This window comes from Amphibalanus amphitrite, unplaced genomic scaffold, assembly GCF_019059575.1.
Source record: "Amphibalanus amphitrite isolate SeventyFive unplaced genomic scaffold, NRLGWU_Aamphi_draft 000271F_arrow, whole genome shotgun sequence".
In the NCBI taxonomy this organism is placed as follows: Eukaryota; Metazoa; Arthropoda; class Thecostraca; order Balanomorpha; family Balanidae; genus Amphibalanus; species Amphibalanus amphitrite.
Window position 1 is genome coordinate 33,578 of NW_024881766.1, and position 72,089 is coordinate 105,666.

Sequence of the window (72,089 nt, forward strand, 5' to 3'; positions counted from 1 at the left end):
GCTAGAGATGGGCAACTAGGGTGCCGTGCACAAGTCAGTTGGGACCCCGCTTGCACGTGCGCACGTGCAGGGTGACGCTTTCAGATCTCAGGAACGGCTGGGCCGATTGCACTCAAATTCGGCACACCTTTAGAGACCGGTTAGTAGGGTGCTGTGCACAAGTCAGTTAGTATGTATATTCATGTGTCACGGTGTGGGTGCAACTGAACGTGCGCACGTGTAGGGGTCGCTTCCAGATCTTGAAAACGGCTGGGCCGATTGAACTTAAATTCGGTACACCGCTAGAGACCGGCAACTAGGGTGCCGTGCACAAGTCAGTTGGGACCCATCTTGCACGTGCGCACGTGGAGGGTGCCGCTTCAAGATCTCGAAAACGACCGGGCCGATTGCACTCTCATCATGCACACCGCTAGAGTGGTTAGTAGAGTGTCCTGTTCGTCAGTTCGTAGCACACCCACTCCGGTCTGTACGTGCCAGGCTCATCCTCTCGTTTGGCGGCGGATAACCGCAGGCTGTTTCTTCATTAGACAAACACTATTCGTTAGAACTGTGTTTTTCTATTGAAAAAAAAAACAACCAGAGCAGTCCTTCACCGGGCTATGTTTTGCATGGTTGGCCGCGAATCGAAATGTGTTTGTGATTGCAGTAGAAGACTAGGCCAGGAAACAATCGGTAGGTTTGCTACCAAAACACATTAACCTCCGCCCGAGTGGGGCGGGGGCGTTTTTAGCCACACCTATTAGTTTTCTTGCATTTGTTAAGAAAATTACTACGCGCATTGTTATAAAGCTTTGTATGATAGATCAATTTCAGCGGCATGGTTGGACCTCTATGCAGGCACACACCGGCGAGAACGGCTGCGCCAATTGCGCTTAAATCTTCATCCATGCGGCTACATACGGAAGAAGTGGCACTGCGGCGCAACATGCTTTCAGGCGTTTGACGCTTCTGCGTCATCTAGCGAGTAAAACGGAATGTTTGGCTAAAATGCCAGACGCATTTACCACACTCGGTAATCGTCCTCAAAAGCTTCAGTTTCGTGCGAGTCATCAGTTCTAAAGAGGTAGTGGTTTTCCCGGATCCCTCATTACTCCGTCATTCATTTAGGCGGTTATATACAATAGAACCGGCATTGCGGCACAGCATACATTCAGGCGTTTGTCGCTTCTGCCATCTAGCGAGTAAAAAGGAATGTAAGGTGTTTTCGGCTGATATACAGATCCGTTGAAGCATCAATATTAAACTTGATATTCGGCACAAGTCAATGACTCTGATTCGAATGGTGACGTCGACGGCGACCGTGACGTCACCGTTGCGTCAATATTGATTAACCCTCACCGGCAGAGGGGGCAGCACCCGCCTCTTCCCATAGGGTTTTTCGTGATAGCTCGGGACACGCCGGAGACAAGTGCTGAAACTTGGCATACCTGACCTATGATTCAAGCCGGATCTTATGACACCGACCACATTTGCTGGTTAGGTAAGGTCACTGACCTATGACGTCATAAGTGAACCTCTGCACTGTCCTCAGAGGTCGCAACTTCGCAACGCCCTCAGTACCAGAGGAACTTTCACAGAAAGATGAAACTTACAGGACGTAGTAGCCTCCCAGGATGTCCAACTTGTATAACTCGTATTTTTTAAAGGTCACATGAGGTCACGTTTGTTCTTTTTAAGCTCGTTTAAAAATGAAAAATTTTAACATGGAAAGTCAACGGGAGCGTCTTGAAATTGTGCATTAGATAGACACCTTTTTAGGCCTTAACAACCAATTTCAAAATTTGACCTCACTTGATCTGACCTTGACCTGACCTCGACCTGAAATTCATCCAGATGTGGTTCATATCACTTATTGAGTGTGTCTATTGATTTCTATGAACAAAATGACCCATAAAACTTGTGTCGCACATGCCCTTTTCTATATTTTGTTTTTGGTGACCTGACCTGACCTGACCTGACTTTGACCTTGACCTTGACCTTTGAATGATATTTTATGCAACGAATATTGTCTTGGTAGCCTAAGAACACGTTTTGGGCAATCCTTCTTCGTCCATTCTTCGGCAACTACGGTGCAAGGCCGATACTGTAGAAACTTGCATTTTGTATCCTTGACCTGACCTTGACCTGACCTCTGACCTACTTAAGCAAAAAAAGTTGGGCTCTTAAGATCCGCCTTGTTGAGAGTTTTCGATTGCCGTTTTCCCCGTCTTTCTACGACCATCGGTTCGGAGGTTGGACAGGGGGGCAGAATCTGCCCCCCGGCCCCCCAGCAGGGCGCGTATGGCTGAATAGCCCAGCGGGGCGCGGGTTAACCCGCGCCCCAGTGGCGGTCTCAGCCAACTTCGCCCTAGTGAGGGGGGGCATATGTTACCACCCACCTCTAACTCAAAAACTAAGAGGGCTAGAAAGACGCGGTAAAAGCAGTCGATAGCTCTTAATGCGTACGTTTGAAAGTATTTCGGTCATTTTTCACCTTAGAGCAATATTGGGTCACTGGAGGTCAGCAAAGGTCAAAATTTGCCAATTGTCATTATATTTTTCAGAAGACATGCCGCTATCTCAGGAACTAAGGTAGCTAGAAAAACGCATGGAAAAGCAATCGATAGCTTTTGAGCTCTTCCTTTGAAAAGGTCATTATCAATATTGACCTCAGGTCAACGGTTTAGCCTCCAGAGGGCAAAAACTCCAAAAATAGCTGTTTTTACGAAAAGTGTTTTTCGACAATAACTTTCGAGTGCAAAAAGCCACGACATTTCTATTGCCAGAATCGTGTTCCCCTCGCCGAGACGCGTCGAATGAACTATAATTTGACCTTGAAAGGTCAACTTGAAAATTTGACCTCAGGTCAAGGTCATGATCTTACCAGAAAAGGTCATGTTGCATATCAGTCGATGCGTCTCAACAGGACAAACACAATGAGACCATCCCCAGCGTTCTATCTCTTTCCAATCGCGAGTTATTGGCAAAAAACTGTTGCCTCAAGTGACCTCGGATGACCTGTCTAGAGGCTATCAGCAAAAATGACACCTTGGTCATCATGAGTGGACTAAATCATTGTGATTCTGAAATATTTGGACTGTTCCGATGCGTACACACGGATCTAGAGGCATTTTCATTTTTCTCCATTGACTTGTAATGGAAAGGTCACGCCACTGACCTGACCTTAGGTCACGGATATAAAAAATCCGAGATACACAAATTGTAGGCCCCTATAACAGCATGCAATCCACCAAGTTTGAAACCTTTCTGACAAACACTACAGGCTGGACATGATTGCAAACTTTTTTTTTGGCTTGGTCAGTTAACTTGACCTGGTGACCTGACCTGACATGACCTGGGGTCAAAAATTTCACACATTGTCCAAAATTGATGTACGGGGACCCGCAGTTGCTACTGTACAGCGACCCTAAGTAAACGGTCCCAGCACCCTCACAGGAAACAACGATAAACTGTCAGAGGGCACTCACAGGAAACCTCAGCTGCTCTTGTACAGGGACCGGCAGTCGATATCAATGTTATCGGTTGTTACCGGACAGGACAGACGGTTAGACTTGGGGTTCGTGCACAGTAGCAACTGCGGGTCCCCGTACCAAAAGCTACCCCAAGCGGCGCGGCGCTACGCGCCGCGGTTTTTTATTCACACGCAAAAAACGCGACAGGGTGGTAACATATGCCCCCCCCCCCCTCTGGGGCGAAGGTTAATAGGCAGGTGTATTCGCAGACAGTCATGACCAGCAGCGACGGCGGCACTCGTCACGACACTCCGGCGCCGGCGACTGCCCGGCACCGCGCTCCGGTCGCCACTGCCCGCCGGCCCGCCGGCCGGCCGGCGCCCTGACCCAGGTCGGGTCAGCCGGGACGGCACTGCCCGGGACGTCACCGGCTCCGCTCTGCGGCGCAGCCCCCGATGCGCGACGTACATCCCATCAAAAAGACCCCAGTGGGGCGCGGGTTGAGTTACAGGCGGGGTTGGGGCGGGACGCGGGTCGATCCCCTCGTTCCGCCCATACTGAGATTTTCCTGTTACATTGCAAAGACACGCATCGCGATCGCCCGTAACAAGCCTCACTGCTTTCAACCCCGAAGTGAAGGTGCCCAGTTTAACGAAGTCATGTGCTTTGGAAAAAAGTGAATATGAATCGCTTGCATCGCTCAGCATCGCTTCGGGACCCTTGACGGCACGGTATATAGAGAACTAGGTAAAACCGGTTTGCCGCTTCAACACTAAGGTATTTTGACCACTATTTTCAGCTGACCTCTTCGGTCCAAAAAAGAAAACTATGCCACAGATTTCAATATATTTTATTATTCAAATATATATTTTTGATTAATGTACAGAGAGCACAGCTTATCAAAATCTGTATAGTAACAACGAAAATAAATTTTTGTCCAACTCCGCCATTTCGAAAATAATGGTTCTAAGGTTTTAGGGGTTGGTCAGGGACAACATTATTTTTCTACTCTTAAAATTTAAAATCAAACATGAAAAAGTAATATCATGGGCAAAAATTGTTTCCTTTAATTACAAAATCAGCATAGTGCTGAACTTCTCAGCTTACCGGACCTGCCATTGTTCTACCACAAATTATCGGTTAATATCAGTAATGTGGGGTTCTAAATATGGTCAGAAAACATCAAATTTAAATTATCTTTCAGAATCTGTGCATTATGTTGCCTTTTAAATGTTAAAAACTGAATTTAGATGATGTTGAATACACAGCCGCCATTGGTGTCCTTGGTCACCCTGTTCCACTAAATGTAGTATTTTTCAAAAACTAGCCTATGGCGGTGTCTAAAACATTTACTAAAATTTACAAAATTGTCTACACTATTAGAAATCAGAAAGTTTAAAGCTCTATGACCTCTGGCATTTTGACAAATTACTTCCGAGTCTCGAACTTAGATTTTTGAGAACCCAACATTTCTGAACGAAATTATTGCTTCTTGGTCAAACTGTCAATCATATGCTTTTAAAAGTTTTTTATTATAACCAAAATTTAATTTTCTTTCCAGATATGTATCTTTAATTGCAATTTAGAAGGTGTTAATTATATTTTTTGGTCTAGACTCTAGAATGAATTACCATTCATGCTGCTGAAGTTTACACTATGGAAATTAACGAAATATTACTAAAAAACAAGCCTATGGCGGTGTCTATTTCAAGATGAATAATAAACAAAATTCAATTCTCTATTTGTTGATATAACTTGTAAAGCATGATGACCTCTGGCATTTACGAGGTTTGGTGTTGAAAACTGCAGACCATGATTATCACCCACAGTTGCGCACGGTTTTCTGTACTGCTTTCGCTAGCAAACGCCAGTGCTTGCATTTGATTGGTCTAACGGCGTTTCTTTTGCTAATTGAGAACACTCTTCAGTTTTATTTTTGTTTCTGTGTATTTTGTTGATTTTGTTGTCGGATTTGGTGGTATTAGGCAAGGTATTAGGCATTATTCAGTCACACAGTTCCCGTGGTATTATGGTAAGCAATTTTAATGTTTTATTGTGATAGGCTACGTGTGCCAGATTGGGTGATTTTGTTTTAAGTTTTTGTTCTATGGTTTAGTTGAGATGCAAATCACCAGTGCAGATCGTTTGTTGCAAGGTCAAGGCGTACCTACATTGTTTGTTTTTATTGATTTGTCATGCCTCAATTACCAATCCTTCGAAGTATGTAGTCTATCGCAAGTCTCTATAAACCTAATACCTAGATACATTTTGTGCATCCGCTCTCTCTTTGCGCGCTTCCATGGTGTTCTCCCTCTCGATTCCATCCTCTTCTTCTCCTCCACGTATCAACCCCCTGCTTCAGATGGCCATTGAGGTAGGTGCCTTTGGAGCTTGCAGCAATGAGCGTTAGAATTAAATTACCAGAAATAAATGATGCTGTGAAAATTAATCAACAAAAGGTGACAAGAATTAGCTATTAAAATATTATATCACTAAAAAAGTATATTTGTGTAGCTATCATGAGATACATGTCCTGCCCCTCTGGCCAATCCTGGTCAGTCCTGCTCCGGGTTGTACAGACAACTACGAGGTAAGAATACCCTATGTGGGAAGCCCGAAGCTCCCCCAGGAGTATGGCCATAATAGCTGGGTTTGGTGAGTGTCACAGGACTGATGCTGATGCTGATGATGTGGTCAGGCTGTCACCTTTGCATCGGTAGCCCTATAAACACAGGTCGGGGGGGGGGGAGGGTATTAGTAGGATAAGCTTAGGATGCTGGTTAAGCCCTTTCCTCGTCACCCGCCTTTGTCACCAGTTTTCTCCTCAGCCTCCAGAGCTGGTAGAGTCCATCCTTGTTCTGCTCCATCTCTTTTCTATCATCGTTAAAGAGGAATGCTTCCAGTACCTCGTTGGGTTCTTCCACGTATGGCCTCAGTAGAGCTAGTTTTCATTGTCTTTCTTGTGTTAGCTTGGTACACTCTAGCATAAAATGGACTTCATTTCCTTCTTCTTTTCCACAGAGCTTAATCACCGTTATCACCTCATCCACCGTCTGCTCAATGTATGAGGAATACAGAGACAAAGGCTGTTGATAATTAAACAATTTCTGTGCTTTCTCAGGAAGTCAGTACTTTGTTAGATATGTGATGAGTTTAACGTAGACAATTGCAGTCTTATGTGTCGATGAAACTAAAAGTCTTGGAAACATAATAAGCTTAGCATAACATTCTGCCATTGTGTTCATGTGGCTGGCTTTGTCGTTTCTATTGTAGGTACTAGGTATGCTTTGTGGATTCTGAGTTTTGACCATATTATCTTCCACCAGGCTCATTGCTGGCAGTGGTTCAGGAGACAGTCGTTCGATTCCAGCTGTAGAACGTCACCTGCAGGAAGTAGCATTATGATGGCCAGCCACGTGGCGCTTGTATCCAGCCACATTGTCCAGAAACCATCACATCATCTCCAGGTCAGTAACTGTGTGACTGTGGACCAGTCCAAGGCGTCCACAGACCACAAGGTCATGCTGTATCGTACCACGTCACTAGGTCAGTGACGTAATGGCATTGTGTGACCCGTCGCCGCGTCCTTATAAGGACCACTCACCTATAGGTGGGTGGCTCGGGAGAACTTTTTGTGTTGCCGGGATGGGATGTCTGCGAAATGCGGGTGCCGCTGCAAGTGTCGTGACGTATGATGGGTCTCAGGTTCGGATTTCGATTTGTCGAGTGAGATGTGTGTACAGGCTAATGTAATGTTATTATAGCTGAGTGTGCGACAGGAAACGTTAATCATGAGCTGTGAGTCGTTGTCGCCGTGGCTCGTAGTGGTATTTGACGACCGTTGTGACCTGTGACGGTCACCGTGACTGCTATGTGATGGTCGCCGCGGCTGGCATATGACGGCCGCCGTGACTTCTCTATAACGGCCTTCGTGACTGAAACGTGACGGTCGTCGTGATGTGCCGCGACTCGCTGCTTTACAGGTCACTGGTCGCGGGTGCTCGAGCTGACTGTGTCTTCAACGGCTCCACGGTGACCAGCGCCGCCACCGCCGAGACCATCCGATTCCTGAAATGATAATGGCCGTACACGAACAAGAGGCTCTATGCATCTAGTTGCGAGTCAAGCGCCATGCTCAGAGGCGTCATCCGGAGAAGGCCGCACAGTGCACTTTAGGCTGAGCTCTGGTGTAGTGCGCGCTGACGGATAGGATGAAATTACGGGCCGGCCATCAGATTTCAGTGCGGGGATCAAGATGGTCGGAGCCGACGTGGCTTGGTTGATGGTGTGTCAGGGACCAGGGTTGATTGAAAGTGGAGGCGAGACGACCAAATGTGAAGGATACACCGATACGGGTCTCGACGTCGTCTCGCAATTTGTGCTATGTAATATGACGGTTATGCCGTGGTATCATTCACTCTCGATGCGCTAATATGTAGTAAATAGGACAGAGACTGGAATTAATATTATTATATTTGGATGTAAGGGCCAGGTTTTGACCAGCGCTATATTAGAAATCGTGAGCGTGCTAGTTGCAATCAATCGCGCGCTTCTTGCTGAGCATCTGTGAGCGAAAAAATACTTTCTCTGGAACGTTCGTCGTAAAATATGTGTATCTTTGGAATAAGTTGTCAGAACATGAATGCATTTTTGGTGTCCACTGCAGCTGCTGTTCTGGAACAGAAACATACCGAGATCGGCTGTGTATGTACTATGTACGCTGTGGCAAAATCAAGCAGCCGGGCCATGAGTCAAAAGCGATATGTGAATTAAAGTTGATATATTTCACTATTTTAAACAACTAAACGCCTGCGATCACTGGAAAGTAAATAATTATAAGAAAAGTATAATTAGAAAGTATAGAAAGTAAATAATATTCACTATTTTAAACAACTAAACGCCTGCGATCACTGGAAAGTAAATAAACAATAGATACCCATGTGGCTGTCTTGTCTGGCGTGATCCGAGTCTCTCTCTCTCTCTCTCTCTCTCTCTCTCTCTCTCTCTCTCTCTCTCTCTCTCTCTCTCTCTCTCTCTCTCTCTCTCTCTCTCTCTCTCTCTCTCTCTCTCTCTCTCTCTCTCTCTCTCTCTCTCTCTCTCTCTCTCTCTCTCTCAATCTCTCTCTCTCTCTCTCTCTCTCTCTCTCTCTCTCTCTCTCTCTCTCTCTCTCTCTCTCTCTCTCTCTCTCTCTCTCTCTCTCCCCCTCTCTCTCTCTCACTGTTGTTGCTGACGCACAAAAGGACAACACGGCCGAATCGCGACGATGGAGAGCACGGAACGATGCTGGTGACTGGCGGACCAGCGAAAACAGGAAAGGAGATGAATAGCTCTAGCTCCCGTCTGCGCGCGGAAGGGCGATGATTGGCGCGGCTCGCAGACTCCATTGGCTCATCAGACTGTTGTTGGTTTTCTCCCTCCCCTCCCACAGGCGTAGCCAGGTAGCTAAGTTGTGCGCGGAAGCGGGCGGCCAGAGCGGCGCTAGGTGTCGCCCTCCCAGCCACCGGGCAGTGCAGCTGGACGTGCCCCGGATGGTCCGCCTCTGATCTCGGCACACTCGGCGGAGTGCGGCCGGACACTCCATGGAGTTGCATAGCGTCGATAGGCCGTATGGTGTCGCTGTCGTAATTATAAACCCGTAAGTAGAAGGTTGAAGCAAGATATAGAATGCTTCTCTTTACATTTAATATCGCAAAGCACAGCTTTATGCGCTGGCTACGATATGTGCGTGTCGGTTGCGGCTGTGATCATCGAAGAAATATATGATTTATAAACGTTTCTTGATCATAGAATGATAAAACATTGCAATATTTGCCTGTTGCGAAGAAAACTCCTATACTGCCGCTCTATCGTCCGGAATTATTCGTGTTTGATTACGGCAATTCCGCCACTCTATCAGCTGATTTTTGTTTCCGAGTCACGTGACCAACCGGTGTCTCCCTGCTTGACGGCTGCGGTTGTCAATTGTGATAGAAGTGATTAGATATTATTAAAAAAAGTCGTTAGACATTGTTGCTGACAAACTTCATAGAAACTTGTGAGTTTTGTGATCTTGTTTTGCAAGAAGAATTGAAGACTCGTACAGACACGGTGAGTTTAACGCTGCCACGCTTGACCGTCGGCTCGGCTAACTTGTTAAGCGACTGTTTACTTTTTTTTAGAAAGGTAGTTAGGCAATTACACATGAATTTCGAAAAATCGTCCTTGTTGATAGTCAAATGGTCATTCTGTTTTGCAACATTCATTATGAGGCCCAGTGTAACAGATTCTGGTTAAATGCTCCGAAAACTGCGCTTCTGAGACAAACGAGAGTTGTTTACAGTTTTGTTTCACGTTGCTAGGTGGTTGCTATGGAGCTATGGATACTTCCTTACATAGTGATTTGCATTTATTACGGAGCGAGCGAAGCGAGCGGAGTCTTACGTAGAATAACGGAAATTTCTGAGTATGAGCGGCCGGCCGGCCGGCCGGCCGGCCGTGCGGACGCTTTTGCGAGGCTTATATCTCAGCAACCACTTGACCGATTTACACGCGGTAATTTGTATAGGGTAGCTTCATTCCTTCTACCAAGTATTGGACTATTCCCGATGCATGTGAGTGACCCCTTATGCACGTGCCACGTGCAAAACGAAGAGGTTTCAGTTTTGCAATTGTTGCAATATTTCGGTAACTACTTGGCCGATTGCGCTGAAAGTTGGCATGTAGGTAGGCACCCACTAGGCACTGCATATCCATGTGCCAGAGTTGGGGTGCTGCTGCACGTGCGCACGTGCAGGGGTCGTTTCCAGATCTCGAGAACGGCTGGACCGATTGCGCTCAAATTTGGTACACAGTTAGGGACCGGTTAGTAGGGTGCCGTGCAAAAGCCAGTCGGGACCCATTTTGCACGTGCGCACGTGCAGGGTGCCGCTCCCAGATCTCGAGAACGGCTGGGCCGATTGTGCTCAAATTTGGCAAATCGCTAGAGACCGGTTAGTAGGGTGCCGTACACAAGTCAGTTGGAGGTACCCCCTCGCAATTTCGCACGTGCAAGGCCCACCCTCTCGCTCGCTCCGTTAGTCGCCCCATAAGGCGTTATACTGGTATTATGTGATATCGACATATGCCAGCCCCAATAGGTACCTCAATTCATGCTGATAATATTGTTGATTTGTATGAAATGTATGAATAGAGCTCTGCAATCTTGTTTAACCCGCGCCCGGCTGGGGGTCCTGGATTTCCACGCCCTGCTGAGGGGGGGGGGGGGGGGTTTGAACACCCCCCCCCCTTCTAACTCGGCTCCTGGGCCACGTAGCGATACGCGGAAGGCGGCGTTCGAAAGAGCGTCAAAAATAATGAGGAAATCACTTCAGTCAATTTTTTGGTCAGGTCAAAGGTCAGGTCACCAGAGGTCATTGAAGGCAAAATTTCGCCGATTTCCAGGTCGAATGTCGACAATTTCCAAGAAGCCAACGCATAACTTGGGAACCAATAGAGCTACAGCGCCGCGGAAAAGCGCATTCGATAGCCCTATTAACGCCCTTTCTGAGTAATTCTCTCAGATTTGACCTAACGTCAACGGTTTTGCCTGCAGGGGGCAAAAATTGCAAAAATAGCCGATTGCGAAAAACCACAAGGGGGGTGTTCAAACACCCACCCACCCACCCCCCCCCCCCCAGCAGGGCGCGGTTTAACCCCTCGCCGGATCTATTGGTTTTCTACATACGCGCCGGCCGAGAGGGGAGGGGGTGTACCAGGGGTAGCCAGTAACAGTTGGTAGCTGGTAGTTGGTAGAAAGGTAATTTTTCTTAACCCGCGCGGGGCTGGGGTCTCCAGCCGAACGCGCGGGGCTGGGGGGGGGGGTAAATTTTACCCCCCTATCCTTTTTTGTTACGTCTTGATTCCTTTAAAAATGAAGATGTTAGCGGCGTTTGAACTTTTGCCGTTTTTGAGGCGAAAATGGCGAACATGACGTCACTAAAACGTCCATTTCTCAAAAATTTTCCGACGGATTTCGCTCAAATTTTCAGGGAACGTGTCAAATTGATGTAAGAAAAGGTACTGAAAGTTTGGTACAGAATTTTGTAACGTGTCGTTTTTTAGATATTGCAAAAATTCGCGAGGGGGGGGGGGGAAATTTACCCCCCAGCCCCGCGCGGGTTAAAATAGGCGAAGATTGCTTAGAACCGTTGTTTGCTTACCGTTCTCATGGCGACTGACCATGCTATTTAAAGTTCCCGTTTTGCGTGATAGACATTCACAACAGACATCTCTTTCAGCATGGCCCAATCTTATAAACGCCGTGAAATGAATATGGCGATCAATGTGTTGTTTCTCTTCCTGCATATCGATCTGACTTCTGTGCCGAGTATTTTTCTTGATATGCTTTGATATGTAGACTGGGTTCTTCAATCTTTTGAGGAATTGCTTTTTAGCGTCCCTATGCTTGAATAAGAAGGAAAATAAGCTGTAACTTGACCTAATTCAGTTCATGTACGTAGTCTTCGAATTTTAGTAGTTTATCTTCAAGAAGGAAAATGTCATGAGCTTATGACAAGAAGGAAAATAAGCTATATCTTGAATTGATCCAGTTAATGTACGTATCCTGATGCTCAAATTGTAGGAGCTTCATTGTCAACGGCATTACTTAACCCGCGCGGGGCTGGGGTCTCCAGCCGAACGCGCGGGGCTGGGGGGGGGGGGTAAATTTTACCCCCCCCCCCTGTTATCTCCCGAACTAACAGTCCGATTTGGAAAATTCAAACGCCAATCGAAAGCTCTCATCACGAACTACTAAAAACATGTACTTAATTTAAAGTTTGAGGTCAAGGTCAAGGTCAGGTCAAGGGTACAAATTGCAAGTTTCTACAGTATCGGCCTTGCACCGTAGTTGCCGAAGAATGGAGTCATGGACTGAGACTGATCGCCCAAAACGTGTTCTTAGGCTACCAAGACAATATTCGTTGCATACAATATCATTCAAAGGTCAAGGTCAAGGTCAGGTCAGGTCAGGTCACCAAAAAACAAAATATAGAAAAGGGCATGTGCGACACATGTTTTATGGGTCATTTTACTCATAGAATTCAATAGGCACACTCAATAAGTGATATGGACCACCTCTGGATGAATTTCAGGTCGAGGTCAGGTCAAGGTCAGGTTAAGTGAGGTCAAATTTTGAAGTTGGTTGTTAAGGCCTAAAAAGGTGTCTATCTGATGCAGTTTTTCACGGCGAATCGAATGGTGCTACTTTTGTTTCCGTACGAGGTCTAGAACTTCCAAAAAAGTCATTTTTCAAAAAAAATTGTATGTCGCGACGTCATAAAATTTTGAATAACTCCCACATTTTTGAACCGATTCTTCTAAAATTTGGTATGTAGGTGCACATAGACCACTTCTCTAACGTATATTCCGGTTTTTTTTCGATAGACTCAAAATTTTGGATTTTATAATGATTTTCCCAAAAAAGTCAGTTTTTTGAAAACATTTAAGTCAAAATCCAAAATTTTCAAAAAACCGAGATAGCCATTTGATAGACAAAGTAAAATTACGTATAACCTTTTTTGTTACGTCTTGATTCCTTTAAAAATGAAGATGTTAGCGGCGTTTGAATTTTTGCTGTTTTTGAGGCGAAAATGACGAACATGACGTCACTAAAACGTCAATTTCTCAAAAATTTTCCGACGGATTTCGCTCAAATTTTCAGGAAACGTGTCAAATTGATGTAAGAAAAGGTACTGAAAGTTTGGCGGCGCTGCGCGCCGCCGTTTTTGAGATATCGCAAAAATTCGCGAGGGGGGGTAAAATTTACCTCCCCATCCCCGCGCGGGTTAACCCTCGCCGGCCGAGGGGGGGGGGGGGCGGGCGCCGCCCCCCCCCATAGGGTTTTTTCGCGATAGCTCCAAACACGCTGGCGATAGAGAGCTGAAACTTGGCATACCTGACCTTTGATCCAAGCCGCATCTTTTGACACCAACTGCATTTTTGGGTCAGGTCAGGTCACTGACCTATGACGTCATAAGTGAACCTCTGCACGGTCTTCAGATGTCGCAACTTCGCAACGCCCTCACTGCCAGAGGAGATGTCACAGGGAAATGAAACTTGCAGGATCTAGTATCCATTATGAGTCTCACAATTTGTATATCTCGGATTTTTCCTAAAGGTCATATGAGGTCAGGTCATTTTCGTGACCTCACCATTATAAGTCAATGGGGAAAAATGAAAACTGCTATTCTGGCGCCGGGAACGATCTCCAACTATCTTAAGCACACAGAATCGTGATTTGATGCACTCCTTGCAAGGTTAGATGCATCACATTTGCAATGTTGACCTTCCGTGACGTCATTTATGACGCGCCCCTGTGAAAGTCAATGTATGAAATATTTATCCGGAGTTTTGATATCCTAATCCCCCGCGCATGACTGGGGGGGGAGTGTTCTGCTAATCCCCCTCGCATGACTGGGGGGGGGGAGTGTTCTGCAGAGCCCCCTCCCGTTTTCTGCAATATCTTCTAAACCGCTGGACATATCAACACGAAACTTGCAGTACCTTAGGCTGCATCAATTTAATACCTGGTGTCAAAGTAAACAATTTGTAGCTACCACAGGTCAGGCGGGAATGACGTCAGAGTGACGTCATTTTGGCCGATTTTGATGCAATACCTCCCCCCTCATCGTTTCGCCCCTGGTGGAGCTAGCGCGTCGTAAATGTTAGTACTTCGTAAATGTTTATATGGTCGCTAAATTCGAATTCAGCTAAAAAACTGGCCTAGAAACATGTAAAACTTGAAAAAGTGAGCCGAGGTCATCAAAGGTTAATGACCTGGCCTAACCTTCAGGTGACCTTGACACCCACACTAATGCATGGAGGCAACATCATATCACATGTTTGAACGCTTAAAACCACGAAAAGACTGCAAACGCGAGGCTAATGCGAGCCGACATACGCCGAATCGTGATTCCGGCCAAACATGGTCTCGAAAAGTAGGTCACAGGTCAAAGGTCATTTTGGTCAGGGTCATGCAATTTTCAGGGTAGGTGTAAAATTGATCAACTCGGGGTACTGAAAGTTTCGTCGCGATCGGCCGCTTGTTATGCTAGTTATTCGCGAAAAACCGAGGAGGGGGGGGGGGGTCCGTTTGACCCCCCCCCCTATACGGGCGAGGGTTAACCCGCGCCCCGCTGGGGTCTGCCGAGCAACGCGCCCTGCTGGGGGGATAATTCCCCCCCCCCCAGATCTCGAGAACCACGCAACATAGCGACAAGCGGTAAACGGTGTTGGATCGCCCTACCAGGGAACTACCATGTGACCCAATTTTATTGACCTAGGTCAAACCGATGACGTCACAGGTCAGGTCAAATGTCGAATTTTCACCGTTTACAGGCATTTCAAGAAATGCGTTGTAGAATCGAGTAAAATGCATTTCATTGAAAATCATCGATGGGGAAATGTTCTTCAAACACATACTAGATGGCATATTTTGCGCTATAACTGTGCGTTTTGATAGATGCGTTTGAGGGGGCATTAGTTTGGGTGTGGGAACTTGTGATTTTTATTTGTCTTATTTTGTCGGAGTTGGATATTTGTTTGAACGGCATGGTATGCTGGTGCTGGTTGCGGGTCGTTAGAGCCTTTCTCATGGTTTGCCTTTATCGAACTCAAACCCACCCTATCCTACCCTAACCTACCCATACCCTACCTTACTCATAACCTACACATAGTTACCCTTCTCATACTCGATTTTTAAAACAATTTTTTGTTTTTTTTTTTGGGGGTCAAAATCCGAAAATTTTGAAAATCCGATGGCAGTTTTGAAGCACCGCTTTTTGTTTACATGACCATCTAAAGAACTTTGAGATTGCTTGATAACTGTAGCTTTTGTGAGCGTTTCAAGATTTCATATTTTTGCTCATTTTGCTCGAACATGACCTCAGTTTGACCTCAACAAATCCTAACCTAAGGTGACCTAAGGCTTGAAATTTTGTGTGAATGTGTCAAATTGATGCCCGGGAAGGTAATGAAAATTTGGCGGCGCTGCGCGCCGCCGTTTTCTTGCTATTCAAGAAAAACCACAGGGGGGGGGAGGCGCAAATTGGCCCCCCAGGGGGCGAGGGACTGTTGCCTTCGCCTTTGTTGAGATAAACTGGTGTGGACTGTTGCGAAATTACCCCTCCCCCGTACCGTGAGGACGAAGTTTGAAACTCAATAGCATCGATATTTACTGACCTTTCATATTTGATGTTTGTTTTCCAAGGAACCCCGTGAAAGACAGTCCTCTCAGTGACTGGACATATTATTATCCTTTGACCTGCTTCACAGCCACGTTATTTTCGGTGACTTTTCTTTGCTCGCTATTTGCAGATATACTGTCTTGGTACATTGTGGTTCAGCTCTGGTCACGGCTGTGTCTGTGCTGAGGTAAAGCCTTGGGTGCAATCAGCCAACATCTATTGAGACCTCCCAGGGATAGGATATTTTCGCCATGCAAAAAACAAGTTACGCCAAAATAGCGGAGGGCGTAAAGCCATCGTTCGTGGAGGTGCTGACGGGGATGTCCCGTGAGGCCAGGTCTGGAAGGATTTATTATCATGATTGGCAATCCACTCCAGTGGTCAGCAGGCAGGACCCCGTTTACACTGACTACGGTGCTAACATCATTGGCATACATGGCGACGGCAACTGTCTGTTCCGGGCGCTCGCCTATGCTGTCGGTGATCCCTCGCTAGATCACGTGGCCCTTCGGCAAAAGATATGTGAAGAGGAGCGCACAGATGAAATGCTTAGGGAAGTGTTCCCTGACCTGGACGGCTACATCAATTCCATGCGCAAGGGAGGTGAGTTCGGTGGTGAGCCAGAGATAAGAGTAGCAGCACGTGTGCTTCACCGTCTCATTTATGTGTGGGAAAACGGTCATCAGGTGGCTGCTCATGGAGCACCAAACCAGTCTCCTATTCACTTATGCTATTATAGTCGGAGGCAGCACTATGACCTGCACATGGTCGCTCCATCTCCCCCAACACCACCAACACCCCAGGAGGAACAAACTGCCCAGACTTCACCGGCCATCACTGAGCAGAGCACCGACAATGATGGTGCTTGGACTATTGTTAAGGGACGAGGCGGTCGCCAGGCAAAGTGCCTAGATACTGTGACAAAACCAGCGAGTAAGGAGGGCTCCGCAGCTGCCACGAACCTCAACACTTCAGTCTGTGGCAATGCAGCAAAACGGGCAGTTGGCCGTCCCAAAAAACAGAAACGTATTTTCACGCATCTCTTCGGACGTTCAATCAACGTCGAGGATGTCTGTGTAGAAGCGCAAACAGCCTCTGAGGGCGCAGACGTGCCAGTGATCGTGTCCAAAACCATTCCGGTCGTTCCACTGGGTACAGATCATGGGGAAAATGAGGACGCAGCAAAAAGCTGTGAGGAGTCTGACACCGTAGACAGCGCTACTGCCAAAAAGGCACGCGTTGGGCGTCCTAAGAAACGGCGCCCACAACCGCCATCATCAAAACGTACAGCCCCTATGGAACTTGATGTAGCAGAGACCAAAGAATTAGTTCCTCAAAACACCGTTCAGTCGGTTGGAGCACTTGAAGCTGACTCTTCAAAGATAGGACAGTCGGAGTCTAGTGCTACGGGAGGAAACGCTCAGCGTCGCGGCGGTCGTCCGAGGAAAGGTAAGGCTGTGGTACCACTTCGGAAAAAGGATACCGCCACGGACGCTACTATTCCTCAGGCTATTCAAGCAGATGGTAAGGAATCTGGTCAATTGCTCATTGACCCAGCAGAGAGTATTTGCAATGAATCAGAACTTCAGTCGCCATTGGCTGTTCCTGTGAACGGCCATAACCCCCAAGGACGCATGTCATCTACGACTGGCTACATTCAGTCAGATTTAGACATCGACGGGGTTTCCACGCTGACTCGTGCCATGCTGGATGACTTCGTGGATAAGTCTTCGCATAGTGTTGTCATAGAACGTGTGTCAACCGATCTCAGCTCACCAGAAGACAGCAATTTAACCGGCCCCTGGCCGTACCGAGACAGCACCAAAGTCGTTGTGACGTACCTGATTGGTGAATTTGGGGAAAAAACGTCAAATTAGCCTACGCCACCTAAAAAGACGTGGGTTTTGCGCTCCATCAAGTGGCGGTCAATTCAGGTACAACTCTTACTCGTGGCTCCGGTTTAAAGACTTGTTAAAGAAATCTGGGCAAACAGTGGCTGCGGTTCTAGAGGACGAGAGCCTGTTTCACGAGACACTCCGCCTTGTAGATCGCTTCTACTCCAAATATCCACGTCGGGCGGAGGAGGAAGGTCTGCAGCCTCACCGGGGTCCACAGACTTGGGAGGACCGGCATAATCTCCTCCAGCTGCACTACTACGGTAAGGGCTGGTATAAATTTTACCGTTTCTCTACCCTCCGTGAGATATTCATATCCAGACATGGAGCTGATCGCTGGGCCGAGTTTCAGGCTGACCCCTGGTCGGAGACACTCTCAGACGAGCATTTCGAACTTCTGCTTCGAGATGTTCATCATAAGCTACGGCAACACCATTTCAGATACATTCACCTGATTGACGCCTTTGCCGGACCACAGTGCCACGAAGATCGTGGCAACGCCACTCGCGTCCAGTACAGCGTAATGTTTGTCACTCGCTCCGCCACGTCAGGTAGGCGTCAACAGCGCAGGCCGGTGGCGCAGGCGCCGCCTCAGCGCACTGCAGCCCCTGCCATTGCAGATGTCGGTGCTCTAACATCGTTCTTCCTACGTTCGTGTGTCGATTGCGGCACTCTGCGTGTCATTGATGCTAGAGCTGCGTCCAAGTATCCGCTCGGTCATTACACCTATGCCGGCGATCAGCACAGAGTTCGTTTCACTTGTGACCGGCTTGTCGGTATCACGTGTGACACTCCGCCAGACTTTGTCACCTGCACGGCGGAAGAGAAGCCGTCCACCTGGGTGGCCATGGGCGCTCGGACGGCGGGAGACGCGTTACCGCCACCGGCAATGCAGCTTCGGTCATTACGTGTGCTGGACGCGTCTGATCATACAGAGGAGACTGAGGTTCTGGCTAGCTATCATTACCGTGGTGATGACAGAGCTGCTGAATGGACTGGTCGTCGTGCCGTACTGACCCGAACGTCAAACAGTGGCGTCGTCACACTGGGCACGCAGGCGAAGCGCAGACGCTTCCGTCCTATTTCCAGCAGTCAGTTCACAGCCGGCCGTTTCACCGTGGACAGTCCGCGCGAGGCAAAATGCTGCCAGGCGTGGCACGATCCGCTCGACACCGATTCTGAAGATCCGTCGTTCGAGCTTGAGTTCTCCAACTTACAGGTACTACGTGACATCCATGCCTTGTACAATTCGCTTCGCCGTGTGCGTTGCGTCAAGTGCAACCAGCAGACGCCCGGATTGCCGTATCCAGGCTATCAGATTCAGGTGCCTGAGCATGGCCGTTTGGTTAATTTGCCGCCGGACAGCGTTGTTTCTGGCGCCATATCGCGCTCGTCGCTGCTGCGTGCGGGCGGGCGTTGTACGGTGACGCTAGACCCCGAATTCAGGGGTGCCAACGGCACAGTTTTCACTGACCGAGACGTCACGGGCGTTTGTACAGCATGTTCATCAGCATATGAGGTTGACGCCAACAACAACATTGTACCTCGGCCGCTGGTGTCGGACATAAATCAATTACGTCCCGATCCGAATGACGTTGGCGACTTTGTCGGCGGCGCCGAGCGGCCCGTCGCCTCCCAGCCAGCGCTGAGCGCATCGGCTGCAAACAACGGTGCTCCAGAGGACGACAGTGACGAGCCAGAGCCGACGGACATCAGCCTGTTCTCGGCAGAAAATCTGGTAGCCACTGATGTCTACTCAGACGAGGCGTATCATCAGTTTGTGAAGTCATGGACACCCGCCGAGACAATGGTGCTGCGGCCAGTGCATCTGGTTGTCAGCGTGCTGCGTTTGCGTGCCAACCAGGTTCCGTTCTGCAAGCACGGCACCATTTCCTATCCGCTGAAGGATGCCTGCCGGGCGCGGAATTTACCGTGGTATGATTTTGAAAGGCTGCCATTCGTTGTGCTGGTGCAGAGCAGACGAGACGGCACGTCTGCCGAGGCCATGGTAAACATGCAGACCATACTGAGGGCCAAACACTTTATGGAACGCACCATGGAGTGTAAATACAACCCACGGCAGACGCGTCCATTCTATCGCTTTGTCGGCGAACAATGGATGCCATTTTCAAACGAAAACCTTGCAGCTCTGCAGCAGCGGCTGTCCGAGCCGGACCGGCCGAGCACGCCTGCCGGTCTTCGTGTCGTACTGGCCAGCGACATTCACGCCCGTGCAGACAAGGTGTTGCGGTTCAACGAGTTCTGCAATTGGCTAGAGTCTGGCTTCACCATGGCCGACGAGCTGTGGAAAAGCTTCCGGCTGTCGCGCAGCGGTGAGGGTGCCGACACCACAGAGGCTGGCCAGGATGACTTATGGGAGGTCATTGAGAACTTTGTGGTAGGTCAAGCTGTCGACGCGGCTGCCGACCGCCACAACGGAGGGCAGCACGAGCGACGCACAGATGACGACGACGAATCGGACGCCGATGAAATCGACGTCACCATGCGTCACGTTCTCAACTGTGCCGTTGCTAACGGCTGGCTGCTGCCCGCCCCCGTCGACGGAGACAATGTTGACTCGACCGGCGAGCCGAGTAGCGTGCTGTTACGCTGTTGTGAAGAGCTGGAGATGCTTGGCCGCGAGTTCGGCAACGATGAGGGCGTCCGCGCTGGCGGCATTTCTGCCGGTGCCGTCTGCGGGCAACAGAGTGAACGTCCCGAAGACATTCGCCGGCAGGGTATCGCGCGTTCTGCGCTCCTTCACATACCGATGCCGGGAGTCGACCGGGAAAATCCGCTGCCCGAGTCGACACCCGGCTACATGCAGATGGCTTTCCCAGAGGTGTTCCGCTCGGGTGACGCCGATCCGTACCAGGACCGTAAGGTCAGCATTCGTCAGCCAGTCACCACGTGGCGACAGAACTGGCTTCACTGGATGTCGCGTCAGCCCGAGGCGGAAGGCAACGTTGACCTTCAGTTCGTTGTCAGCAACCAGCTGAGTCGTGATAAGACCGGCCAGGAGGCCAATGTTGCCATCAGAATGACCGATTTTCCAGACGGGTTGCCAACCAAGGAGCAACTGGAAAACGACCCGGCGCTGTGCAAAAGGCTTGCTCAGTCGCTGCTTTGTCTACGCTCAAAATTGGAGGATTCTGACGCTTACTGGCGAGTGCAAAAGCAGGACGCCATCGGCATCGCTCGCTACCTTGAGAGCCCGCCGCCGTGGCGGTCTAATGCAATCCCCATGGAGGTGTACCTGTGGCAGACACGAGCCGTTCCCTACAATCATCATCCGGCTATTCATCGGCTGTGTGACAACGCTGCCGTGAATGAGGCGCTCAGTGACGAGCGCTATCTCCATGCACGGCTAGCCAACACGCTGCGGCATCCCGGCATCGTGGCGTGGGTGTCGGCGCTGATTGGTGAGCTGGACACCTTGGCACTATCTGTCGCACGACACTCTGCAACATACTTCCTGGTGCGCTCTGAGTGGGGTGCTAACGCCAACCCACACATTCACCGTCACGTGATCAGTGAATCGTTCTCACGATTCCTACACCAGCTTCAGACCTCGCTGAAGCACAAGGTGGCAGAGATCGAAAGAGATTTGCGGGTGGAAGACCCCACTTTGGAGAGCGATGATTCTCGCATCACTCTTGAGACGCGCGTCAGCGCGGCCTGGCGTGACTGTCAACAAAAGTATGTCAGGCACATCGGTCGCTGCTACACCAACTGGAATGCCGGCTTCACAAAAGACGGCGAGCGCACCTTTGACTTTGCCTACGATCGCAAAACAACCGTTTGCCGTGCTAGCATGGCCGTCCAGCTGGACGACGCGCTGTCAACTGGCGACTTTGCCGCCATTGACGAGCTCTATGTGCGCGTCATCAACGGCACGCTGCGACACACGGGCCACAGCGGACGCGGAGACGCGCCGTCTGCCAAAGACGGGTGTGCCGTGCGGCGACCGGTCGTGGACAAGGCGGCAACCGAGGCGGCCCGTTCGGCAGATAGACGTGCCAAGCAGGTCAAGAAGGAGGTAATTGTGTGCAAGAGACGCATGCCTCGGTGTCTCCGCACCGAGCCGGCTGTGGTGAAAGATGCACACGATCCTCGTATCTATCAGTTCGAGACGGCCTCAAACGACAAATGGCTAGGTAGTCATGATCCGTTCACCATCCTGCACGTCCTCAACAACGTCGACGACAAGGCAGTGGTGCCCGCTTGGCTCACCCGTACGCCGCGTGTCGAATGGAAAAGCTCGCCCACGGACAGCGGTGGCTACACATTTAACGTGCTGCTCGCTCAGTCCCGCGGCGACGGTAGCGTCGAGTACGCGCTCAAGTATGCCATGAAGCCGGTGGCTCCGATCAGGACCACCGGCGACATGCTGTTGTCGGCAATGGAACGCCGTGAGGCGAGCGACAACGTGGATATCGGCGTCGTGCAGAAAATGTACAACCAGGCGGCGGCATCCATGTGTCAGTCCATCTTTCAGGCAGTGCACAAAAACTGGCAGCTGCCGCTGCTGCAGAAGAATTTGGACGTGAAGCGATTCAGTATGAGCGGCTGCCGCGTGGTGAAACCGGCCAATGCCGCTGACAATCCGGTGTACGTGTATGCTGACTCGGTGGAGCGCTTCAACGCTCGGCTGGGCGACAACATTCGTCATGGCAATATTCCTCTGGCCGATATTCAGCGCAAAATGTCAATCTACGAGTTTTGCGACACGTTCACGTGCACTGAGAAAACTATAGATGGTCAGCGCGTATTCCAGATAAGTCGTCGCCAGTCTTCATGGTGTGGTGTGCTGAAAACAGTCATGTTGGCACCACATCATGGCATATCAAAGGCAAATCCGGCCAGAGTCAATTTCTGGAAGTATGCTCGCGACATCGTGCTGTGGTGTCAGCCGTGCCTGACATCGCAGGAGCTGATGCCGCCACTAGATTGTCTCACTGACTGCGCCATAGCCGCTCACTGGAGAGCCATGTACGAGCAGCTGATGGCATCTGACGTACACAAGCCTGTGTGGGTCACTCGGTATTACGAAGACCACAAACGCCGAGCGACGGCAGCGACAGGCGAGGACGTGTCTGACGAATCGGACAGCGACGATGACGACGACGGCGACAACGCTGACGATGCTGCTGATGTTGTCGAGCCGCCTGAGGTAGAGGAAGAGCGTGAGCTGATGGCTCAGCGTGTGCGTGATCGCTTCTACCAGACGGCTCTGGACGCCATGCTGGCGTGTCCTGCAGAGGACATTGACGACGCAGTGCAGCGAGCTGACAGAGCGGCGGCGAGCGTCGCAAACCCGGCCGGCTACGACTTCCAGGCGCAGTGGCTCGGCGATCGCATAGTCAATCCAGAACATGTGCGTCGCAACTATGGCCGACTGGCTAGTCTGAGCGCCGGAGACGCTGCGCATTCTGCTCCGGTGACGCCGAGTGGACGTCAGCTGGTGCTGCCGCGTCTGGTCACAGGCTATCTGAAAGAACAGCGCGAGTGGCGACGCTCCTGTCGTGAATGGAATGCCTACGATCAGGCGGTGGCCAAATGGCGCCGTAATCGGTCTTCACGCATCGCCGAGCCGGTCGCGCCCCTGGTCCCCGATATTAGGGACAAACGGCCCAAGGCACTGCGTGCATTCCTGCTGGGTGATCCTGGCGCGGGCAAATCGACTACGCTGCGCTCTGCCGTGCACGAGTTGAACGAGCTGCTCGTCTCTGATGAGGCCGACTGGACTGACGTAGTCAAACTTTCGGCGCCAACGGGCTGCGCATCGTTCCACATGGCACACGGTGCGACCACCATCCACCGTCTCTTTGCTATAAGAGTCGGTCAAGTAGGCGATGACCCGTTGCCGGCCGAGAGCCGACAGTTCGCATCATTGTGTGAAAGGCTCGGTCCTGAGCTGGGTCTTCTCATATTCGACGAGTTCTCAATGATCCAGCGCAGGATGATGCGCTGGATAGTAAAGCGACTCGAGGAGGCCGGCATCAATTTGGACGACATCGGCGTCGTGCTTGTCGGTGACCCGGCACAGATACTGCCGATCGGCGACAGTCCTGTGTGGAGTCTCCGCCAGCGAATGGACGACGGCAAAGACTGCTGCGAGGCATCGCGGCTGGGCATGCTCGCTTTCCGTGAGGTGTTTCGTATGCCGGCGCTGGAAACTGTGGACGGCTTCGCGGCGTGGAGTCACGCCGCTTCACGGGAGCCGAACACGCTCAATGATGATGAGCGCCGTGCGGTGGCTCGTTTCCGTGCGGCAGCACTGGACGGCGATTACGAGACCGTCTACTTAAATGAAGTGCGGCGCACTGTCCAGAACGACGAGCTAGCCGACCATTTCACAAAGGTGATCATTCCATCGTTCCGCTACGGCAGGGCGACACACGCCAGTCTGCAGTGGCTCCGCGACAACACGGCCACCGCCGAGCACATGGCTGCTGATCCACTTTGGGCCGGCGCTGTCACACTGCACGGTAACCATTGGTTCAGCGAGCTGGCCGTGAATCGTGCTACCGTCGAGTCGGACAACGCCAGGGCGCTCGTTCGCTTCGCCAACGAGCGTGACACGCCGGTAATGGCCGTGAACGCACAGCATTTACCGACGAAAAAAGCAGCCCGACTGCAAAAGGTGTCACCCAGAGAGTTCCGCAGCATACCGGCAGTGTTCTTTGCGTGCAGTGGTCTGCCGCTTATGCTGTTGGAAAACGTGGCACCCAGTGTCGGTCTGTTCAATGGCGCTCACGTCGAGTTCGTCGGACCGCTGTACTTGGAGGATGACTGGCAGGTAACACTGTCCAGCTGTGAGTACAGAGAAAGGGTGCGAACCAGTGGCGTCACGCTGACCACTCCGCTGGACACGCCGGCCTCGGACCGTGAGCGTATGTACCAGGTTCCCGTGGGCAGTGTCATTGTGAAGGTCAACGGTCACACGGTCGACGGCGATGAGCATCGTCTCGACGAGCTGGTCGCGGCGTCTAGCACCGTCCAGCTGGTATTTCACACGCCAAAGCACCCGCCTCATCTGCCCGAGTTCATTGTGGTGCGTGTTCCAAACTACACCGAGAATCGTGGCCCAAATATCCTCGGCATCGAAGATGCCGACGATCTGGTGCCAATACGGATGGTAAAGCGCGCCCGTGACAAGGGCAAAAACAATCGGGCGATAGGCGGCGGTGAAGAGAGTCGGACCGAGTTTCGTGTTGGACCGCCGCTGGAGGGCGGCAGCGCATTCACCGGCTTTAAAGGCCAGGGCGCCACGCTGGATCGAGTGGTGGCCAAAGTGAAAGCGTGGGTAGAGACGCCCGGCTTCTGGACGGTGGTGGTGTCGCGTGTCAGACACCCACATCACCTGCACATTCCCACTGACCAGTGGCCAACTGTCGAGGAGATTCAGGTTCAGCGTCTGAATCCAGACGTGCTGGAGGCCGAGATTTTCGAGCGCCAGATGAAAATAAATGCCGCAAAGACGTGGCGTCACTTTGTGGCTGCCGAGAATGACGGCGAGTGGAGTAGCGCCGATAATGTCATCGGAGACGCTGTCCACGTGGCTTGGAGGCGGCTGCACACACGCGACGTGGCCTCTATTGTGTGCGACGAGCTGCATGCCGAGGGAGTGGACGTGTCTGTAAGTGACGTACAGCACGTCGTCCAGAAAATGTCGCACACCGACGAGGCACTGATCCTTGCCGATCATATATATCTCACCTCACGGCAGCACTGCTGTCTTGTGCGGAGTAAAATACAGCGTGGACGACGACGACCCACAACCACCAAACCGTCTAAGCGGCCAGCCTCCACGTCTGCTGGTCGGGGCCGGCGTGGTAAGGGTCGCCGCATCTCGTAAAAGTGGACACTACGCATCGCTCATGGGTTTTCCGTGTGTTTAAGTGGCGCCAAAGCAAGCTGTTTCAAAAACATCAAGTTAGGTGAGGTTGAATACAGTTGTGTACTGTTGCTTCGTATTTTTGGTCCTTGCAGACACATAATATTCAAAGTAACTCAAAATGTTTGTTTAACAGCAGCGGGGAGTGGTGTGACCCAGTGGGCAGTAATTAAACCGGTATTAACGTAATCGGGTCACATGGGCTTGGAAGGGCACTCCTGCATGCCTGCTCGCCATGCACAGTTGACTGGTTTGGCTATTTTTGGCCATCGCTTATCAGTTTTAGTGGCGGGTTTTCGAAGGCATGGGACAAAATTATAAGCATGGATTTTTTTTTTATTCGCCGCATCGTTTCACCTTGAAACAAGTGCACTAATTGTGGCCCAATTTTCCCCAAGATTACATAGATTTGTACTTTGTAGTGTTTACTCAAATTGCGTTCATTTCATCAATTCAATAAGTGGGTTATTCTAAGCAAATATAAACTACTAAAAGTGCGCCTTTACACGCCACTCCGTCAGATTTTCAAAACATTTTGATAAACAGTATGCGCGACAGGCCAGATGTTGTATCATGTGGAATGACCCAAGTCTATATCGCATCACGGACATGCAAAATATACATAAATTTATCTAAAATGAAATAAACATATTTGTGACTTTCCACGGTCGATGCTCTCTAAAATACGATGGTGATTTCAATTTATAATTTATTCAGGGTACTTCTTGGAAGCATCCCGTACATTTCTGACTTAGATAACACGGAAAATCTAGAGTGATGTCACATTGTCCAACGCAACATGCTTCACTGGCCGTCAGCAAAGAGAGTCCAGCTCGCTGTGGTAACGGTAAGGCACCAGGCTGCCAACCGTACCGGCAATCTCTCCAATTGGTAGATTGTCCGCCATTAACATCAACGAGACTCTTCGAGACTGGGTCCCGGGACGACGTGGTACGGAATGGACACCATGCTGTCCGCCGTACCGGCAATCTCTCCAATCGGTAGATTGTCCGTCATTAACATCAACGAGACTCTTCGAGACTGGGCGCCGGGACGACGTGGTACGGAATGGGCACCATGCTGTCCGCCGTACCGGCAATCTCTCCAATCGGTAGATTGTCCGCCATCAACATCAACGAGACTCTTCGAGACCAGACCTGGGCCCCCGACGTGGTACGGAATGGGCACCATGCTGTCCGCCGTACCGGCAATCGGTAGATTGTCCGCCATCAACATCAACGAGAGTCTTCGAGACTGGGCCCGAAGACGACGTGGTACGGAATGGGCACCATGCTGTCCGCCGTACCGGCAATCTCTCCAATCGGTAGATTGTCCGCCATCAACATCAACGAGACTCTTCGAGACCGGACCTGGGCCCCAAGGCGACGTGGTACGGAATGGGCACCATGCTGTCCGCCGTACCGGCAATCGGTAGATTGTCCGCCATCGACATCAGCGAGATTATTCGAGACATGGGCCGTCGACGTGGTACGGAATGGGCACCATGCTGTCCGCCGTACCGGCAATCTCTCCAATTGGTAGATTGTCCGCCATCAACACCAACGAGATTCTTCGAGACTTCGAGACCTTCGAGACCAAGGGCTTGCTAAAAATCCCAGCATATCTACTTTGGTACGGTGTGGGCACCTGGCTGTCCGCCGTACCGGCAATCTCTCCGATTGCCCGCCCTTGCTGCATAGTAAATCCCTGTTGCTGGGGAGTGTGGTGGCGTGCACACACCACACATTGCAAAGAAGATCTGCCCGTGGTTGCTTAGTCTTGCGCCTGTGCTTGTACGGCTCCACAGCTGGGCATCATCGCCGTGGTTGTGGACCGAGCTCCCACGCTAACCACGAAGGCAGGCTGGCTGGGTCGTTCGTGCGGCGACATGCGTCACCTCTTGATTCAAATAACAAATTTAAAGGGACCCTCTCACCTCGAAAAAGTTAACGAATTGGCATGAAAGAGATGTATCTTGGTTCAGAAAGAACAAACATGAATATCCACCAAATTTCACTTAAAATATTGCTCGTTTTTTTTTTTTGGGGGGGGGGGCCATAAGCAGACTGGTTATTGATTCATCTTTTTTGGATCGATTCAATCATTGATTCATTTGTTTTTTGTTTGATTCAATCACTGTTCGATTCCTTCCAAAAATTTGGTGAATCGATTCCTTTTGATTCAGAGAATAAAAAAGGAATGATTCACGTTTGATTCAGCCAAAAAGTTATTGAACGATTCTTTTTTGATTCGATTTAAAAATAAAGATAAATATCAGGGATAGTATTGTATTTGTTGTGTTCTTTTTGTTGGTATGCAACTATCATCACATGGCAGTAGTGTTAACATTTGTTGATGAACTATGTTTGCTTCATTTTTTTAAGGTACATGAATCGTTAATTTGTTTGATTCAATCAACCCTGATTCCCAATGCGTTTGATTCAATCATGGCTTGTGAATCAAACCATCCGGACGGTGAATCAAACCTTTTTGATTCAACAAATTTTGTTTGATTCAATCCAATCGATTCAATCACGGTGAATCAAACACCAGTCTGGACATAAGACTTTAACTTTTTTCCCTTTCCGGGGCCTTACCTGTTCCTATCACGTCATTTGGAAGCAATAATGTGGTATCTTGAAAGCGCGGGAAATGTCACGCGCAATTTAGTATCTATAAAACCATGGCAAAAATTGTCTTACCAAAGTTTAAGTAAATCGGTGATGTCAACATTAAGAGGGGGCATCCAAATGCATTAGCCCCTCTGAATCCAAAGTGCTGCAACTTTGAATCTAAATATTTTCGATCTAAGGCATTTCTCGATGTTGCGAGTGTCGAAACCGGTGATTTCCAGCCAAGGACCCCAATTTGGGTATCTCAACTCAAAACTAATGTTAACGTGAGAGGGTCCCTTTAAAGGGACCCTCCCACCTTAACATTAGATTTGAGTTGAGATAGCCAAAATGGGGTCCCTGGCTCACAATTACCAGTTTCGGCACTCACAACATCGAGAAATGCCTTAAATCGGAAATATTGAATTTCAAAATTGCAGCAGTTTGATTCCTAGGGGCTAATGCATAGGAATACCCCTCTGAATGTGTGACGTCATCGCAGATATCTAACGAATTTTAAATGTTTGACTAAAACGTTTTGTAGCACGTGGTGGTATATGTTGCTTTGAGCTGCCGAACTATTGCTTCCAAATAAAGTCGCTAGGAACAGCGGAGATCCCAAAAAGTAAAAACAAAAGTAAAAGTCCAATATCTTGAAAACCGGTGAATATTTTTCGGTGAAATTTGGTAGATATTCTTTTTCGCTCTTTCTGAACCGAGCGACATCACTTTCGTGCCAATTCATAAACTTTTTTGAAGGTGGGAGGGTCCCTTTAATCGTATTTGTGTTAATTAACGTATTCTGTCAAATACCGGCGTCCTACTTTGGTGCCGTCCATTCTTAAAATCATCAGTTCACTTGCAGACGATGATTAGAAGCTTTGCTTCCAATGGAATGCACGAAGCAATGACTGCATAATGCATTCTTTGTTTTAAAAACAAAACTGTGCTATAAAAATTGCACAAAACTTGTTCGATATCTAATCTACCTTTGGTGGCTTCAGCTTACCTGACAGTTCATTTATGTATCCACATTGCTAGGAAGCATATCATCCGTCTAATCCAAACATAAACTATTCTCGTTGTTGAAACTGGTGACGCACAAGCTGACGTAACGTTAGTGGAGACTTCATCTCAAAAAACAGCCTGCATGGGCTAAAATCCCGGGGGGCGCGTATGGCTCGTATCATTTGCGAGGCACGCGACGGGAGCCTTGAGGAGCTTTCCATGCTAGAGCGCCTCTAAACCCAGGTCTCACTTGGAGATCGATCTCACTCGGAGATCATGAGTCTGTTGTAGAGTGGCGTCATTTTACGTCCAGTCCACCGAACCAGTGTGCACAATTGCTGGCGGTGGATACCAGACTCCCCCCACGGGTCGTCATGTGCGAGGCAAGGTCGGGGATAAGATATCACGGCAGCAATTGAAGATAAAATTGAGTTTATTCATGTAAATGCTATTAGGCTGCTACATTTGCACAATGAGTGAGTGCAAAGCTTCTCTTTAATTGATATTTATCATTATCCAAGCAGACTATTGCCTGATACGTCTGAGTCTATATTCACTTCATCCAGGAAAATGCTTCAAAATCGCGTTTTTCGTCGGTAAATAGCATTGCAACCTTGCGTCAGTTGACACAAGCTTTCACTGCCGCATCCGGAATCTCAGTGCATAGGTGTCTATGCATCATGAGCTTAGGTATTGTTTCCTTTTTCGTTAGATCATGCTTCAACTTATAGCGCTTAATCGTTCATGCCAAACAAAGTTTGCGGACTTGTGATATATTTCCTTCAACAAATGTCCGTCAAATGAGGCTACAAATGAGCTGCTTTCTTCTGCCAATTATGTTACTATAGCACGTTGCTAATGGAAGGTGGTTATGAATAAGACTATTTGCAGTTGTGCCTCATCATCACTTATTTGCCAAATGCAATTTCAATTGCTGCTGTTATCCCCGGCTATAGTGTCTACGGTGGCGAGCTTTCTCCGCGGACCTTCAACTTCAAGACCTTCTACTTCAAGACCTTCAATTTCTAGACAACTAAAGGGATATTCTCGTCATACTGTACTCTCGATGACCTGCATGTCGGGCGTGCCATGTCCTGAGGAGCGTTGTTTTCAATACCCTCAGTGCACATACTGCACCAGACTATATTTACGGACGTTGACTGTTTGCTTTAGGCACTGTTTCAAGCATTGTACGATGGCCGAAAACAATAGTATTTGGTAACGTTTTCAAGTGCCATTTGGAGTATCCGAAACTACGACGCAATGTTAGTCGGAAATAACGTATCTAGTTAATCATGTTATCGCATGATGTTCTTGTTCATTGGCAAACATTATTTCAGCAGTCGATACGTCCTCCAAACTTCAGTAACCGTTACTATATAGTCCCCGTTCGTCACAAACAACCGTTGACATTTCGTCAACCTCAAATTCGAATATATTAACCGTTTACACGCACGAGAATATCCCTTTATCCAAACTAGCAAGTGTGTCTACTGTTTTCTTACTAGGCAAACAAAAGTTTGTCACAGCATGTGCGCAGTTCACTTTACCTATGTGCATTCATACTAAAAGCCATTCGTCCACAAGCAAGTTATTTGCGCAATTGACGTAAGCTTTCATGAAGGCCAAACCAATGCTGATTCGTCAATGCTGATTGTCAGCTTGAAAGTAAAGATGAGCAAAGTGGTTCAACTGAATCTTATGGTTGCAGTAGGGCATATTAGAAGTAAGTAAGTGACAAGTATGTGTCAGCAATTGCTTATGCTTCTTAACCCTAGATACTTTTGATTCAATCCTTTTGGTGATGACGTAATGTGGCAGAAAACAGTAGACACGCTTCATCTTATCGGAAACCCTGAATGATTGGTATTTGTGAGCATGTGTGCCTGTGAGTGTGTAAGGGTGGATGTGGGTGTGTGGGTATGTATGTGCGTATGTGAGGATGTGCGTGTCATCTTACAAGTAATTTAGTGAATGAGTGCATAGGTACTAGTTTTCAAGTAAATACGTGCATGAGTGCATGTAGTCAGTGGTGTATGGAACTCGCATTGTGCCTGCCTGCTGCCAACGAAATATGCAAGCCCACACAGAGAAAACAGTTTTGTTGTGCGAAACTTCATGCTGCTGGCAGGGTTTACATGCAAGTCACATATTGCAGGTCTACCATAAGCAGAGCAATGTGACATCTGATAAGTAACTCACAGCAACACATACTCTGCATGTCCAGGGAAAGTGAGTTGTGCTCGGAACACATTGGCCAGACAGTTTTGTCCTATCAAATTCAGAATTGTTTTATCCTCCTCACAGTTGTCATTAACACTTCATGAGCACACATTATTGCTAGATCTGAATGCCAGCTGCCTATTGCACTGCTGGCACGTAGTTGGAGACAAAGGTGCCGCCAGTTTTCCACCTCGCTGCTGATACAATGCAATACTGCTACAAAATGTCCGTGTTCTGTGTTTTTAGTGTTGTATGTTTGTAGTATATGTGTCTTGCGTCGTATGCGCATTACCTACATAAGTTTTAAGTGTTCCCGCGAAAGTAGGTACTGAATTAGCTCAAGCCAGGATTGCGTTGCGGAGATATTTGTAGCCCATACAATGTTTTATGGCGTCATTTACGACACTTTCTGTTTTTTCTTGTCATTGTATGCACGTGAGTTGTGCCGCATGTTGCGCTTGCAAATCATGTTCTCAATGCCATTTTCTTTTGATACAATTGGTCACCACTACACATCACTCGCATACACTCGCCCAAGCAAGTCGGATATCAATCACTGTCCAGAAGTGCATGATGCATTCAACCACGCATAGAACACTGGCACACCAAGAACATGAACTCACGCAAAAACGAGAGGACTATTACACGACTTCGCATTGGACACACCGCTATCACACACAACTACATCATCACAAGAAGCCCGAGACCGAAATGCAACACCTGCAACACTTTCATCACTGTCAAACATCTGCTACTCACATGCCCACAATACCAACACCACAGGACAAACATACAAACATACTGCAGAGACGCCAACATCCCACTAACACTCACAACACTGCTCGGGGACTTACACCCCGAGCTAACAACACTACTCATCCACTAAAGACACAACACTGGGCTGATAAATGACCTGTAAATCTCCTCCCCTAGAGCCAAGGACAAAAAAGCCAAAAAAAAGCCAAAAAAGAAGCCAAAAAGAAAAAAACAACATTCAAAACAATAAGAATCAAAATAAAAGACCCCAGAATGGCAAAATGGCAAAAAAAAAAACAAAAAACGAAAAAAAAAACAATAGAAGGGGCAATCCGGCTACCCGGGAGGAGATAGCTAGGAACCCTGACCCACCTCTCAGCCCACCCTTACGAGCCAAGAAGACGACGGACACTTCAAGACAATGGACGGACCAACAACGAAGACGGACGACAGAACCGGGCCCAAATACAGAACGCTGTGGTGGCCCGTAAGCCACAAATACCATACCATACCATACCAGTGCATCATGCAGCAGAAGAAGCTTCATTGAACACACTCGTCATCATGAACGGCATCTTAGGAGCTTCATGAGTTTGGATCTGTGACCAGTAAGTGGAATGGGAGCATAATGGTACACGCTACCAACCAGATTTTTTTATAAACAAAAACATTACGTTTATTACCGTTTGGAGGTGATTTGTTTTATTTGGTCATTGTGTCAATGTCATGTTTGATCATATAGGTAACGAAAAGCGTACCTATTCAAAACGTTTATTCCTTGTCATGATGTGCCTGCAGGTTGTTTTCGCAGTATCCAATAGCAACCGTGTATGACCAGGCGCCGCTTGGACGCCTTGTCCAGCCACGTCTTCCGGGACTGTGTGATGACTGCCTCTGCAATCTCAAGTGCCAGTTTCTGCCTCCGGCCTATTTCTTTATCAAAGGATGTTGGTAACTGAACGACCAGCTCTGCTCCAAGATTCCAAATCGTTTTACGGTATTTTATCCCTACAAAACGTTAATATTTGCTGGACGCGTTGATGCCCGAATAGGATGACCTTTATTCCTAGATACAGGCATTCAACGTTGAATCAATTACGCTTCTAGCCTTCTGTTTATTGGCTTTACATACTTTTTATTAATATTTATCATGTGTCTAGCCTGCAATTCATTTTACTCACCACCATCGGACGTCACAACTATAAGCTTATAACTACTATATACAACTATAAGCTATAAGCAGCTATTCGCTGACTTGACATATGATATTTTCGCGACGACTCGTTTCGCCCTTCCGCCATGTTAACTAATCATCCGTTACATCTTTATGTCAACAGGTATAGTACAAGTCATCCTTACCGTCGATACCGTAGAAGAATTTGCCGTCGACCACGGAACACATATTGTGCTTCCCGTTGCTGGTAATTTTTTATTTGTCACTTAGGTGACAGTTACTATAGTTCGTTTTCTTTTTAAAGTTCGGCCCTGACTGTAAACATCTTTTTGAACACAGCACGAGAATTACTGAGAAAATTGGTTAGCGCCCATTGATACCGTTGTGTTAAACGCGGTGCGATTTATTAATTAGTTCAGTTATCACTCCTGACAAATCGTCTATCCCTGTGGGGTTGTAAATATGAGCAAATACGAGCTGAGGGGTCTGGGAAATAGGAGCCAGAAAGAAATAACTTTGATAAAGTTTTTCATCAGTGAAATTCAACGTGCGACAACCATTTTCCTCTTCTTAGTAATTCAGCTAGCAATTCTCGTGCTGTGTTCGAAGAGACGTTTACAGTGAGGGTCGAACTTAGGACGAACTATGGCACCTATCAGCAGATATACGTTCATAATGCAACAAGGGAACGAAAAGCGTGTTCAAAACTTTAACTCATTGTCCTTATGTGCCTGCAGGCTGATTTCGCAGTATCCAATGGCAACCGTGTATGACCAGGCGCCGCTTGGACGCCTTGTCCAGTCACGTCTTCTGGGACTGTGTGATGACTGCCTCTGCACTCTCAAGTGCCAGTTTCTGCCTCCGGCCTATTTCATTATCAAAGGATGCTGTTAGCTGAACGAACAGCTCTGCTCCAAGATTCCAAACGTTTTTACGGTATTGTATGCCTACAAAACGTTAGTATTTTTTGAAGGCGGTAATACTCGGATGAACTGACCTATATGGGTGGGTATTCAACGTTGAATCAAGTAGGCTTGTAGCCCTCTGCCTATTGACTTCTAAGGGTTTTAGTAAAATTTATATAATATCTCATCTGATCAGCATTTTCACTCTCAGTCGTCGAAATTGAAAAATCATAAGCTTAGAAATCCGCGGACTTGACATATTATATTTTCTCGACGATTCGTTTCGACTTGCCGTCATGTCAGCTAATCATCCGCTGCTTCTCCTATTTTCACAGGTGAATTACCAGTCGTCTTTACCGTCGATACCGTTGAAGATTTTACCGTCGATCAGGGAGCACCCATTGCGCTGGCCGTTGCTGGCACTTTTTTATTTGTCACTAGCTATTAGTTATCTGCAGATATACATTAGCCACCTGTGCACCCGCTTACACAAGCTCTCAGCATCTAGTTCTACGTATGTGTGTGTTTGTTTTAATTGAATTGCCAATGAATTCGGTAGACATGCTCCGCCCGCAAACATGTACCACATGATGCAGTCCACTGAATGTAGCAGTTAATCTCTCGTAAAAAGCAGTCATGTTTTCGTATAGTGTAGGTTTGCATCTATGTAAGCATGTGTTCACACTCATGAGCGATCCACACATGATATTGCATTTCCTGTTCAGTTACATTTTTTAACACGATGCTCATACACTGCGTTGTTATCTTTCTTTTTTTCGCCTGCTCCTTCCTCCAACTTGTGTCTTTGAGTATTTCAGTCACATGCTCAAACGTTCTTAAATGCTCTCGCCATCGGTTTACGCATGCGTTGAAAACGGACACGTGTTGACCAAATTTAACAATATGCGGACAATGGATCGACTTCTTGAAGCCTGTGGACGTGATAAACCTTCTCCATCACCATCAAGAGATCAACATTTTCGAAGACACTTGCGTACGGCTGGTATGTGTTCATATTTGAATGTCCATTGTCAACACGTTGCAGAATGCTTTACATTTTGTGTGATCATTTACTGTCCTCATTCCTACACAATGCCAACCTTGCCTATATTGCCTTGGCAAGTTCTTTGAGCACTTAATACTGGACTTGGGCTGCGAAAGCTAATGACAATTTGGGGAGCTTGATATTGCAATGGCTATGATGTGAATGTCCAATATGGCGAACAGCTCGACTATTCACCATTGTCAACGCTTATGATAGCTAAATATCATTTTGCTTGGTGTACATTCACGTCTCGTTTCCTTGCTCCATTTGTACCTCACCGGTCTTCCGTCCCCACAGGCTTCGGCTGCAGCACAAGCCACATTCATCGGCCCAATCATCAGTTATTCATCCTGCAAGTTTTAAGTCACTTCGTTGTGACCCGGACATCGTCATCTTTCAACGACTTCAAATGACTATTTCATTCATCATCGTCGATCAGACTCATCATGTAAAGACACTTCCATAATGCTATCTGCCATCTACGTTTGTGCAGGAAGCAAATATCAGGTTGTTATTAGCTGCAGGCTACTCAGTACCGACTGAACTACTGGCAGTAGTGTGCGAGCACCTAATACTTGTATTGTGATACCAAAGTAAAACGGATGATAGCTTAGCGCATAGCGCCCTACCGCTTTCCACACACACATAAAACAAAACTTGACTTTGGGCATTAGCACGATGGCAAGATTAACCGGCAGTTTCGCTGTTTTTCACTGCTTTCATTGGCAGGTGTTACTGCTCATTCCCGTTTCATGTGATGTTAGAACAGCCTTCACCATAGTCCTGTTTTCTCCTTTGCCGTTTTCCATAGACATCCGATGCGACATGCACTCCAACGATCGGTCAGGCGCATCACCGTCAATCCGGTCGCCTGTTAATCAGTTCGTAATCACCGTCAGTCTTCGACATCTGTCAACACACTTGTTCACATTATCGCCTTACTTTTGATCTTATCAATATGCAAGAATGAGTGCAAAATGCATTGCAATATTGCATCAGTTGATGTTGTATCGCAATGACACCGCGTCCTCACCTCACATCTGTTGTGCATACTTGATCACGAATGCCAGTTATACGCAGATTCACATGGTGAAGTTTTACTCCGTTGACGTTTTCTTTCCATTCTTGTAGTCTATCAAGAGTGGTTACAGTTGCATATGCGGCCTTACACATGCGTCCTTACATGCTAGCTGATTGATATGTTGGACACATTGGTTCCTGTAACTCCAAGTAGTTCTGCATTGGTATTGCTTCACTTTATATGTTCTACCCAAAGATCGTTTCTAGTTTTGTCTTAGCTTGCAGCTGTATGCCATGAACATACAGGGTACTGCGCATCTTTATCGTGACATTCCTGTAGTTTCGTCGCTTTCGCGGATGATTAGGACCATGAGCTCAGTTGCAGATGCGTCCAGCAGCCACCGACATTTCTACACTTTAAATTCCTAGTCTCGGTTCTTATCCACATACCAACATGATTTGAACATTTCACACGATTAGTGATGAAATGAACAGGTATCATCTACTACATTATATTTTCATGTAAAGCACACTCCAGTCTGTGAAAAAAGAAAACCATTAGGAGCAACAATCATGCCTTAGACAGTATAGTTGCCATAGATATTACGTTGTGTAGCGGGCAGGCCGGTGCACGAAATGGCGAGTGTGAATGCAGGAATGCGTGTGAAAAACTGCCTAGGTGTGGAGTGGCTGGTTTGTCTTCCGTTACATCGTAACGGGCTCTTGACGTAGTCTTTTTAGTAACACCAATCATCTTTCGAACTTGAATTAACGTAATTGAAAGTTGGCTATCACATTTGGAGCCAACTTATTTGCTAATTGCGTCAAGGGCGGGCAGCGCGGTGCGTGGATGCCTTTTGGTAAAGCTCACGTCCTAATATACTATCCTGCCCTTACCAAGCGTGCATCCATGTTTCCTCCATCCGGCTCCTCGTGCCGCTGCCTGGAATATTAGCCTACGGCTAATATACCAAGAGATGGAAAACTTTTCGTTGGTATGGAATATGGATGCCTCGTGGTTCAACTGGTGATGTTCAAAACAACTGTCCCGTGTGTCAGGTAGGTCTTACTTACTCACTTCCCGCTTCATTTTTTTTTCGGCCGCGTCCAGTGTCGTAGAAATCTATTTACCGTGATTCACAGTACACGTATTTATCGAGAACATTATGAACAGTGGCTTATTACTAGTGTCGGAGCGCCGGGAGACGCGAGCAATGACGTCATCGATGACTGACGTCAGCCAAAGGTGATTAAATACAAAATAATACAATCCATTTTCGACTGCTGTGCTCCGTGACGCCATTTTCAGGCTGGTGGAGTACATAAATCGGAAACCATAGATAGACGCACGAGACACATTACTTACATTACAGGCTTTCCAGGTGTGTAATGTGTATGCACATGGAGACATATGTGGTCACCTTGCATACCTGGGGGGAGTTTTTTTTTTAATGCTTCATGGCTGCTGCTGGACTTGTAATGATGAATACCCCAATATAATTATTCTTAGATTGTATGCCTCCAAATGTATGCATGTAGCTACTACTTACAACTGCATGTGAACGCTAAGGAGTTGTGCCACGTGTTGAAATCAGACACGAACTCAAAATGTCGGCAAAACAACCTCTACCTGGCACACCACTGCTGCGCTACTTTTTATCTGATGTAACCGCAGGTTGTTTGAAAAGACAAACACTAATCGTTAGAATTGTGTTTTTCTATTGAAAAACAACCGGAGCGGTTGTTTTTTTGTTTTTTTTTTATTTTGCTGTATCCCATGTTAAGTCAATGGACGGCGATGTCGAGACTTTGCAGAGACATTTTCAATCGATCTTTGTACAAAATTTTAGAGATAGATTTCGCCCAAACTCTTATATCTTGTAGAGGAAAGAGCATAGTACTTGCTGGTATGCTTCGTTAAGGTGGCAAAACTCATTTTTTCTTTTAAAGTTAATTTGAAATTTAAAATTTTTAACATGGAATGGCAATGGGAGCGTCTTTATTCCTCTATAACTTTTATCTTTAGTAAGATATATAGGTGAAAAGTTAATATAATATACAACTTTTGATGCTCTTTCCACTGATGCATAGGACGTCACTGCACGATGTGCCGTTTTTAAGAAAAGCTGTAAAAAATCAGGGCTCGACTGTGACTTGAACCCAACCACATTAGAGTATACGAACAGGTGACGGGGATACCTCCCGTGTGCGGATGCGACACTGATTATTGCTAAACATTAGCATTCGGCCGCCTTGGGGGCGCCTTACAAAGCTTCTATCTCCACAACTACTTGACCAATTCACTCGCGGTCTTTTGTGTGGGATAGCTTCTTCCTTTCTTACACGTAGTGTGCTATTCTCGATGCGTATGGGTGACCCCTAATGCACGTGCCACGTTCAAAACGATGAGAAGTCAGTTCAGTAACAAGTCTAATAACTCTGTAGTTAGTTTGCCGATTGCGCTGGTACTTTGCATGGATGTTGGCACGCACCCGGCAATGCATTTCCATGTGTCACGGTTGGGGTGCCGCTGCACGTGCGCACGGACAGGGTGACGCTTCCAGATCTCGAGAACGGCTGGGCCGATTGTGATCAAACTTGGCACACCGCTAGAGGCTGGTTAGTAGGGTGCCGTGCACAAGTCAGATGGGACCCGTTATGCACGTGCGCACGTGCAGGCTGACGCTTCCAGATCTCAAGAACGGCTGGGCCGACTGTGCTCAAAATTGGCATACCGCTAGAGACTGGTTAGTAGTGTGCCGTGCACAAGTCAGTTAGTATGTATTTTCATGTGCCACGGTTGGGGTGCAGCTGCACGTGCGCACGGGTAGGGGTCGTTTCCCGATCTTGGAAACGGCTGGGCCGATTCAGATTAAATTTGGTACATCGCTAGAAACCGGCGAATAGAGTGCCGTGCACAAGTCAATTGGGGCCCAGGCTGCACGTGCGCACGTGCAGGGTGTCACTTCGAGATCTCGAAAACGGCCGGGTCTAGAGTGCAGTGCACGTCAGTTCGTAGCACACCCACTCCGGTCTGCACGTGCAAGGCTCATCCTCTCGTTTGGCGGCGGGCGTTTTTGCGGCGTTACAGAGGTGCTTGCTCAAACAACCTGCGGTCCCGCGATGCGGAGCCCAGCATCGCAGATGCTGGTAACCGCAGGTTGTTTGAAAAGACAAACACTATTCGTTAGAATTGTGTTTTTCTATTGAAAAACAACCGGAGCAGTCGTTCATCGGGCTATGTTTTGCATGTCTGGCCGCGGATTGGGGCACCTTGCTACCTGCCCAAACTACTGCAACGATTTTCGTAAAAATTTCAGAGCATGGGCTCGCGGAGGCGATCTAGCTGCTGGTACCGGTCGCTACTCGCTCAGAATTCTTTTGCGCGTGGCACGTGCGTTTCCATTTTCCCCATGTTAAGTCAATGGGGGTTGGGGCTTTTTTTGCGCCATCGCTAATGGCGGAAAAACGAGCCAAGAAAGGGGTGGTTTTCTTCCAGGCATTTAATGGCAACACGTTCCGGTACACGCCAGTGTGCGCCGTTTACCCGTCAGAATCTCGGAACGTTTCTTTGCACGAGGTCAAAGTTGGAATTTTGTTGTGTCCCATGTTAAGTGAATGGACAATTTTGCAGAGCTATTTTCATTCGTGCATTGTAAAAAATTATGTGTCACGATTTCGTTTTAACTTTCAGGACCTGTTGAGAAACGACTATAGAACATGTTGTTATGCTTCGTTAAGCTGTCAGAATTCGTTTGCTATTTTTATGCTCGTTTAAAATTGAAAAAATTAACCTGGGAAGTCAACGGGGGCGTGTTTGGTGCTTAATAACTTTGTACGTTGAAGATATATTTAAGTGAAAGTTGATAGGATATACAACTTTTGATGCTCTTTCCAATGATATATAGAGCGTTATTGCACGTTGTGCCGTTTTTGAGAAATTTAGTAAAAAAGCACGACATTACCGAGATTTGAGCTCACACCTATATTGGTCTTGCTCAGACAGTATACGAACAGGTGACGGGGATACCTCCCATTGAAGGATGCGATTTAATGCTAAATATTAGCGGCCGGCCTCCGTGGGGACGTTTTGTACGACTTATATCTCAGCAAGCAGGGGCCGATACACTTGCGGTTTTTTGTGTGGGTAGCGTATACCCTTCTTAGAAGTATTTACCAGGATGATGCATGCCGGTGACCCCTACTGCACGTGACACGTGTAAAACGGAGAGGTGTCACTTTTGTTGTAATGACAATAACACGGTAATTACTTGGCTGATTGCACTGAAACTACACAAGGATGTAGGCACCCGCCGGACCATGCCTTTTCGTGTGCTACGGTTGGGGTGCAACTGCACGTGCGCACGTGCAGGGTGACGCTTCGAGATCTCGAGAACGGCCGGGCCGATTGAGTCAAATTTGGTACACCGCTAGAGACCAGTTAGTAGGGTGCCGTGCGCAAGTCAGTAGGACCAATTTTGCACGTGCGCACGTGCAGGGTGCCGCTTCGAGATCTCCAAAACGGCCGGGCCGATTGCACTCAAATTTGGCACACCGCTAGAGAGCAGTTAGTAGAGTGCCATGCACAAGTCAGTTAGTATGTATTTTCATGTGCCACGGTTGGGGTGCAGCTGCACGTGAGCACGTGTAGGGGTCGCTTCCAGATCTTGAAAACAGCTGGGCCGATTCACCTCAAATTTGGTACACCGCTAGAGACCGGCGAAAAGGGTGTCGTGCACAAGTCAATTGGGACCCAGCTTGCATGTGCGCACGTGCAGGGTGCCGCTTCGAGATTTCGAAAACGCCGGGGCCGATTGCACTCAAATTTGGCACACCGCTAGAGACCGGTTAGTAGAGTGCAGCGCACGTCAGTTCATAGCACACCCACTCCGGTCTGCACGTGCAAGGCTCATCCTCTCTTTTGGCGGCGGGCGTTTTTGCGGCGTTACAGAGGTGCTTGCTCAAACAACCTGCGGTCCCGCGATGCGGAGCCCAGCATCGCAGATGCTGGTAGCAGTCTGGTGTACCTACCTACCTACCTACCTACCTACAGAAGAAACATAAAAATATTGTCATTTAAAATTATAAATTGCCATGCAATTCAAAGTTTCTATGTAATAAGGATGGATACCTAGTGATGGACAGGTGGATCATGATATTGAGGTTCAATGGGTAGAATTGGAGCAGAAGTTTCATTTAATGGGTGCAAAATAGCCCAGTAGTTGACTCGCCCCTTAACCCAAATCACCACCTTTCACCTAAAAGTTGTCAATTTAATTTTGGCCATATTCCAACTCCATTTACACTAAATATCAGATATTGCAGTTGAAAGTTGGCTGCTCGGATTTTGGAAGTGTTCGTGATTTGGCCATTTACCCTACACCATGTCTATTTTAATGGATAATCACGGAGCGAGCGAAGCGAGCGTAGTCTTTCCTTAGATTAACGGAAATTTCTGAGTATGAGCGGCCGGCCGGCCGGCCGGCCGTGGTCACGCTTTTGCGAGGCTTATATCTCAGCAACCACTTGACCGATTTACACGCGGTAATTTTTTTAGGGTAGCTTCATTCCTTCTACCAAGTATTGGACTATTCCCGATGCATGTGGGTGACCCCTTATGCACGTGCCACGTGCAAAACGAAGAGGTGTCACTTTTGTAATTGTTGCAATATCTCGGTAACTACTTGGCCGATTGCGCTGAAAGTTGGCATGTAGGTAGGCACCCACTAGGCACTGCATATACATGTGCCAGAGTTGGGGTGTTTTAATTATTATTTCGTTTTAAATGACAATGTTTTAAGTTTCGTCGAAATCGGCCCATATTTGGCAAACATTCGCTGCACCAAACATGGATTCTGCCCGAAACGGCGCCGCCGGCTCATGGTAGATGCCGGGGCGGCCACCCAGCACATAGAAGCCCATCGCATTACAAGCACCCGTCTGCGAGAAATGCGATGCCAAAAATCCACCTAATGTTGAAGCCTATGGGCCTAAAACACGTGCACGTGCCACGTGCAAGAAAAATAATTATATTCTTAGCTGAGGGTGTTTCGTGGTAGATAATCTGTGGGGGCAGCTGCCCTGAAAATTTAATTTGCGAGGCAAAACGGTAAATTTCGTTTTAATTATTATTTCATTTGAAATAAAACCACTTAATAATATTCGGTAAAATATTTTGAGGAAAATGAAATATATTAGATATGTTATGCTTAGGCTCTCAGGAGAAAAGGATCAACAAACGTTCTGCTGCAAATTAAACAATGCAGCAAATTAGCTATTAATTAGTTACGTAAACGTAATTAGCGAGACGAAAACGGCGCTTTAGTTTCAGTTATTTTTGTAGGGGTTTCATATATTTATACAGTTCAGTGGGTTGTTTCTGAGGAGATGTGGTGGAGATGTGAATAGGGCCTTGCACTTTATCATCTGGATTAAAAAAAAAAAAACGTTTCCTGCTGAGTGCAGAAAGGTAGGTAGGTGCATCGCCAGGTTCTATCACCAGGATTGGAGCAGTTATTGCAGTTGAAAGTCAAAGTTGGCTATTCATGTTTAGGCCCTGTTCTTTATTTGGCCATCTACCCCATACTGCAGTTGTGATGACAAGCAGTTTTCAGTGTAGTTTTGTGATCTTTGATGTCATCAATTGGTGTCATTATTTTTCGTCAACTAAAACTTATTTGAACTTTCCATTCAATCGACTCAATCATACGAGTCACTCTAATTTTCGGGAATCAAATCAGTCAACCAGTCGCTAAAGTCAAACGAGTCAGTCAACCAGTCATCTCGAAAAGTCAATCGACTCAATCCAATCAACTCAAAACACGCGTTGAAACAAATCAATCAATTCAATCGACTTGATTGGTATACAACCCTGTTGGGGAGGGCAAAAGTTTCCGACCTATCCGACGACCCCTATCCGCCCCCGCACTGGGAGGAATGTAAAATAAATTTTGGATGGGGATGCAAAATTTTCTCAAGGGGCCCCACTGAAGGTTTTGGGCCCCTTTACTTTTTAAGCTGCCGATCATCGATTTATGAAAACCTAAAGTTAAGGAAACAATCCATACAGGAAGTTATCCAAAATGTTTGCATATTTCAGTGAACCTAACAAAATCACAGCATACCTAAATAAGTGAAATGCAACAAGTTTTTTTACTGGGTGATTTTTCTTATGCTAACCACCGCCCGCAAGCCTCAAACCACTTTTCTGGATCCGCAGTGGACCTTTGAGAGCCCTACGGGTCCGCTCTTACAAGACCGTTAAAAACCTCTGGAAACTGAATGACTCAATGGAGGCTCCTCCAGAAGCCTTCACGACTTCTCAGATTGAATGAGTCCCCGACCAGGTCGGTTCCTCAGAAGGTGCTGAAGGGTTTCAGAAAGCAGCGTAGGCTCGAGAGTCTGGAAAGTTCTCAAAGACCGGCATCGGACCCAAAAAGCCTGTATGGAGGCCCTCAAAAACCGAGATAGAGGCCAAAGGAGCTGATGTTTAGCCTAAAGAACCGGTGTGGAGGAAAGGGTAGGAGTCTGAGTGAGGCCTTCAGGGGCAAGCGTTAGGGCCCCAAAAGTATGTGTGAGGCTCTTGGAGGCAGGTAGGTCCCTGGAGCGTTCATGGGGTCCCAAGAGCTCCCGTGTGAGCCCAAAAATTCGGCTTCATGTCCGTGGAACATGCATGAGGATTCTTAGAAGCCGCTTGGACACATATTTGATGGGTCGTGGGTACCAAGATCGACGTAATGGTCCTAAAAGCCGGTGTAGGGCCAAGAAGTTCCGGTGTTGAGACTCTCAGAGGCCGGCGAAGGGGCACCAGGAGCGGATACAGTGTCTCAACAAGCCTACATGGGACCTGACAATCAGTGTGGAATCCCACGAGCCTGCGTAAGCTCTCAGAGACCTTTGTAAGGCCCTCAAAGGTCGTTGTGAAGGGCCTCTGAATCTGAAATCTTCGCGGGGCCCCGAGGCCAGCGTGTCCCCTGCCTGCGTTAAGGCCCTCCAGAGGCCGTCGTAGGGTTCTTCATAGGCCAGCGTGGGCCCTTGGAGCCTTCGTTACGGGACTCTCAGAGGTCAGCATGACCCCTGCAGTCTGCCTGCGTTGAGGCCAGATCAGAGGCCGTCGTGGGGCCCTCAGACGCCAGCGTGGGCATTTGAAGCTTGCATTGGGTCCTAGAGATCGTCGTGAGGGCACTCAGTGAACGTCTCGGGTGGAATCACTGTGGAAATCGTTGTGAGGGCCCTTAGAAGCCTTCAAGAGGACCATCAGAGGTCATCATGAAGATCCTTGGCCATCATGACGGTCTTCATAGGCCCTGGGCCCTCAGGTATCTTTGCAAGGCCCTCAGAGGCTGTGGTAAGGACATCAGAGTCCATCGTTAGGGGCATCAAGAGACCGTCACAGGTTCCTCAGATGCCAGCATAGCCCCTGCAGTCTGGTTGTTTTGGGGCCCTCAGAGGCCGTCGTGGGCCGTCTAAAGCCCGATGGGCACTCAGACCTGAGATGAGTCTAGGACCGTGTCACGAGGGCCCTCAGAGACCGCCGTGGGGGCCCTCAGAGGCAGCGTAACCCCTGGAGTCTACGTGGGGTCCTCAGATGCCGTCATGGGGCACCAAACGCGGTTCAGGACACTCCTAGCCGGTGAGGGCCCCAAAGACCAGCATAGGGCGCTCCTGACCAACAACTGGACGTCTGATGATCGGTGATCCCACATGATCGTTCGTTTCCCGATCACTGGTTTTTAGGATTAAATGTATTTGGTGGCGTGACAGGCCTCTTATACGGCTTTTGGAGGGTGCAAAAAGCTATGTTTGCACTCCAATGTTTTCCATGGGTCTGGAGCTGAACCCCTGCACCCTCTATCCGGATTTCCGCTGCCCTTGAGCACCGAGATGACCAAACGACTTTACAACGCCACACTATCTACATGCAATCAGTTCAGGGAGTTCGATCTATTAACAGCATTCTGGCATAAATCATCAGCAGCGAGCGTCCAGCTCCTTACTTCGGAATGGCCGTCACCGAAAGTCCTGCTTTTCGTCCAGATAGTCCTCGACACCGTATTCAATTTTATCATCTCTATATGCTTTGGGAGGGGCAAAAGGACAGTCTTGCCCACATGATTTAGCTTTGGGGAGGGCAAATGCCCATTTTGCCCTCCCCTGGATCCGCCACTGGTCTGAACTGGCACCGCGTGTATACTGCCAGCTCGGACGGCAGCTAGCCAGTAGTCGAGTAGAGCTGTCCGTGTGGGACGTGTCACAACACGCTCAGCACGGCGCTCAGCACCGCCGAGCCGAGGTGCAGCCAGACCCGGGGGGAGCGGTCACGTGACCGAGCCGTCCGACTCCACCGGGGGAGCGGTCACGTGACCGAGGCCGGCCGTGCCGCCGGGACCAGGCGCGGTGAACCGAGTCGGACGGTCCGAGACGTGTGTTCTACATACAGAATAGCGTAATGCCACGATCGGTAGTCACTCCAGCACATCACTTTTCACTGTCCAATTACCCACAATACCCGCCCGGTAATTACCCACCATATTACATCTCCCGTCCAGCCAATTACCCACAATACCCGCCGGGTAATTACCCACTACATCACATCCGTGGGCTTCTACTACATCTACACTACTACTACTACAACTACATGACTACACTAGAGCGGACACCGGGGCCGTGTGCCGGCTGACCGGCGCCGCTCTCAGTGCCGGCTGGTGCAGCCCACACGGCAGCAGTCAGCTGGCGGCCCCGGCCGACTGGCTCGGCCTCTCTGCAGTCAGCTCATCACTGCATGCACGGTCGGTACTGGTAGTGCAGCGCATCAATCATCACCAGTAGTACACTATGACCCAACCGCCTTGTCGGCTCTTCAGCTGGAGTCCTCAACTCTCCTCCGAATCCTCCTCCGAATCCTTCTCCGAATCCTTCTCCGAATCCTCCTCCGAATCCTCCTCCGAATCCTCCTCCAAATCCTCCCACTCAAACACTATGACCCCATCGCCTTCCTGGCTCTTCAGCTGACGGTACAGCTCCTCTGTGGACAGAGCAGAGACACGTCTGAGGTGGACACGTCACACACAGACAGACACACAGACAGCGGTACAGCCATGTCCACACACCGCCGGCCAGTGACGTCACACACAGGACAGACGGCTGACGTGACGTCACCGTCGGCCGTGGTGGCCGTGACGCGTCACGTCACCGTCCGTGACGTGGCCTGCGGCAGTGGTCGAGTGTGTGTGTCTGAGAGGCCGGTGGCGCCGTGCAGCGTCTGTTGTGAGGGACTGACTGGTCAGAGGCGCGGCGCGCGGCGCCCTCTCACCTACCGGGCACATGGAGATGGATGGTACCGAATGGGCCCCGGCGCAGGTTCGCCTCCTTCAGGGCGGTCAGCACGGCCCGGGTGGTGTCTGACGTGCAGTGAAGGTACAGATTGTACAGCCCCCGACACGACTTCACCAGTCTGTAACAGAGCAGAGCAGCAGAGCCGTCACACACAAACACAGCGGCACCAGCCGGCCGGACGTACGAGTCAGTGTCAGTGTCAGTATTTCAGTGTCGGTGTGTTGGTGTCAGTGTCAGTGTGTCAGTGCCAGTGTCAATGTGTCAGTGCCAGTGTGTCATTGTGTCATTGTGTCAGTATCAGTGCGTCAATGTCAGTGTCAGTGTATCAGTATCAGTGTGTTAATGTCAGAGTGTCAGTGTCAGTGTGTCTGTGTCAGTGTCAGTGCCAGTGTGTCAGTGCGTCAGTGTCAGTGTCAGTGTGTCAGTGTCAGTGTCAGTGTGTCAGTGTCAGTGTGTCAGTGTGTCAGTGTCAGTGTGTCAGTGTCAGTGTCAGTGTCTGACAGGACACCCCTCGCCAGTGTCTGCTGACTGACCTGGTGTACGCTGCTGCTGTGAAGGCCGTCTCTGCCGGCCGCTGGAGGTCCCCCAGTGTAAGGACCACCAGCCCGGGGCAGCCGCTGAGACTGTCCAGCACGGCGTCAGGGACGCCGCCGGACAGGGTGAGATTGGACAGCTCAGGGCACCTGGTGAGGGGCTCCAGGCTCACGGTGTCAGGGACGCCGCCGGACAGGGTGATAACCCACAGCTCAGGGCACCTGGTGAGGAGCTCCAGGCTGCCGGCCGTGAGATCAGGACAGTCTGGAAAACACACAGACACACATACAGACAGGATCAGTCGGTAGAAATACATGTAAATAAAAAAACGAAATAGTTATGAATTCGCATGGTTTTATGGGCACCGTAAGCCATGATATAACAGTGGTACTATATGATATGCCATATAAACATGAATGAATGTGATAACATGAATGAATGAACATGATAACATGAATGTTCATGTTATCTATGGATATGCAATCAGTTCAGCCAATGCATTGAAGTGCATTGAACATTGCATTACAATCGCAATATGTACAGGGTGGAAAGTAATTACGCGAACATACTTTTTCGTCTTCTAGTAATGAAAAAAAACGGCGGTGACATAAACAATATATGTTTTACTTTATCCTTATCTAGTTGCGATGCATTGACATAGGCGTTCCGGCATGATTTACATCAGCATGTGAAGATCTGTTGGCCAAAGCTCAGCCCACACCTTATGGAGCTGTCCAGTGAGGTAATCGGTATTGGTGGCTCCTTGCAGCTTTTAGACGGTCTCCTGAGGAGTCATCTGGAGATTTTTAATCGAATTGAGGCCCAGGCGTTTCCCAGATCAGCTTTTGTATGTCCTGAAGAAAAACAGGCTCTCACAGCACCAGTATTGCGTTTTGTTGGCCGTGAAAGTAAGGATTTCACCAATCACGAAGAGCAGTTTCTTTGCGTCAGGCACAAAAGTGCGCTCAGTCATTTTGCCCCTTTCGTTGCACGGTGGATTAGACAGGGACACTCGTCTTGGAGGATGTTCCACCGGTTGTATACTTTATTTTTAGTGACCTTTTTTAGCGCTACACGCAATTCTGACACCACCCGGGGGCTCGTGACCCACTGATGTGTTCCTTTGCCGGATGTTTGAAGGTTGGGACGGACGGGACATAGGACGCAACAGCAGCCCTCAGAGCAGTTGTTCTGCAGGTTTGACGGATGAAACAGTTTCACAGATGTCTCACCCAACCACAAATCCAGCTGCCTGTCCTCCTCTGTCCATCTTTGATTGTCTTTGAAAAGCTTCAATTAACAATTATGCTGTTAATTCGTGAATTTTGGTCATCCCGAGGGTTTGTACTACTTAATTTTCGAATTTTTGCGTATTAATGTGCGAATCGTGATATCCTAGATCGGGTACCCGGCCAGAGTAAGCTATTTTGTCAGTTTTCGGGTCGACTGGCGTCGTTTTGTCGCCGACATGGTGACCACCCGCCCGGCGACAGAATTCGCCGAGGGGTTGCTGCCGCGGACGGCTTTGCTTTTTAAGTCCTCTCAAGTGTTATTATGTTAAAAAAAAACGTATAATTGTGCAATGCTGGTGCTGAGACCGCTACGAATCCCTTCTCCGCCAGTCCAGCGAAAATAATCACAAACGCTTTCCCTGGCAGCTCCAAATTGAGCTCTTTGCCCATTTCGGTCTTGTGCAGCGTATGGTGTCTGCACCATTTTAAGTCGAGAGGTGTTTGAGACCTCCCAGGTCATTGTTCAAAGTTAGGTCACTTTTGGTAGATGAGGCGACAACAAACACGACCAATTATGTTCCATGACAGCCCGTACTCATAAAAATGCTCCACTGACGGTCAAAATTGTAAGAAAATACATGTTCGCGTAATTACTTTCCACCCTGTAGTTCAACTAACCATGGAATATGTCACTGAGTGAACAGTCCTCCATTTTGGAGCTCAGTTAGCTTCATTATTTCACAAAGCACATTGGCTATGTATCACACCTGTCTCCATGAGGTCCGACAACGGCACACCGTTACTCGATGTCCGCCATTCGCTGAGCTCGTATATCAGCGGCCTGTCCGTGCTGCCGCTGCTCACCGTATATATACAGTCGTGTGACCGCCCGTCCCAGGTCAGCCAGGTGACTGATGGTGTCGGCAGCCACCCCCTGGAGCGACACCGACAGATCCCCGTACCGTTCCGGCCACCTCGGCTCCGTCACCTCCGGCCCTGTCGGACAGAGCTGTGTCAGCTGACTGCAGTCGGACAGAGCTGCCGCCAGCTCCCCGCTGCACCACTGACACCAGAGTGTCAGACACTGACACAGCCTACACTGACATAGCCGAGCGGCCGCACAGCTATTTGTTAGCAGCAGCAGTCATATGTAGAATGTGAATATGAACATAATATGTATATGCGATAAGTATATGCATAATACAGTAGTCTATGAAACTACTTATACTGCTCTTATTGGTTGCACTATGTCTATAATCATCCCTCACTGGAAATAACTGCTCAAGTGCTCACTAATTGTAACAATGCCCATGCATTCCCTGCTGGCCGCCTTCGATCGTGGCGCCACCTATACTCTGTATAACCGCCGCGGCAGGGCCACGGCCAGTCAGTCTCGTCAGTCTGCTCAGACTCGTCGTCAGCGAGCTATCTATATAGTCAGTCAGTGCCAGTCGTCGATTAAAGGTAGTGTGCCACCTTTGAAAGATTTCCCATTTTATTTTTCCTAGGATAAGAAGCTTCTGTTTTTACCTAATATCGCAAAAAAAAATCAAAAATGGGCCTGGAATAGTGCCTTTTTCGCCTAAAAGTTTATCGGTTTTTAGATATGTATAACAACTGTAGTGGGCTCACCTGCAAACTGGCGTCGGGCAACAATCGCGAATGCGGCGCACTTGTGACAATAAGCAAAGGTCATTATAGTGTTACGACCATACGACGTACGGGAATGAGTTATCAGCTGTCTAATCGTAGACAACACAATGTCGAGCCTTAAACTGTAAGCCCGTATTGGTATTGTTTCTTTTATTTGGCTGTCGAACATTATTTATCCCTCGCCGGACCTATTGGTTTTCTACATACGCGCCGGCCGAGGGGGGGGGGGGGGGCGGGTACGACCCCCCCCCCCGCCGTTTCGCCCCTGGTGGAGCTAGCGCGTCGCGGAAAAAACGAGCGTGTGCGCCGTTACGAGACGCAGAGATTGGTACCCGATTTTAAGGTCCTAGGTCAACCGGTGACCTCTGAGGTCAGGTCAAGTGCCCCAAGGTACGGTTCAGTTTTTGGTGAATAACTTCGCAAAAAACGGCCGCAGAGCGCCGATTTTGGCAGCATCGTGATCGTCTCGCTCAGGCGCGTCGAATGATATACTTTTTGTCCGGGTCAGGTCAACTTGGGGTGTTGACCTCAGGTCAAGGTCAGGTCAGCACCCCCAGGTCACGAAGTTGGTCGAAAGAGGTCATGTCGCATATCATTCGATTCGGCAGGTCTTCCTGAGTCCATTGGTGGCTTTCCCGACTCGCTAGCTCAATTTGATCAAGAGTTATTGACGAAAAACTAATATGACCTTGATGACGTCATAAATGACGTCACGCAAGGTCAACATTGCAAAAGTGACGCATCTAACCTTGCAAGGAGTGCATCAAATCACGATTCTGTGTGCTTGAGATAGTTGGAGATCGTTCCCGGCGCCAGAATAGCAGTTTTCATTTTTCCCCATTGACTTATAATGGTGAGGTCACGAAAATGACCTGACCTCATATGACCTTTAGGAAAAATCCGAGATATACAAGTTGTGGGACTCATAATGGATACTAGATCCTGCAAGTTTCATTTCCCTGTGACATCTCCTCTGGCAGTGAGGGCGTTGCGAAGTTGCGACATCTGAAGACCGTGCAGAGGTTCACTTATGACGTCATAGGTCAGTGACCTGACCTGACCCAAAAATGCGGTTGGTGTCAAAAGATCCGGCTTGGATCAAAGGTCAGGTATGCCAAGTTTCAGCTCTCTATCGCCAGCGTGTTCGGAGCTATCGCGAAAAAACCCTATGGGGGGGGGCGGCACCCGCCCCCCCCCCCTCGGCCGGCGAGGGTTATGGTTTGAAATATAATTTTATGTAAAATAATTGATATGAAAAAGCCGTCTTATAAGTTATTTATTCCATTTCATTCCATTTCATTCCAGTTATTCCATTTCACCACACGCAAGTGGCAGAAATGACAATGATCAGCTGACGCATTTTTCTTGGCCGAAGTCAGAGCGCGCAGCCCGACGCACCACCACCGCACCACAAAGTATGAGCAGAAGCCGCGCCCAAAGCCAGGGCCCCGGTAACGTGAGGTAGCCGAGTCGGGGCAGCGTGCGCTGATCCAAGCCGGGGCCGCAGCTTTGGGCGCGGTCTACCGCATCCCCGCGGGCAGCCCCGGGCTATCACATGACACCGGGAGGACGCGCGGCTCCGGCTTGGGTCAGCGCACGCTGCCCTGTCTCGGCTACCTCACGTTACCGGGGCCCTGGCTTTGGGCGTGGTCTACCGCACCACCTAACAGGCGTGTTCGAAACCGCAGGAGCTGATGATGAACGGGTTTATCGAAACTTGATTGGATGAGCATATCGGTAGTAGCGATTTCAGTGTGTGCATTTATTGTTCATAGTGGTGTGAAATGTGGTTGGGGTACGACCGACAACCCGTCGGGGCGAATTTCGCACTGGGGTACTCAAAATTTGAAGAATTTAAGACGTTTCCATGAGTTTTGAAGGTATGGATAAGTTCTAAAAATCCGGTTCTCCTTATCTGGGCCATTAACTCCATACGGTCCAGGAAAGCTGGCACACTACCTTTAACCCTCGCCGGACCTATTGGTTTTCAACATACGCGCCGGCCGAGGGGGAGGGGGGGGGGGGCGGGTACGACCCCCACTCGCCGTTTCGCCCCTGGTGGAGCTAGCGCGTCGCGGAAAAAACGAGCGTGTGCGCCGTTACGAGACGCAGAGATTGGTACCCGATTTTAAGGTTCTAGGTCAACCGGTGACCTCTGAGGTCAGGTCAAGTGCCCCAAGGTACGGTTCAGTTTTTGGTGAATAACTTCGCAAAAAAAAAACGGTCGCAGAGCCGCGATTTTGGCAGCATCGTGTTTGCCTCGCTCAGGCGCGTCGAATGATATACTTTTTGTTCGGGTCAGGTCAACTTGGGGTTTTGACCTCAGGTCAAGGTCAGGTCAGCACCCCCAGGTCACGAAGTTGGTCGAAAGAGGTCATGTCGCATATCATTCGATTCGGCAGGTCTTCCTGAGTCCATTGGTGGCTTTCCCGACTCGCTAGCTCAATTTGATCGGGAGTTATTGACGAAAAACTAATATGACCTTGATGACGTCATAAATGACGTCACGGAAGGTCAACATTGCAAAAGTGACGCATCTAACCTTGCAAGGAGTGCATCAAATCACGATTCTGTGTGCTTGAGATAGTTGGAGATCGTTCCCGGCGCCAGAATAGCAGTTTGAATTTTTCCCCATTGACTTATAATGGTGAGGTCACGAAAATGACCTGACCTCATATGACCTATAGGAAAAATCCGAGATATACAAGTTGTGAGACTCATAATGGATACTAGATCCTGCAAGTTTCATTTCCCTGTGACATCTCCTCTGGCAGTGAGGGCGTTGCGAAGTTGCGACATCTGAAGACCGTGCAGAGGTTCACTTATAACGTCATAGGTCAGTGACCTGACATGACCCAAAAATGCGGTTGGTGTCAAAAGATCCGGCTTGGATCAAAGGTCAGGTATGCCAAGTTTCAGCGTTCTATCGCCAGCGTGTTCGGAGTTATCGCGAAAAAACCCTATGGAGGGGGGCGGAACCCGCCCCCCCCCCCTCGGCCGGCGAGGGCTAACCCGCGACCTGGTGGGGGGGGGGGCTATTTTTTGCCCCCCCCCCTCCAGACTTTTCTATATATCTCCAGAACCGCTGCGCCGATCGTCACCAAACTTTCAGTACCCTCCCGGACATCAATTTTACACATTGTGACCAAAAAAAATTCCAAAGGCTATGATAGGTTGGCCGGAAATGACGTCAGAGTGACGTCATGTTCTGCCGTTTTCGACCCAAAAAAGGGTTTTGCGGGAAGAGCTGTCAGGCCTATAGCTTTGCAAATACAGAAAAATGATAAAGACATAAAAGCTGAAGAATGAACAGGGCTACAAAACTGGTATCTCGGATTTTTGAAATTTTTGGATTTTGACCCAAAAAAAATCAAAAAAATATTTTTTTTTGGATATAATAATCGAAAAATCCGAAAAGTTTTTTGAATTTCGCAAAAACCGGAATATATGTGATAGTCCTTACCGCCTTCCATCCACATACCAAATTTGAGATTGATACCTCTTTTTTGGCTAAGTTATAGCGAAAAAAACTGTTCAAAATTGATGACGTCAAATTTTCAAACTCAATTTTTAGCAATTCTAGACCCCGTAGCGCAAAACAAAGACCACCATTAGACTCCCCGTGACGAGCTGCATCGAATCAATACCAATTTTATGCAAAACTATCAACTTTAAAATTTGACCTTTTTTGGCCTGACCTTGACCTGACCTTGACCTGCACTTCACCAGAAAGTGACCTAAGCCGTACCTGATTGTCTTATAACCAACACCATTGAGTTGGAAATGAAAAATTGGGCATAAAACATGCATCACACAACCTTAGTAAAGTTGGGCTCATGTGACCTGACCCGTGACGGCCGTGACCCTTGGAGACCTGACCTGTGACCTGACCTGGTATTGTCAGTGACCTCTAACAGCAACATATCTACTAGGCAACTGACGCCCTATCGCTGATTCTCGACAAAATGCGTTTTCCTCGGTGTTATAGCGCATTCCCTAGAGGACCCGTGAACGGTGAAACATTTCATCTTTGACCTGACCTGTGACGTCATCGGTGACCCCGAGGTCAATGAAATTTGGTTTCCTTCGACAAATTTGACAGGCCTTTCGAACGCCGTTTGAATTTTGCGGATCCGTCCAGTAGTTTCGGAGATACGAGGGGGGCAAAAAATAGCCCCCCCCCCACCAGGTCGCGTTATAAACAGACCCCACCAGGGCGCGGGTTAATGCTCAATACGTTTGTTCGGAAATTTGCTGCTTGTGACAATACAACTATTCCTAGTTCCTCAACTTTTAAATCACCCCGTGACGTTACACTAATATTCCACGCATATGCCACAAGCATGAACACTATCGAAGGGCATGCATTGAACCCCTTCCCCCTCTCACCACAATACGAGTAATATACACGATTAACGATGAAACTTGCTAGTTGAGGCTGATTGGTTCGTCCATTTGCCGTCTTCGCTGACCATTTGCATATACCGGCATTACATGTGTAATCTGCGTTATATCACCTCTGACATTGAGGAGTATGAGGCCCTCCGGCAGCTGCCCCCTCAGTCGCGGGAGGTCGGCGGCGGTGACTGATAGGCATCGCAGCTCGGGGCACCTGGTGAGGGGCTCCAGGCTGCCGGCCGTGTGATCAGTACAATCTGGAAAACACACAGACACACATACAGACAGGATCATTTGGCTGTAATACATGTAGATATATGGCAAAACGAAAAAAAACACCTAATACCTAATTCACATGGTTTTATGGACACAGTAGACAATGGTAAAACAGTGCTATTATATGATATATGCAATCAGTTCAGCAAATGCATTGAACTTCATTGAACAGTGCAACACGATTGTTATGAGTATGATCAACTAACTCTGAACGAATATGTCACTGAGTGAACAGTCCTCCATTTTGGAGCTCAATTGGCTTCATTATTTCACAAAGCACATTGGCTATGTATCACTTCTGTCTCCATAAGGTCCGACAATGGCACACCGTTACTCGGTGGCCGCCATTCGCTGAGCCCGTATATCAGCGGCCTGTCCGTGCTGCCGCTGCTCACCGTATATCTCCAGTACTGTGACCGTCCGTCCCAGGTCAGCCAGGTGACTGATGGTGTCGGCAGTCACCCCCTGTAGCGACACTGACAGACCATCATACTCGTACCATTCCGGCCACCTCGGCTCCGTCACCTCCGGCCCTGTCGGACAGAGCTGTGTCAGCTGACTGCAGTCGGACAGAGCTGCCGCCAGCTCCCCGCTGCACCACTGACACCAGAGCGTCAGACACTGACACAGCCTACACTGACATAGCCGAGCGGCCGCACAGCAATTTTTAGCACCAGCAGTCATATGTAGAATGTGAATATGAACATAATATGTATATGCGATAAGTATATGCGTAATAACGTAGTCTATGCAACTACTTATACTTCTCTCATTGGTTGCACTATGTCTATAATCATCCCTCATTGTAAATACTTGCTCACTTATTGTAACAATGCCTGCATTCCCGTGCTGGCCGCCTTCGATCGTGGCGCCACCTATACTCTGTATAACCGCCGCTCCAGGGCCGCCGCCAGTCAGTCTCGCCAGTCTGCTCAGACTCGTCGTCAGTACGCTGTCTATGTAGTCTGTCAGTGTCAGTCGTCAACCCAGACTAATTACTTTTGTTCGGAAATTTGCTGCTTGTGACAATGCAACTATCGCTAGTACCTCAACTTTTAAATCACCCCGTGACGTTACACTAACCCGCGACCGCCTGGGGGGGGGGTCGGATCCGACCCCCCCCCTCCGTTTTTCTTGAATAACTCATGAACCGCTTGCGCTATCAACTTGAAACTTCGCATACCTTCTCCCCCATCAATTTGACGTCTCTTGTGCAATTTTTAAGAAAAAATTTTCAAAAATTTCTGAGATATATCGATTTTAGTGATGTAACTACATGGCGTTTTCAGTCAAAAAATGGTAAATGTTTAAAAAATCGCCAGAAATCGAGGTTTTAAGCAAATTGCAAATTAAGGACATGAAAAGACGCAGCTCTACGAGTTCTTTAAAATGGCTATCTCGGATTTTCCATAAAATGCGTTTTTTACCCCTAAAAATTCAAAAAACTATATTTTTTGGAAAACAGCTAATAAAATCCAAAATTTTGAGAATTTCCAAAAAACCGGAATATATGTTATAGAGCTCTATTAGAACATTAGATGTCCCAAATTTCAACTTTCTATCTTGATTTTTGACCCCCAAATTGTAAAAAAATAGCTCCAACATGCATAGGGCATGGTGACGTCATAAGCATTTTCGCGAATTAGAGGCACTTCTGAACATCGCATGTGAAAACAAATGGCTTCACTAGATTCCTGGGACAAAGCTCGTCTAGAAAAGTGCATTTTTATGTCAAAAATAAAAAGTTGAAAAATTGACCTTTTTTCTCAGCCCTCGTTTAGTATAAACGATTTTTTATGCTTTCAATGCACACTTATCACCAGCACAGTGACTTGGGGTCACATATAACCATTACCATCGGATTTGGCGTGAAAAAATAAGCCATAAAACATGTGTCGCACGCCCATGTAGCAGAAAGTGAAAACCGTGACCTTTCGTGACCTGACCTGACCTTGACCCGTACTTAGTATGACCCCTATACGCACATGGTACCTTCACTAGGTCTTTGAGGTCATTTGTGGTGAGTTTCGAGCAGCAGCTATCGATTCCGCTGTCCGTAAGCCTAATCATGCAAAACCCCTGAATTTGACCTTTGACCTGACCTTGACCCGAAAGTTGACCTCAATCTTAAAATCTTAAGAGTGCTTTGGGAAGGTCTCGTAGAGACCTTTCGAACGCCGCCTCGCGGGGCTCGATACGACCATTGGTTCTCGAGATAACAGGGGGGGGGGTCGGATCCGACCCCCCCCAGGCTGATGTGGGTACGGAAATAGCCCAGGCGGTGCCGGGCTAATATTCCAGGCATATGCCACAAGCATGGACACTATCGAAGGGTGTGCATTGAACCCCTTCCACCCTCTCACCACATTACGAGACGAGTAATATACACGATTAACGATGAAACTTGCTAGTTGAGGCTGATCAGTTCGTCCATTTGCCGTATCCCCTGTTCATTTGCATATACCGGCATTACATGTGTGATCTGCGGTACCTCACCTCTGACATTGAGGCGACTGAGACCCTCCGGCAGCTGCCCCCTCAGTCGCGGGAGGTCGGCGGCGGTGACTGATAGGTCCTGCAGCCCACGGCACCTGGTGAGGGGCTCCAGGCTGCCGGCCGTGTGATCAGTAAAATCTGGAAAACACACAGACACACATACAGACAGGATCAGTTGGCTGTAATACATGTCGATATATGACAAAACGAAACAACACCTAATAATTCACATGGTTTCATGGACACAGTAGACAATGGTAAAACAGTGCTATTATATGATATATGCAATCAGTTCAGCAAATGCATTGAACTTCATTGAACAGTGCAACACGATTGTTATGAGTATGATCAACTAACTCTGAACGAATATGTCACTGAGTGAACAGTCCTCCATTTTGGAGCTCAATTGGCTTCATTATATCGCAAAGCACATTGGCTATGTATCACTTCTGTCTCCATAAGGTCCGACAATGGCACACCGTTACTCGGTGGCCGCCATTCGCTGATCTCGTACATCAGCGGCCTGTCCGTGCTGCCGCTGCTCACCGTATATCTCCAGTCGGTTGACCATCCGTCCCAGGTCAGCCAGGTGACTGATGGTGTCGGCAGTCACCCCCTGGAGCGACACTGACAGACCACCATCACCAAAGTACCATCTCGGCCACCTCGGCTCCGTCACCTTCGGCCCTGTCGGACAGAGCTGTGTCAGCTGACTGCAGTCGGTCAGAGCTGCCGCCAGCTCCCCGCTGCAACACTGACACCGGAGTGTCAGACACTGACACAGCCAGCACTGACACAGCCGAGCGGCCGCACAGCAATTTTTAGCACCAGCAGTCAAATGTATGTATAATGTGAATATGAACATAAGATGTATATGGAATAAGTATATGCGTAATACAATAGTCTATAAAACTACTTATACTACTCTCATTGGTTGTACTATGTCTATAATCATTCCTCATTGGAATACGTGCTCACTAATTGTAGCAATGCCCATGCATTCCTTGTTGGCCGCCTTCGATCGTGGCGTCACCTATGTATACTCTGTATAACCGCCCCGCCAGGGCCGCGGCCAGTCAGTCTCTTTAGTCTGCTCAGACTCGTCGTCAGTACGCTCTCTATGTAGTCAGTCAGTGTCAGTTGTCGATCAGGCGTGCGTTCGACATCCGGAAAATGAGGGATAATTATCCGGGATCACCGGTAATAATTTGGTATTGCAAGGACTATCGATGCAATAAGTCATATTTTTATATTGCTTTTGCTTCAGTAATGGCTCTTTTACTCATTGGCATGTGCGTTGTGCACGGTGTCAGCCTAAAACACCGAATGATCCCGTTGATCCAGGAAAATTATCCCTGATTTTCCGGATGCCGAATTCGCACTAATACTCAATACGTTTGTTCGGAAATTTGCTGCTTGTAACAATGCAACTATCGCTAGTACCTCAACTTTTAAATCACCCCGTGACGTTACACTAATATTCCACGCATATGCCACAAGCATGGACACTATCGAAGGGCATGCATTGAACCCCTTCCCCCTCTCACCACAATACGAGACGAGTAATATACACGATTAACGATGAAACTTGCTAGTTGAGGCTGATCAGTTCGTCCATTTGCCGTCTCCCCTGTTCATTTGCATATACCGGCATTACATGTGTGATCTGCGGTATCTCACCTCTGACATTGAGGCGACAGAGGCCCTCCGGCAGCTGCCCAATCAGTCGCGGGAGGTCGGCGGCGGTGACTGATAGCTCCTGCAGCCCACGGCACCTGGTGAGGGGCTCCAGGCTGCCGGTCGTGTGATCAGTACAATCTGGAAAACACGCAGACACACATACAGACAGGATCAGTTGGCTGTAATACATGTCGATATATGACAAAACGAAACAACACCTAATAATTCACATGGTTTCATGGACACAGTAGACAATGGTAAAACACTAAACAGTGCTATTATATGATATGCAATGTTAAGCAAATGCATTGAACTTCATTGAACAGTGCAACACAGTTGTTATGAGTATGATCAACTAACTCTGAACGAATATGTCACTGAGTGAACAGTCCTCCTCTATTTTGTTTGGAGCTCATTTAGCTTCATTTTATCGCAAAGCACATTGGCTATGTATCACACCTGTCTCCATGAGGTGCGACAACGGCACACCGTTACTCGGTGTCCGCCATTCGCTGAGCTGGTGTATCAGCGGCCTGTCCGTGCTGCCGCTGCTCACCGTATATCTCTAGTAGTTCGACCGTCCGTCCCAGGTCAGCCAGGTGACTGATGGTGTCGGCAGTCACCCCCTGGAGCGACACTGACAGATCACTCCATGGGTACCGTCCCGGCCACCTCGGCTCCGCCACCTCCGGCCCTGTCGGACAGAGCTGTGTCAGTTGACTGCAGTCGGACAGAGCTGCCGCCAGCTCCCCGCTGCACCACTGACACCAGAGTGTCAGACACTGACACAGCCAGCACTGATACAGCCGAGCGGCAGCACAACAATTCCTAGCAACAGCAGTTGCAGTCATATGTAGAATGTAAATATGAATATATAAAGTATATGCGATAAGTATATGCGTGATACAGTAGTCTATGAAACTACTTTATATATGCAACTACCAGTGGTTGCGCTGTAATCAATGATTACAGCGCAAATTCCTCATTGGAACAACTGCCTACTAACTGTAACCATGCCTGCATTCCCTCCCGTGCTGGCCGCCTTCGATCGTGGCGCCACCTATACTCTGTAACTGGTTCAGTTGTCATGGAACCACTCTGTATAACCGCCCCGCCAGGGCCGCGGCCAGTCAGTCTCGCCATTCTGCCAGGGCCTCGGCTAACATGTTAACTACTGGGGCAAATGCCCCAGTAGAGTCGAGACTCGAGGAATGCCCCAGTAGTGGTCAGGCTTTGCCCAACCTCCACAAAATGAGAATACATCAATATTAACGCACATTCTTTCATTCGGGAGCGGTTGAAGACGTTTATGGCAAGAAATCAGGGGCGGCGGAAGAGGGAGTGCACGGCGTGCAGCTGCACCCTCAATGTCTATCCAAAAACATAGGCGTGCATTGGATATCTTTTTGCACTCCATAACCCATCTTCATTCGAAAGAGCGTCAAAAATAATGACGAAATTACTTCGGGCACTTTTTTGGTCAGGTCAAAGGTCAGGTCATGGTGAAGGCCAAATTTCGCCGATTTTCAGGTCGAATATCGACAGTTTACAAGATGCCGACGCATAACTCGGGAACCAATTAGAGCTACAGCACCGCGCAGGGCGTATTTTAAGGGATTTTCACTGGGTCGGCAATCACAATTAGGGGCGGCATTTTGCACTCATAGGGGCGGCACTTTACATCTGAGGGGGGCGGCATACCTAATATTTAATGACCAAAAAAAGACACGTTCGACGGTTCTTTTATAACTCTTCCTAAGTAATGATTTCAGATTCAACCTACCTAAGCTCAGCGGTATTACGTTTATTTTTCCGGGATATAGTATTTCTCTCGTCATAATGCGACAAATGAACTATAATTTGACTTTACAAAAATTAAATTAAAAATTTTACCTGAGGTCAAGTTCATGACCTCACCAGAAATAAAACATGTTGTAAACCTATACCAGTCGATCCGTATCGTCAAGCTTAACACGCGCAGTGGAAGGGTTGCGAGTACTACGCCCAGTGGAAGGGGGGGCGGATGTCGCCCCCCCCCTAAGATCTCAGCTCCCACTGGAGCTAGAAAGACGAAATTTGGAGGGTAGGTGGGGGCCATGGGGAACTCTGTTGTGTGTGAATTTCATGACCCTAGGTCAATATCTTCAAGGTCAAATGAGGTCAAATGTGGTCAAATCTGCCATATTAGCGACTTTTTTGCGTTTAGGTACACGCCAAAAACTCAAAAAGTTACCGGCCGATTTTTTTTAATCTTTCACTATACGAAAGAGCAAACATTTGTGAGTATGTATGGTGAATTTCTAGATAATCCAACTATAAATATGGCAGTTAGAAGCCTGCGAAGGGTAAGATGTCGCCGGCTGAGGCGGCATCGGCCGACGCGGGAAACGCGGCAATCACAATTTTGTGTTTACACACTCATAACTCAAGTTGCTACCGGCCGATTTTCAAAATTCTTTGACCATATGATTGCCTGTACATTTCTCAGTCTTCTCACCGAATTTGACGCGAAGCTAATATAATCAGCGGTAAGGAGCGCGATGTAAAGACGGAACCGTCCCGCCCCGGCACAGTCTACAATTCAGGCGGCGCGTAACGGCTAGCGCCGGCCGCCGCGCCGCCGCGCCGCCGCGGCGGCAGGATGTTTGACTTTACACCGCTATTACTAGAAAAGTTGTGAACCGATTTTCTTACTTCTTGCACGAGAAGATCCGCAATTAAATTCTGGACAGGTAGCCGAAATTTCACATTGATATTATGCTTGCGGCGCGAGTTATTGGCGAAAAACAGGAGGGGTGGGCGAAATCCGCCCCCCCCCCCCCTTCCACTGCGCGTGTTAAAACATTCACGGTGTTTTATGGCTCTACAGTGGTCGGCAGGTCGCACGAGTGGTGCCCACTTTATTGGCGCTGGACGGGGCCATTGCCCCCACTTGTCATACCCCATTGCAAGCCCCATTGCTTACACAGCAAGGGTCGCTGATATTCGGCCATATCCTTTGACGCCTCTATTTTTCTGCATATAGATAAAATGCAACACAATTAACTCTCTTTTTATGAAGAGGGAGAGCGGGTGGAGTAAGGATGAACTCGTACATTTTTTATTCATTAGTTACTCGCGTAATGAACAGCGTATTTAACGATACGTTCATCCCCCCCCCCCAACTTAATGAATGGTATACCTACCTACTCAAATATTTTCGTGACTCCAGTGACATTTTCATTGAGTTTTTGAAATTTGAATGACCTTCACTCGGTAACTTTCACTCCGGCTCGGCCGGCGAACAAAACGCAAGTGAAGACAATGCGGGGAGTCCGGTGCTCTACCAACTGAGCTACGGAACAGGCAAATGCTCACCATAGATACACCGACTGAACGATTCCTATATAACTTCAGCGATTGATAAGACAAACAGTGTGTAACTGTATATATAAAATGTAAGCCTCGAAATTGCTATGTCTTTGACCAAAGGTAGGGACAATTTTGCGAACCTTCCACTAGGTATAACCTTCGCCCTGGTGGGGGGGGGGGGGGGGGCCATTTTGGCCCCCCCCCCCTGTGGTTTTTCAGCGATAACTCAGAAACCACTTGAGTTAGCGCCCTGAAACTTTGTATAGCTGTTTATTCAACATTTTTACATCATGTCCTTTTTTGGGGGGTTCGGGTCAGGTCAGGTCAGGTCACAAGGTCACCAAAACTGACACCACCTCTAAAAAAGTTCAAAGCTCTCTCAAAGGCACAGCTTTTATCCGATCGATGTAAAATTTACAGTACTTGAAGATGTCACCCAGCTCTACAAAATGGCTATCTCGGATTTTTTATAAATGTGACCTAAGGTCAGGTCAGGTCATCGCTGCTCCCCATTATAAGTCAATGGGAGAATCGAAAAGTAGTTGTTTTTCAGCTAAATCGGGCGTGATTGTTCCTATATTTCGTTATTGAAGTGTCTTGGGTCAGCAAATCACAGCCCATGTGAAACCATTTGCTTGTGACCTCGCTGAGGTCACGCTAGGTCATCTCCCTGGTCACCAGAGGTCACCAGCGGTTTTTCTGCACTTACTTGTTATTGAATAGAGATAGAGACTCCGTTCGACGTTTATCGTGTTTGTCTCGTCAATGCGGATCGAATGATATGCAGCATGACCTATTTCGGTAAGGTCATGACCTTGACCTGAGGTCAAATTTTCAAAATGACCTTTCGAGGTCAAACTATATATCATTCGACGCGTCTCGACGAGCCAAGCACGATGGTGCATGAATCGTTTCTCTATTTTCTCGTGAATGCATGCTATAGTTAAAAACATTTTCAACGAAATTTGCCAAGTTGACCTTGCATGACCTCTGTGGGCCAAACCGTTGAGCTGAGGTCAAATCTGACGAACCTTGGCGAAAGAGCTTGAAAAGAGCTATCGATTGCTTTTTTCCGCGGCTCTCTAGCTCTTCTAGTTTCCGAGCTACAGCGGAATATGTCCGGCAACACCGAAAACACTGAAATTTGACCTATGATGACCTCTAGCGACCTCAATATTGACCTTAGCGAAAAAATGACTGAAATACTTTCGAACGTACTTGTTATGGGCTTTCGTTTGCTTTTTTCCGCGTCTTCCTAGCCCTCTTCGTTTTCGAGTTAGACGGGGGGGGTCATTTTGGCCCCCCCCCACCAGGGCGAAGGTGGCTCAGACCCACACCAGGGCGCGGGATAAGGAAATGGGAGAAAATCAGGGCATGCATGCCTCTTTTTATAGGTAGACAAATGTCAAAGTTAACGAATTTAAACATCATAAACCAATTAACCCGCGCCCAGATGGGGTCTGCCGAGCAACGCGGTCTGATGGAGGGGGGGATTTTGCCCCCCCCCCTCAGATCTCGAGAACCACGCAACATAGCGACAAGCGGTAAACGGTGTTGGATAGCCCCAACGGGGAACTACCTTGTGACCCAATTTCATTGACCTCGGTCAAACCGATGACGTCACAGGTCAGGTCAAAGGTCGAATTTTCACCGTTTACAGGCATTTCAAGAAATGCGTTGTAAAATCGAGTAAAATGCATTTCATTGAAAATCATCGATGGGGAAATGTTCTTCAAACACATATTTTGCTATTTGAGGTCACTGATACCACGTCAGGTCACAGAGGTCAGGTCACTGGGGGGTCACAATATGAAAGTGTCGTGTGATACATGTTTTACGGTCCATTTTACATGGCAAATGCGATTATGTGGATCAGACAGACTTAAGGGCCAGCTTAGGTCACGTTTTGGTCAAGGTCAGGTCAAGGTCAGGTCAAGGTCAGGTCAAATTAGGTCAAATTTCAAAGTTGATATTTTTGCATAAAATGGGTATCGATTCGATGCAGCTCGTCACGGGGAGTTCAATGGTGGTCTCCGTTTTGCGCTACGAGGTCTAGAATTGCAAAAAATTGAGTTAAAAAATTTGACGTCATCAATTTTTAACAGTTTTTTTCGCTATAACTTGGCCAAAAAAAGAGGTATCGATCTAAAATTTGGTATGTATATCAAAGAGCGCAGGGACTATCACATATATTCCGGTTTTTGTCGAAATTCGAAAAAAAAAATTGGAAATTTTTTGAGTTTTTCTAAAAAAATCAATTTTTTTGATTTTTGGGGGTCAAAATCCCAAAATTTCGAAAATCCGAGATAGCAGTTTTGTAGCGCCGTCTTTTCTCTACACAACCACATAAAGAACTTTAAAATTGCTTGTTAACTGTAGAATTTGTGAGCGTTTAAAGATGTCATGTTTTTTGCTCATTTTTACTCGAACATGACCTCAGTTTGACCTCAATAACTCCTGACCTGAGGTGACCTGTGACTTGAAATTTTGTGTGAAGGTGTCAAATTGATGCCCGGTAAGGTACCCAAAATTTGGCGGCGCTGCGCGCCGCCGTCTTCTCGCTATTAAAGAAAAACCACAGGGGGGGGCCAAAATGGCCCCCCCATCAGGGCGCGGGTTAAAAATGACACACTTAATCGGAAAATTGCAGTTTTTTTCAATAACTTCTGATAGAGACATGCGACATGCCTGAGCGATGAAAACACCTTAGATGATTTCAGTTTGACAATACAAATCGACTGATATGCAACATGACCTTTAGCATATGCCGGAGTATGTCTTTAGCATTAGCGCGAGCGTGCGGTAAAAGCTTTTTAGATTAAACCGCATAATGTTGAATGCTATTGAGCAAAGGTTTCGGCCCATGGGCGAAACATTTTATCAGCGAACTTTTGAAGCATTTCCTGAGACGGAGGAAGGCGCTGGAAAAGAGCTTAACTGATAAAATATAACGTGAACTTACGTGTTGCATTTGGTCGCTTTGAACTATTGAAGATTGTAAATGTTGGTTTTCAATAAGATAATATTTGAAATCCTAATGTAGGTACAGACATATTAATTAATCACCTACATTTATGGCGTCAATTTCATGCCTTTTACAACTGCAATGAATTGACAAAAAAACGCATTTCACATTGATCAGTAAAACTTTATTCATACTGACATGGGTAAAAAACCAAGCGCTCACTTCACTTCACCTTCCACTCTTCTCTAATATTGAAAACGAACGTTACTCTGGCTTCTCATATGACATGATGATGTTCTTGGTTTGATCCAACTCAGAGCCAGACACACGGATGGAACACAGTGATCTTGAGTCGGCTTGGTTTATTTTCTTGGTCAGGGAATATGTACATTTTTTAGTTCTTGATATTCGGTCTTGGTTTTTCCACTTCTTTCAAGCATGTAAAATTGTTAAAGAAGCTTAAATATGGAAATTAAACGGCATATGCTAAAATAAATATCACACTTGGGCCAGAATGTTTCATTCAGGACCTCTGGCTTTGTTGAATTTTCCGCCCTCGACCTTCGGTCTCGTGCGGAAAACTCAACAAATCCCTCGGTCCTGAATGAAACATTTTACCGGCCCCGTGTGATATTATATATTACCAGTCAGGTCATGACCTGGACCTGAGCTCAAATTTCCCAAATGACATTTGAATGTCAAATTTTAGTTCATTCGAGAAGAGAAGAGAGAAGAGTTGAAGATATACCATCCTGTGAAGTGAGCGCTTGGTTTTTTACCCATGTCAGTATGAATAAAGTTTTTACTGATCAATGTGAAATGCGTTTTTTTTTTGTCAATTCATTGCAGTTGTAAAAGGCATGAAATTGACGCCATAAATGTAGGTGATTAATTAATATGTCTGTACCTACATTAGGATTTCAAATATTATCTTATTGAAAACCAACATTTACAATCTTCAATAGTTCAAAGCGACCAAATACAACACGTAAGTTCACGTTAGATTTTTATCAGTTAAGCTCTTTTCCAGCGCCTTCCTCCGTCTAAGGAAATGCTTCAAAAGTTCGCTGATAAAATGTTTTGTCCATGGGCCGAAACCTTTGCTCAATAGCCTTCAACATTATGCGGTGTAATCTAAAAAGCTTTTACCGCACGCTCGCGCTAATGCTTAAGACATACTCCGGCATATGCTAATATATAATATCACACGGGGCCGGTAAAATGTTTCATTCAGGACCGAGGGATTTGTTGAGTTTTCCGCACGAGACCGAAGGTCGAGGGCGGAAAATTCAACAAAGCCCGAGGTCCGGAATGAAACATTCTGGCCCAAGCAGGGGGTCATCGTTTCTATGTTGCGCCATAGGGAAGGCTTTTTGGGCCAATCAGAAGGTAAATGACGTCAAAGGTCGTCCACTTTCTTTGCTGTTTTCTCAACTAAAACGGAATAAAGTGGAACATTTTTGGTCTCAAATGGTTTAATAAGACATTTTCTACATGTTGTAAAGGTTACAATACCTAAAAACTTGTAGTCTTTGAGTTCTAGCGTAGCAGTGAATTAGTTGGGAATTACGATTTATGACAGTGGTTTAAGGAATTGAAGCAGAAATTTAGCTATTTTTTACATTTATTGCGCGCGTGTTACAATCTTCTGCTTGCAAATTAGTGTATTTTAATTGATATCAATTGTTAGTTGTTTTTAATACTTTTCTGTCTGGCATTTCTGAGTTTTTTTTTCTGATTATTACCAGCAAGTACTTGTTAATAAGAATTATCATATACTTTTGTAAATGTAGAAATATTGGTATGTATTCCAATACCAAACAAAATTGCATGTTTGTTTGTTTTAAGTGTGGTCAATTGTCTAAAGCCTAGACGGACAAAGGAAGCTGCAATTGCTTCTGTAACTCATGTAAGCTGCCATAATTGATAGGTAAGTATCTGGACATCCACAGGGGAGCCATCCGCTTCTCTTCTGTCTTTGACAACCAGTACTTTTAGAATGAGCGAGTGCTTTGCATTACAAAGATCCGGTCCAACAGGCCTGCAGTCTGCACAGCCGGTAAATGTGAAGATAAAGTACAGTGAAGATAAAAAATCTAACCTGACCTAACCTTACCTAGGTACTAACCAAAAACTTTCAACCTGCCAACCTACAATCTACAAACTTACAACCTATTCACCGAAAACCTACAATTTCAAGCCTACAATCTACCAACCTACAACTTAAAACCTACTGACTCACGTCTCACTGTACTTCATCTTGATCTACACATATAATATTGCACAGCCTACACAGGCCTCAAACTTCTGTGTGCACTATGGTGTCAGGCAATTGGTGAGTGGTTTGCTGAATATTTTTAGGTGAACAGGATTCCTTTGAAATTAAAAAAGAATAGGTAATTAATAATTATGAATGAGTAGGTATGTTTTGTGTTCGTTTTTTATTGGTTTTAGGGCTCATGTGTTTTCTTCAATACTTGTTAGCGCATTGGTATGATGGAGGAGTATCACTCCAACTCCCCTAGGCCCTAGTTTGATTAGAAGAAATGTTAACTATGTTATGATAGATCATGACCAAAGTACCTGGAGCAGCGTTTAAAGTCACATCTTGTTTACAGTGTCCCACCGACCAGCTGTGGTGACGCCAGTCGCCAACAGCTACAGCGCTTTTCCAGGAGGCTTCAGTTATTCTGTGACTGGTGACCAAGGCACGACACATCACCTCCCAGCAACTCACAAGTAAGTGAATCTGTGTGTGTGAGCAATGTTAATGTGCCTATCTGTGCAGTTGTGGCAGCTCCCAAAAACAATTACCTAATTCAAAGGGGAAAATGATAATGGAGCATGGCTAATTTGCTATCATATTTAGTGCAGGCTAAGGTCAAAAGGTTGTGTCTACCGAGTCACATACAATAACAAACTGTTTTACACAGGTTGTTTGGCGAGTTGCTGACATTCATCGATTTAGGCAGCTCCTTTGCCATGGCATTTAGTGACTAAAATACAATTTTCCAAGCAAGGAAGTGACATTTTTTGTTTACTGAATAGTTATTCGTTTTACTGGGTATTATGCATCCTTCAGTCATCCTTAATTTGCATTTCATGGAAGGTTTTTGTTTTCAGTCTCGCTGGCGGAGAGTGTTGCTGAGCAGCTGACCAACTGCGGCTGCTGGAGCGTTTCTCAGTCGTCGACCTCCGTAGACTGTCAAGCCTCCCTGGCCTTCTGCGACTCAAGAAGGAGGGATTTTTATCTGTGTTTACCATACAAGAGACATTTTAATCTGACGATTCGATCGGATCTGGATCATGAATCCCGAGGCGGTGTGACAGATGGTCGAGGCCGGCGCGCCACGCCAGACGCCTTCTCGCGCGGGGCGTGCTCAGGTCAGTCAGGTTGCGCTGCCGGACTCTGCTCCGAGGAGAGAAGCACATAAGCGCAGTCAGGACGCGAGTGTGGTTGCACCGCCCCGGTCCCAGCAACCGCATGGCGGTGGGGACTCACAGCCCGGCTGATGGTTCCAGATCGTCTCAGCGCAGCTTCTTCTCCGGACCCCGGCGCGGCAGCGAGGCTGGTGGTTCGGAGCCGACTGATGGAGGACAGCAAAAGAACAGCAGGACAGGACAGCACCCTAACAGTAGCCCTCGGTCATGTGGCGAGAGCTGGGCCCCGGACCGGTCGAAAGGGTGCTCACTGCTCAGCTGAGTGGGTAATGTCCGCGTCTCGTTAGTGTCCCCGGCCAGGTCCTGAAGGGTAGATGAGGGCGGGATATTCTCCTTTATAGACGCAGAGCAATGCCAGAAGAATGGTTTTGCGATCGAGTTGCATGCGCTGTCCCTGCCTGTCGCTCCTGCTGCCGCCGGCGGGGTTGGCGCTAATGGCCATTGACTGGCCAAAACACAGCAGCCCCTGCTGTGTTTGTAAATTAGGTTGGATGGACCCCTGCTCTCAGAGTTTTGTGTTGGTCGCTGGTAACCCATGTTTTGTGGCCAGCGTGTTACGAACCCACGTAGTGGTTTGACCCCGTGGGGTGCTGTGAGACAGCGCGGAGCGACGCGTGGATGCTGCTGAAACACGCTGATGTTTGTGTGTACCTATCGTCATTTTGAAGTGCTGCTTGAGTTTGCTCGTTTGTTCTGTCTTACTGTTTTGTGTTTTCTACCAAGATAATGTCGATAAGATTGTTCAATAAAGTTTGAGTTGAGACTTCCGGACCGGGAAAGACTGAGACGTCTGAACCGGGGCCGGCAAAGGCGTCTAAACCGGGACCGATTGAGGCAGCTGGACTGGGACCAACGAATGGCAGCCAGTTCTGGACCGAAAGTGGCAGGGCTGCATCCGATGCGCCACCACATACCGTATCACTGGCAGCCATATGCGTTCCTGTCGCAGGCCACCGTTCACGCTTCAGTTTCGGCGCTGGTGCCCCGGCCGGGTATATGCTCTGCTCGGTATACCTAACTGTTGTGAGCAAAACCTCGTAATCGTACGTCTAATGCTATAGTTGTTGTTCAAATCCGCGTAAATTATGACATTCTGGCAACAATGCTGACCCATAACCAAGCATAGGTCAATGTTGGCTCAGTCGGCTACGGTCGAAGTTATGGTGTTTTTCCAGCCGATAATGCATCAATATAAACTCCTTCCACACTGGTTTTTATGGCACCACATTAGCATAAACCGGTTTGCAGGTTTGTAGAAGCTGGTATAACGTAATTTAATCGTTCAATATCGCTAAAGTCGTCTCAATTCCCAAAAAACGTCCGCGTATTGTACTGCATGCGGCTGCCTGATCCGTGAGGGTGGACGACCTTTGACGTCATTTCGTCAGCTGAGCAAATGTAAACAAACCGCCTGACGAGTTTACCTTCTAATATACGGCCTTGGGCCCAAGTGTGATATTTATTTTAGCATATGCCGTTTAATTTCCATATTTAAGCTTCTTTAACAATTTTACATGCTTGAAAGAAGTGGAAAAACCAAGACCGAATATCAAGAACTAAAAAATGTACATATTCCCTGACCAAGAAAATAAACCAAGCCGACTCAAGATCACTGTGTTCCATCCGTGTGTCTGGCTCTGAGTTGGAATTTGGATTCATATCAAACCAAGAACATCATCATGTCATATGAGAAGCCAGAGTAACGTTCGTTTTCAATATTAGACCAGTATAACGCCTTTTGGGGCGACTAACGGAGCGAGCGAGAGGGTGGGCCTTACACGTGCGAAATTGCGAGGGGGTACCTCCAACTGACTTGTGCACGGCACCCTACTAACTGGTCTCTAGCAATGTGCCAAATTTGGGCACAATCGGCCCAGCCGTTCTCGAGATCTGGAAGCGGCACCCTGCACGTGCGCACGTGCAAAATGGGTCCCAACTGACTTGTGCACGGCACCCTACTAACCGGTCCCTAACCGTGTACCAAATTTGAGCGCAATCGGTCCAGCCGTTCCCGAGATCTGGAAACGACCCCTGCACGTGCGCACGTGCAGCAGCACCCCAACTCTGGCACATGTATATGCAGTGCCTAGTGGGTGCCTACCTACATGCCAACTCTCAGCGCAATCGGCCAAGTAGTTACCGAGATATTGCAACAATTACAAAACTGACACCTCTTCGTTTTGCACGTGGCACGTGCATAACGGGTCACCCACATGCATCGGGAATAGTCCAATACTTGGTAGAAGGAATGAAGCTACCCTACAAAAATTACCGCGTGTAAATCGGTCAAGTGGTTGCTGAGATATAAGCCTCGCAAAAGCGTGACCACGGCCGGCCGGCCGGCCGGCCGGCCGGCCGCTCATACTCAGAAATTTCCGTTAACCCTATTCCTGGCGGGCTCCGCCGGGACAAGAAACTGGCGGGGGGGGCCGATTCGGCCCCCCCCCTGAGATCTCGAGAACGAAGCAAGATAGCGACAAGCGGTAAACGGCATCGGATACGCACGGCCAAGATCTACAATTTTTACTAAGGTCATTTTCAGGTCAGGTCAAAGATGACGTCACAGGGGTCGAAAAAGTCAAAATGGCGGCACTAGATATGGAGAGAGTTTTTCTCGAATAACTTTCGAATTAGTCAAGATAGGAACAAACTAAGGGCATCATCGTGATCCTCTCGTCAATCCGCATCGAATGATATATATGTTGACCTCGAAAGGTCAAGGTCAAAGGTTGACCTCAGGTCACGTGACCTCGAGGTCATCATGTATATCATTCGATGCGTCTTGACGAGCTGAACACAATGAGACCATCCACGCGTCTGTATCTTGTTCCTGTACGGAGTTATTGGCCAAAAACCTTTGGTGACCTTTGATGACGTCACATGACCTCACAGCTGCCCAACAGCAAAACAGACCTCAAGGTAGTGAAGGTTGATCGTATATGAAGTCATGTATGGTATATGGGGCCATTCCGACCCGTTTTAGTGGTAAAAACAGGGAGTTGATTTTTCCCCCATTGACTTATAATGGGGAGGTCGCGAAATTGACCTGACCTTAGGTCACCGATATCAAAATTCTGAGATATACAAATTGCACATACTGGTACCCTAACTAAACCCTGAAGAGAAGAAATTGATCGGTCAAAAACTCTAGCTCTGGCGTGCTTGCAAACTTTTCTGAGGTAGCGTCACCAAACCGCCTCTGGTGACCTGACCTGAGGTCAGATCAACTCAAAATTTTCAGACATGTTGCGTAGAAGCCTTTTAGGAAAAGTCAGAAAATTTGAGCTTCCTAGCTCAACGCGTTTGGGAGATATAACCAAAAAACCTCAGGGGGGGGCTCCTGAGGCCCCCCCCCGCCAGGAATAGGGTTAATCTAAGGAAAGACTACGCTCGCTTCGCTCGCTCCGTAAGAAGAGTGGAAGGTGAAGTGAAGTGAGCGCTTGGTTTTTTACCCATGTCAGTATGAATAAAGTTTTTACTGATCAATGTGAAATGCGTTTTTTTTTTTGTCAATTCATTGCAGTTGTAAAAGGCA

The 72,089-nt window shown here is 47.9% G+C and overlaps 1 protein-coding gene and 3 long non-coding RNA genes across 7 annotated transcripts; 3 read left to right on the forward strand and 1 right to left on the reverse strand.

Annotated features, from left to right (window-relative positions):
* Nucleotides 1-5,087: 5,087 nt before the first annotated feature.
* On the forward strand, nt 5,088-8,095 carry LOC122387030. 2 transcript variants are annotated; one of them, XR_006257480.1, is made up of 3 exons: nt 5,297-5,484; nt 6,779-6,919; nt 7,436-8,095. It is a non-coding gene; the product is annotated as an uncharacterized LOC122387030 (long non-coding RNA). The 2 variants fall into 2 exon arrangements; XR_006257479.1 differs by having other exon boundaries at nt 5,088-6,919.
* Nucleotides 8,096-29,638: 21,543 nt separating this feature from the next.
* On the forward strand, nt 29,639-35,807 carry LOC122387042. 3 transcript variants are annotated; one of them, XR_006257490.1, is made up of 4 exons: nt 29,640-32,657; nt 32,848-34,159; nt 34,464-35,131; nt 35,471-35,807. It is a non-coding gene; the product is annotated as an uncharacterized LOC122387042 (long non-coding RNA). The 3 variants fall into 3 exon arrangements; XR_006257489.1 differs by having other exon boundaries at nt 32,848-33,470; nt 33,961-35,131; XR_006257488.1 differs by having other exon boundaries at nt 29,639-32,657; nt 32,848-35,131.
* A 10,258-nt stretch (nt 35,808-46,065) lies between these two features.
* Nucleotides 46,066-57,126, reverse strand: LOC122387022. Its single transcript, XM_043376830.1, has 4 exons — nt 57,118-57,126; nt 47,062-47,294; nt 46,510-46,646; nt 46,066-46,217 (listed from the first exon to the last, which is right to left on the reverse strand). Exons 1-4 carry the CDS (start codon nt 57,124-57,126, stop codon nt 46,066-46,068), a joined length of 531 nt encoding a protein of 176 aa, XP_043232765.1.
* A 9,694-nt stretch (nt 57,127-66,820) lies between these two features.
* LOC122387043 lies at nt 66,821-68,431 on the forward strand. Its single transcript, XR_006257491.1, has 3 exons — nt 66,821-67,022; nt 67,732-67,852; nt 68,237-68,431. It is a non-coding gene; the product is annotated as an uncharacterized LOC122387043 (long non-coding RNA).
* Nucleotides 68,432-72,089: the final 3,658 nt, after the last annotated feature.

Coding starts and splice junctions, on each gene's coding strand:
- LOC122387022 (XM_043376830.1), bottom strand. Junction 46,647..47,061: donor ACAGCAGCAGCGTACACCAG/GTCAGTCAGCAG, acceptor GCTCTGTTACAG/ACTGGTGAAGTCGTGTCGGG. Junction 46,218..46,509: donor CATCCATCTCCATGTGCCCG/GTAGGTGAGAGG, acceptor CTCTGTCCACAG/AGGAGCTGTACCGTCAGCTG.